Below are 72,089 nucleotides of genomic sequence, written 5' to 3' on the forward strand. Positions count from 1 at the left end.
TGTAATATAATAGTAGGTAATAGCTTATATGGTGTTTCTTCTTTGGCACTATATTTGGAACTAAAAGGTCAAAGGTCATCCATTCAATATTTATTTAGAATTATTACGCACAAAGCATTATTTTAGGTCATGGAACAGAAAAAATTACAGAATAGCTCACACCAACAAACAAGATTATTTTGCATAAATTTTATCCCGCCCTGCACCCTCACAGGGCAGGTTATCCTGCCCTTGAAAAGATACTATATTGGGACTAAGAAAGCCTGTCAAACTTGGACCCATAGAGTATCAGAGCAGGGAGAGCCCTTGGAGATCCTTTGGCCTTTGGGTCCCTGGAGGAGCCAGAGGACCATAATTTTGTAGCATGTTTTATCTATTTGTGATCCCCCATCCATATGTGTCCTTTCACATTAGAAATATATTGTAAACAGTTTTCCATTCTATCTTCCATATACTCTTCAAAGTCATTATAATCTTCCATTAAAGGAGTTAAAACATTTACTTACCTATTATTCTGCTGTTGGATTTACAACATGGTCAGATTTTCAATATTCTAAATAACACTATCAAAAATATTCTTAAAAAGCCCAGAAATAAACCAACACATTTATGGTCAATTAATCTATGACAAAGGAGACAAGATTATACATTGGAGAAAAGACAGTCTCTTCAATAAGTGGTGCTAGGAAAATTGGACAGCTACATGTAAAAGAATGAAATTAGAACCCTCCCTAACACCAAACACAAAAATAAACTCAAAATGGATTAAAGACCTACATCGTAAGCATGGATACAATTAAACTACTAGAGGAAAACACAGGCAGAACACTCTTTGACATAAATCACAGCAGTATTCTTTTGGATTTGTCTCCTAAAGCAAAGGAAGTAAAAGCAAAAATAAACAAATGGGACCTAATTAAACTGAAAAGCTTTTGCACAGAAAAGAAAACCACTGACAAAAAGGCAACTACTGAATGGGAGAAAATATTTGCAAATGATATGAGCTAAAAGGGGTTAATATCCAACATATATAAACAGCTCATACAACTCAACATAAAAACAAAACAAAACAAAAAACCAGATTTAAAAAAATGGGCAGAAGAACTGAGTAGACATTATTCCAAAGAGGAAAGGCAGATGGCCAACAGGCACATGAAAAATTGGTCAACATCGCTATTCATCAGGGAAATGCAAATCCAATCCACAATGATATATCATCTCACAACTATCAGAATGGGTATCATCAAAAAGAACACAAAGAACAAATGTTGAGAATGTGGAGAAAGGGGAACCTTCGTACACTGTTGGTGGGAATATAAATTGGTGTAGCCAATGTCGAAAACAGTATGGAGGTTTTTCAAAAAGCTAAAACTAGAATTACCATATGACCCAGAAATTCCACTCCTGGGTGTACATCCGAAAAAAAACCAAAAACACTAATTCAAAAAGATACATGCACTCCAATGTTCATAGCAGCATTATTTACAATTGCCAAAGCATGGAAGCAACCTAAGTGTCCAGCAACAGATGAATGGATAAAGAAGATGTGATACACAAACACACACACACACACACACACACAGAGGAATACCACTCAGCCATAAAAAGAATGAAATTTTGCCATTTCAGCAACATGAATGGACTTGGAGGGTATTATGCCTAGTGAAATGTCAGATAGAGAAAGACAAATACTGTATGGTATCATTTATATGCAGGATCTAAAAAACACAACAAACTATTGAACAAAACAAAAAAGAAGCAAACTCACAGATATAGAGAACAAACTAGTGGTTACCAGAGGGGAGAAGAAAGGGGGGAGGGGCAATACAGGCATAGGGAAAATAAAAGGGTTATTATGGGATTATATGAAATCATGTGTGTGAAACTTCTGAAAATTGTAAAGCACTATAGAATTTAAAGAATCTTTCACTCAATTAAAAAAAAGATATATTTAGGACAAATCTACTCAGTGGCTCAGAGAAAAATTCAATAAAAAATGTGATTTTGCCAATAAAAGTTCTGGTTATATCCATAATAAAATTTTAGTGTAAAAAAAAAAGAAACATTCCAAAACAATATCATCTTTAATTTATACTGATAATTATAGGAAGAGTCTGGAATGGTAAAGTGGTTAAGAATCAGACCCCGAACGCTTGTGCACTTTTGGTGGGAATGTAAATTTGTGCAGCCACTATGGAAAACAGTATGGAAGTTCCTCAGAAAATTAAAAATACAACTACCATATGATCCAGCAATTCCTTTTCTGGGTATCTGTGCAAAGGAAATGAAAACACTAACTTTAGAAGATATCTGCATCGCTGTGTTCATTGAACATTATTTGCAATAGCTATGGAGCAAAAGACATGGAAGCACCGTAGTGTCCATTGATGAATGAATAGATAAAGAAAATGTGAGCTATATACATATATGTATATAAAACAGAATATTACTCAGCCATTAAAAAAAGGAAATCTTGCCATTTGCAACAACATAGATGGACCTTGAAGGCATTATGCTAAGCAAAATAAGTCAGACAAAAAAGACAAATACCTCTGATTTCACTTTCTTGTAAAATCTAAAAAAAAAAAAGAAAGAAAGAAAAGAAAAGAAAGAAACCAAACTCAGATTGGTGATTGCCAAAGGTGTTGGGGGGGGGAGCGAATGGGTGAAGGGGGTCAAAAGGTACAAACCTTCAGTTATAAAATAAATGAGTCATGGGGATGTAATGTACGACATGGTGACTATAGTTAATAACACTGTATTGCATATTTGAAAGTTACTAAGAGAGTAGACCTTAAAAGTTCTCATCACAAGAAAAAAAATTATTACTATGTGTGGTGATGGAGGTTAACTAGATTTGCTGTGAGTATCAGTTCTCAATGTATACAAATATCAAATCACTGTGTTGTATACCTGAAACTAATATAACGTTATATGGCAATTATATCTCAATTTTTTTAAAAAGTGTTTGACATAGTTTAGGGATGTGCTTACGTACTCTGTGAATGGTAGCAATTTTATTCACAGATTAATATTAATTACATGTTAATTATCATTATGTCAATGTTTATATCAATATACCATGGTATGTTAATTTATATTTTAAAATAATTTAAATGTTATTGTAAAATACCATATTGTTTCTAAATGAACAACTAACCTCTGTGATTATCTCTTAAGGAAAGAAAAAACAAACTATAGGAGTTAACCACTCTAAGCTTCAGTTTCCTCAAATATAAAAGGGATAATACCTATTTCATAGGCTTGATATGAGAATTGAATGGGATTAAGTGTATAAAGTCCCTGAAATATACTGAGAGCTAATAAAGACAGTTATCATCATGATGATTGCCATTCTCACATCATCATAACCATCTATCAGCGCAGCTGCTATCATTACCATCGTCATCCTCATGTCATCATAACCACTGTCAGCACAGCCACCACCACTGTCACCTGCCCTGAAGCAGAATCAATGGGTCAAAGAGTACAAAAGGTAACTGCCCTTTCTGCACCTGACAAATTACTCTGAAAGATGACTGCACTATTTTGTTCAACTTTGATGAGCAGAAGCCACATTTTCAGAGTCGCTGTCACTGTCCTTGGCAGACAGCAGTCCCAGTCTTGGATGTTTTCCAGGATGTGAGCAGACATCCTAGGACCCAGTTCCTGCTCTGTTGCTTCTGAACCCAAGCTGGCCTTGCTTAGAAGATTGGAAATGATCACAGCTAGCCCTTTCCCCACATCACTGCTGGGAGCACCGATGACAAGTGGGAAATGACTTCACCCGTAGGACTACATAGGCGCCATCTGCAATTCTGATGCTTATTCCATAGTTTTGTCCTCCATTCTCTGGGGCGCTGAAAGAGCAGCTAGTGAATCAGGGGCACAGGCCCAGCAAACAGAGAGCCCAGTAGGAGAGGGAAGGAGGGAAAGGACATTGTACTATAATCACACTCCCCCCCACAGACACTGCGTGTGCCAGGAGGAGCTGGCTGAGAAGGGGGAGCAGCCGTGGGGTTTAAGGGCTGCACCTTCACTAAGCGTGTCACCAGACTGCTAATCCAGGTCGCAGAGGAGGGAGGCTGAGCATTCATTAAGTGTGTTCCTCCACTAGGGGCCCCACCCAGGGAACCCCACCAAGAGGGCTCCGCCGCCAAGACCGCTGCCTCTCTACTGCAGTCCTGACAGTGGACAAGGGGGTGTGAAGCGGGGATGAAGGTTTGTGCTACCACTACGCGTGCCCTTGGATAGTGGGATTTGCCCAGGGTTGACTGCAGTGCAGGGAGAACAGGAGAGTGGGCCTAAGGGCTTCACATGGAGCACACCCAGGGCTACAAAGAGGGCTGAAGGGCTGTGCCTGCATTAACTGAGCCCCTCACTGCTGTCCCAGTCAGAGCTTACTGAAAAGGCGAGAGGGCGATGGAAATGCAGTGCCTTCTTTACTTGTGTCCCTGGTCCCTGCCCAAGACGATGGCTTAGTAGCAGAGCATCTTGTTTGTTTTCTGACCTCGGAAGTTCACATTCCTTACTTAGTTTTACAAGCAAAACATTTGCATTGAGTTGGGAACTGCTCAGAATCTTCATAAACGCGTGTTCACCCTGCGTGTTCTCCACACCCCACTGGCTTTTATGTGGCAGGTCTGAGCTGTGGTTACCAGGCGCCTTGCTTCCCTGGGAGCACTGACGGGTTGGCCTTGAAGGCCATGCAGGACTGCTCCCGTCCTGCTCCGGCGTGCCCTCTGCATTTCACAGGTGAGAGGTGGCGCTGGCTTAGTGTAGAGAAATACCTGTCTGCCAGGCGCGGCTCTGCTTACCAGCTTGCGCGCTCCCCGAATTCTGCTCTCTGTAAAGGACGCTTAAGGACACTGTTTGGACATCACGTATACACTCGGCAATCGGGATATGGGACGCTTAGGAATAAAATTTTAAATGACAGTAATGATAATACACTGCGTGATTCACGACGACTTTCCCGAGTCATGAATCGACCCAGGTTGCCCACGCCTGGATCGTCTGGCACAGGGAGATCGCTATGGATCGCTGGGTAGGAAGGAGCAGCTGCCCCCGTGTGTGGGTTGTACGCACAGTACGCGGGTCTCCTTACCACAGCGGCCGGGTGTCTGGAGCGGGAGGCAGTGCAGGGCCGCAAAGACACACCTGCAGAGGCGGCAGCCGCGGAAGGTCCAGGCTCCGTGCCCCAGCGCGCCGCATTCGCTGCGGAGGCGCAGGCCCGGCGTCAGTGCGGCCGGCGGGCGCGCCCCGCCCCCGAGCGCCACGCCCCCCGAGCGCCCTCCGCCCCGCCCCGCGCGCGCCCTGCGCCCCCTCCGCCCCGCCCCGCCCGCAGCTTGCTCAACCCTCCGCCTACCTGTTCCTCTGGTCGTGCTCGCAGTAGCGGCCGGTGAAGTGAGCCGGGCACACGCAGAAGCTGCCCAGCACGCAGGTGCCGCCGTTCCGGCAGCAGCGCGGCCGCGGGGGCGCACCTGTGGGGGAGGCCTGGGCGTCAGCTCCGCGCGCGGCCCTCTGCATCTGAGAAGCCCGAGGAGGGCCGAGCAAGATCGCCGCCGGGAGGCAATAAAATTGGCTCCCTGCTAAGAGTGTTTGCTCAGGTAAACCCTGCTTGTTAACTTAAGGATTAAAACACGAACTATCTGGGGTGCCGGCGGGTCAGGAAGGAGCCGGAGCCCTAAGACAGATGGGAAACCCTGCCCCCTACAAGTAGGGTGTTCTTTCTTTCTTCCTTTCACATGTTAAAGTTAGGCTGTGACTTCCCGAGATGGTGATTAAAGACAGGCCTCTCGGGCGGGCGGGGACCACCCACGGGTGTGAAGACGGCAAAAAAAAAAATTTTTTTTTAATTCCACCACTGCCCATCCACCCCCCACCTCCAGTGCGGACCCCCTGGGGACCAGGGGTCTGGAGCCTGAGAGTCTGCAATTAGACTAACAAAGGTCCGCTATTATCCTGGGTTGGGATAGTTGCTTTAAATACATTTAAATCACAGTGCTCCGGACCCCGCAGAAAACTACCCGTTTAAAAGCGAACGCAACGTTTTACCAATAAAATAGTAAAACATTTTTCAGAGTAAAAGAGCACCTCACTAGGAAGTATTTTTTACTTTATAAGGTATCATGATTTTGAACATGGTAAAATGTTTTATAAACTCAAGAGTTCACTGACCGAGATGACCTTTGTGGACAGCATCGCGACTTACGCTCTCGGAAAGTCCGCGAGTAAGGCAATGAACCCTGCGGCCTCCAGCCCTCCGCGCTGTCGTTCTCCTCCCTAAAATTACTCAAGGTCCAATCGAGTGTTTTCTGCTGGAGCTTCTGAGCTGTAACACTGTTGATTTCTTCTCTACTACCTTTATATTTCTCTCTTTGATAGCCTTAAAAAGTTAATTGAAAATATGAGACTGATAATGATTGAGAAACAAATACGCAACAAAAACTGAGACAATAAACAAAATGGTTCTTACTGTTTCCCACGTGGATGATCTGTAATGCCAAACTGATCATAAACAGAAGCCTAGAATATTTAAAGAAAGTTATCGAAGTGTAAAATATAAAAAAGTATGAGCAGAAATTTACATATGTATAAGATGTAATGCATTCGTATACAAATATATAAGTATATAATGTGTAGGTATATTTTTAAGGTACAATAAATATTATGCAGTCATTTTGTAACTTGTAGATTTTGATTAATGTTGAAAGATGTTGAGACCAAGAGTGTATGTGTCCCTTTAAGAGAAAGGAACATCGTGCATGCATTGCAATTTATTCAGGCTCTTCAACACCCCTCTTGGCTCTAAGATCTAGATGATCTGCGTTCTTACCTAACCGAGTGGCTCCGGGTCATTTTCCTACTGACACGTCTGGTACAAAAGTCTCCTTCTCTCATGGATACATTGAGGATCTCTAAGGAAGTTGAGTCTGACAGTTTTTGTATTTGAAGGTGTCTTTACTGCAGGTCCTGGAAGAGCTGCATCAGGAGCTAAGATGGATAAGTACAGAAGACACAGGTATTTCCTACTCTCTACCCAGGCCACGAGAAACAGCAGTGAGAAACAGCAATGAGGTCTCTGAGTTCTGTGCAAGTCGCTTAGGCAAAGGCAGGCTGTGACAGGCAGGGCCCAAAACTGAGCCTCAGGGATCATCCCCTCAATGAGACCCCCGCTGGGGGTGGGGGCAGGGTGGGGTGGAGACACAGCCGGATTCTCTCCCCAACAGTGTTTACTGTACTGATAGCAGCAGGAGTGGTCAACCCCTAATGTAAAACATCGGTGACCAAAGCAGCAAGCCTTTCCCTCCCTGAAAACAACAAAAAATTAAAACCTCAACGTGAACAAAAAAGTTTTCATAGGAAAATAGAGATTTTATATTGCACACTCCTTGTACTGGGAGATGGTGAGGGGCCCAACTAGAGAAGGGACCTGTTGTGTGGGACAGAATTTATCTCAGGTGGCCTCTGCCTGCAGCAGCTTAAAGCAGGGTTTCGGTTCGGTCAGAGATTGAAGTCAGGCCTCGGCAGTGAGCATGCTGAATCCTAGCCACTAGACCACCACCACCAGTGGCCAGTGACAAGGCCCTGGCCTGTCAGCTGTGTAGAAATGAACTTCCACATAGAGATGGAAAGTAGTGAAACAAGTAAAGTGTTTATTAGGAGGAAAAAGGGTATGTGTGGATAGACGCACGGGCGGGCTCAGAGGAGAGTCACGCCCTCATGGTAGTTTGAATCACTTTTATGGGGCATTTCTGCAGGGTTTCCTTTGGCCAGTCGTCTTGCTTTGCCTGATTCTGAGCCTGTATTTGGTACATCTCAGGGTCCTCCCCTGTGTGCACATCTCTTAGCCAAGGTGGATTCTAGCGAAGAGGCCTGTGGGAAGGTTGACATCACTTACTGTGGGGCGGCACCCCCTCACTTTTTGACCCAAGGAGCCTTTCTGCACATGTGTAGTCAGGAAGGTCTCCTTGACTGAGAATGAGAATGAGGAATCTGTGGTCTTTTGTCTCCTATCTGGGCGGGGCCCAGCCTCCTCTCTCACTCCTGCTGTTCTGGAGTTTCTGTCCACAGGGAAGAAACTTCAGCTGTTCAGCCTGGGGCCCATCTATCTCCTGCCTCAGAACCAGCAGGCTTGAGTTCCAAAAGCCTTGAGTGGGGAGTATGAATATAAGGGGAGTCATTTCATACCTCCTTTCTGAGGATGCATCAGTATTTTCACAAACTGGGCCTTTTCTCTGTGCCTAGCATAGTGGTGAATGTATCATATTCATTACCCACTTAATACAGCACCCCTCGGGGGAGGCACTCTTATTACCCCTCATGTTTCGGTGAGGCTTAGAGTTTAAGTCCAAAGCTTTTGGCGTTTAGATCTTTGAAAAACATGAAATGCACAGATATTATAAGAAGGCTGCAGGGTGCCGGGTATCTGAAGACCACTGAGCCCAGGGATAACTGCCACCTGCTAGTGTCTGATGAGGGGCCTGCTCTGTATCCAAGAGGGGAGTGGTTTGGGGGCCTCTTCTGGGTCTTGCTAATTTTCAGTTTTTCTAATTGCCAAAGTAAGGACTGGGCCCTTTTATCACACTGCAGAGGACACCTTGCGACTCTGGATCAAATTGTTCTTTGATTTTTGCATAAAAACTGCTTTCTAAAAATAGCATGCTTCCTCCAAAGATGAAAGTCTTTGATACTGATATAATGTTTTAAACCTTTAAATGGGAGATTAATTAAAGAGATGCCGTTAAATAAACTAGTAGGGAATTGGTGAGCCTGGTCACCATGAAGCCTCCCAAAAGCTGGGTCTGTGTGCTGCCAGGACCAGGACCTGCAGATCTGAGTGGGCAAAACTCAGGAGACACGAGTTTCTTCGTGAAACATCTGTAATGGGAGTCATGACAGATATACTTTTAGACTTAATGGTTATTAAATCTAAAACCATAATTTAGTTACATATGAAAATAAGTATATATATGACTTTAAATCAATAGAAATTTCTTTATGAGCAACGTGGGTTGTACACTAAAAACCATGGATAAGCTAAGGATTATATTTCTTTGAATAAAAAGTTTTAAAATTGTTCAGTTTATAAGATGATATTGAATTCAAACCTTTCTGACAATATTTAAAGTTTTATAAGTAGTTTGTAAAATCTACAGTTTCTTTTATTAAATTTTGTATTTTCAAATATACACAAAAGCTAGGATGATGATTCAATAACACTGGGTTCAACAATCAACCTTTGCCAATCTTAACGCATTTATTTTCCTCCACACTTTTCTTTTCTTGGTGTTTTTTAAGGCAAATCTCAGACATCATGATATTTCCTACATCAAATAAGGTTTTGAAAATATGCATCTTATAAATGGAAACTGTAGAAAAAGGAAGGGAAATGTCTTGCCAGCAAGACGGGATTGAGGCTAGAAATAGGAGGAATGTCCCATCTCCGGCTGTTTGCTTAAGATCTGAAGTCAGCTCTGGATTGAGGCTAGAAATAGGAGGAATGTCCCATCTCTGGCTGTTTGCTTAAGATCTGAAGTCAGCTCTGAGGAGGGAATGGGCTGAAGGCTTAGGGGTGATAAAACACTCTGACACTTGCTCTCATTTACTTAAAGGTCTTACAAAGAGTTTTGCATTTCACTAGGAGGAGCCCAGGTTTGCTTAGTTAATAAGACCCTGCTGGAAGGGGTTGCCGGGGAGCAGCTGGAGGCCCTGTGGTGGGCAGGCAGACCAACCCCCCCTCCCCCATCCCATCCCCTCCCCCCTCCCCCGCCCTGTCCGGGGAAGGTCCTCTTTCTTGTTGTTATCAGTTGTAAACAGATAAGACTGGAGCCGCCCCACCCATCAGACTCCTTTTGAGCTGACATAAAGTGTGTGGGAATTGGGATACCCCGTCTCAAGACTGGAGACCACCCCACCTCCATGTCTTCAGTACGTCAAACAGTCACTGAGGAAAATATTCAACAACAAATTAAGTGTGAGAGAATTCTCTGGGAGCAGGTCATTGATGTGTACTTCTTGGGGGCCACACCTCAGGCCCTCTGCTCAGAATCCCCAGGGCAGGGCAGAGCTAGCGTCCGGATTTTTAAACCTGCCCAGGTGTTTCTAGTGTGCAGCCAAACCTGTGATGTGTCCAAGTCCTCCTTGGCTGTGTGCTCCCTAGAATGGGAATGCTCAGCACAGAGCCTGGTGCACCACACAACAGTCAATGCCCTATCATACCCACTTTTCAGTGAGGAAATTGAGATTTAAGAAGTTAAGAAATCGGGCTTCCCTGGTGGCGCAGTGGTTGAGAGTCTGCCTGACGATGGAGGGGACACGGGTTCGTGCCCCGGTCCGGGAAGATCCCACATGCCATGGAGCGGCTGGGCCCGTGAGCCATGGCCGCTGAGCCTGCGCGTCCGGAGCCTGTGCTCCGCAACGGGAGAGGCCACGACAGTGAGAGGCCCGCGTACCGCAAAAAAAAAAAAAAAAACAGTTGAGGACTTGCACAGTGCCTCACAGCAGTGACCAGCAGTCAGAGCCGAGCTGCTGCTCCAAATCCTTCCTGTGTGCCCACCTGAACCCGGCTGAGGGCTTCTATGGGACACAGTGGAGGAGGGTGGATGGAGAGACACTGCGCCCTCCTGCAGTAAGGGAGGGATTTAGAGAGCAGAAATCCTGTACTGAGGTGGTTACAGGAAAGGGCAGGGCACCGGAGGGAAGGAGGCCTCAGGGGAATGACAGCAGGGACAAGGGTGGGAGGGCAGGAAGAGAGGGTGTGGGTGGAGACATGTGATGCAGGGCAGGTGATGGGGAGCCTGGATGCTCCTCCCCGAATTCATGCAGGCCTGAATAGGGATCAAGGGGGAGTTCAGAGGAAAGAAAAGTTAAATGCGTTACACATGTTTAACAACCAATGTCATTTTTCTCTGATTATGAAAAATGTATTCTGATGTTAGTCAGTTTGGGGAGTACAGAAAAACACGAAAGAGAAGATAAAAATCACTCATATTGTCAGTCCTCAGACATGACTATTAGCTTTTTCATCCAAGTCCATTATTACCCCCCATGTAAAAACTGAGGCAAGTGAGACAGAATTTAAGACAGATTTTTGGAAAACATGACCTGTGCACATATTAGGAGAAGCAGGCTGCAGAGTGCATGTGCAGTGTCTGAAGACCACTGAGTGCTGGGGTCCCTGCCACCTGCCAATGTGTCATAGTTTTAGGTTAATCCTAGGTGATTTTTATATTTTTATTTCATTGTAAATGGTATGTTTATTTAACTTTTCTCTTTGCTGCTTGTATTTAGGAATACAGTTGAGTTTTTTTTTCTTTTCTAATTGTGGTAAAATATATATATAAACACAAAAGTCTTAGCTCAGGCTGCTATAACAAAACCCCATAGGCTTAGGCTGGAAGGCTTAAACACCAGACATGTACTCCTCATAGTTCTGGAGGCTGGGAAATCCAAGATCAAGGTGCTAACAGAATCGGTTCCTGGTGAGGGCTCTCTTCCTGGCTTGCAGACAGTTGCCTTCTCACTGTGTCCTCACATGGCACAAAGGGAGGGCAGGAACTGAGTTCTCTGGTCTCTTCCCACCTGAGGGTCCCACCATCATTGCATGATCTGAACCTCCCAAACGCCCCATTTGTTTTGCTGAAAGACGTGCTTTCAACTTCAGGTTCAGAGGATTCACCAGCAAAATAAGCCACTCCACACATCAATAAGCAAGAAATAAGGAAATATATTAGTAGTAAGTTACAGTGTAAGGACCAGTAATATATATATATAGAGAGAGAGATGTACATACATTACCAAATTGGGAAAAACAAGCAATATCACCAACCTGGGAGAATTTGCATCACCACGTTGGCAGAGCGAGCAAAATATATAGAGAAAGAGATAAAAGCGCATACATCACCAACTGGGGAAACACCTACATCCAGATCCAAGCAATGCTGGGAAATCCCTGGAACAGCAATCTGGAGTCCCAGTTGGGAAGACACCGGGAAGTCCCGGTGCATCCATCCAAGGGGTGAGACTTCAGAGTGCCGCTCAAAGGAGTCCTGCTTTTCACGGCAAGCCAGTAATCATCAGCTTACATGCAAATATGCAGCTCTGGCTATTATCATAAATGCTTTGATACTTCAGTCGTAAGTTTCAGAATGTTCGCTGATCCCTGGGAACTGGCCAGATTCCCAAGGTCCAGGAAGCTTCGTGACTTACTCCCTTTTTTATCTGTTGGTTCTCAAGACCTACTTTCACCGTTTCAGCTAACCTGCACATAGTCCAGCAGTTCGGTATGGAGCTTCTTTCAGGGTCTTTGTTTAGTCAAAGGCCCGTTGTTGTCTCTGAAGCCTGAACAAGACTATTAACTTTCCCAACACCATTTCCAAGATACCATCACATTGGGGGTTACAGCTTCAATATACAAATTTTCAGGGGACCATAGCATAATTCAGTCCATAGCAAAATTTGCCATTTTACCATATATAAGTGTATTACATTCATAATGTTGTGTGACCATCACCACTAATTCAAAACATTTTCATAACCCCAAAAGAAACTGTACCCATGTAGCAATAAACCCCCATTGCCTGCATACCTGGCTACAAGTAACCTCTAATCTACTTTCTGTCTCTATGAATAATGCCAATTCTAGATATTTCATATGAGTGGAATCATTCATTATTTGTCCTTTTCCTTCTGGCTCATTTCACTTAGCATAATTTATTCAGGTTCATCCATGTTGTAGCCCGTATCAAAACTTTATTCCTTTTGATGGATGAATAGTATTTCATTGTGTGTGTGTGTATATGTATATGTGTATATATATATATATATACACATATATATATATATATATACACATACATACACACACATATACATATATACATACATATATATGTATGTATGTATGTATATATACATGCACAGGTATACCACATTTTATTTATCCTTTCTTCTGGGAATTTTTTGTTGTTGTTTTTGTTTTGGCTGTGCCCTGCAGCTTGTGGGATCTTAGTTCCCTGACCCGGAACTGAACCCAGTGCCCTGGCAGTGAAAGCACTGAGTCCTAACCACTGGATTGCTGGGGAATTTCCTATCCATTCTTCTGTCGATGGACACTTGGTTTTTTTCCACCTTTTGACTACTGGGAATAATGCTGCAGTGATCATTGGTGTATAAATACCTGCTGAGTCCTTGTTTTTTATTCTTTTGAGTATATACCTAGGAGTAGAACTGTTGGGTCGTATAGTAATTCTATGTTTAACTTTTTGAGGAACTGCCAAATTATTTTCCACAGTAACTACACCATTTTACATACCCACCAACAATGTTCTGATTTCTCCGCATCTTTACCAACATTTGTTATTTTCTGTTTTGATAATAGCCATCCTAATGGATGTGAAGTGATCAATCATTATGGTTTTGATTGCATTTCTCAATAGCTAGTGATGTTGACCATCTTTTCAGTGCTTATTGGCATTTGTATACATTCTTCAGAGAAATGTCTACTAAAGTTTTCCCTATTTTTAAATGGGGTTGTTATTCTTTTTGTTGTTGACTTGTTGGAGTTCTTTCTATATTCTGGTTATGAGCCCCTTATAAGATATATGATTTGCAAATATTTTCTCCCATCCTATAGATTATCCTTTCACTTTCTTGTTAATGTCCTTTGATGAACAAAAGTTTTAAATTTTGAAGTCTAATTTATCTAATTTTTTTTCTTTCATTGCCTATTCTTTTGGTGTCATACTTAAGAAACCATTGTCAAATCCAAGGTCATGAAGATTTACCCCTATGGGTTTTATAGTTTTAGCTCTTAACTTTGTATCTTTGGTTCACTTGGTTGATACTTGTATATGGTGTAAGTTAGGGTCCCAACTTCATTCTTTTGCATATGGATATCCAGTTTTCCTAGTACCATTTGTTGAAGAGACTATTCTCTTTGAATGGTTTTGGCACCCTTGTTGAAAATCAACTGACCATAGATTAGAGGGTAGATTTCTGGGGTTTCAGTTTTATGCCTCTGGTCTGTCTATCCTATGCCAGTACCACATGTTTTGATTACTCTAGCTTAATATTAAGAGTTGAAATTGGAAAGTGTGAGTCTTCCAATTTTGTCCTTATTTATTTTTTAAGATTGTTTTGGCTATTTGATTCCCTTGAATTTTAGGAGGGTTTTTACTATTTCTACAAGAAACACCATTAGGATTTTGATATGGATTGCTTTGAATCTGAATATTACTGTGGGTAGCATTGTCATCTTAACAATATTTAGTCTTTCAATCCATAAACATGAAATATCTCTCCATTTATTTAAGTCTTTTAAAATGTCTTTCAGCAATATTGTATAGTTCTCAGTTGACAAGACTTAAACCTCCTTGGATAAATTTATCTCTTTTTGATGCTGTTGTAAATGGGATGGCTTTCTTAATTTTCTTTTTGGATTGTTCACTGCTAGTGTATGGAAATAAAATAATTTTGTAAGTTGATTTTGTATCCTGCAACTTTGTTGAATTCTTTAATTAGCTATAACTGTTTTTTGTTGTTGTTGTTGAGTCTTTTGGATTTTCTACATTATAAGATCACATAATCTACAAATAAAAATAATAGTTTTACTTTTTTTTTTTTTTTACAGTACGCAGGCCTCTCACTGTTGTGGCCTCTCCCATTGCGGAGCACAGGCTCCGGATGTGCAGGCTCAGCGGCCATGGCTCACGGGCCCAGCCACTCCGCGGCATGTGGGATCCTCCCGGACCGGGGCACGAACCCGTGTCCCCTGCATTGGCAGGCGGCCTCTCAACCACTGCGCCAGCAGGGAAGCCCAGTTTTACTTTTGTCTTCTCAATTGGATACCTTTAATTTCTCTTTCTTGCCTAATTGCTCTGGCTAGAATTTCTAGTACTATGTTGGATAAAAGTGATGAAAGTGGGAATCCTTGTCTTGTTCCTGATCTTAGGAGAAAATCTTTTGTCCTTTCACCATTGTGTATGACGTTAGCTGTGGGTTTTTCATGTTTGGCCTTTATGTATTGAGGTAGTTTCTTTCTATTCCTAGTTGGGTGAGGGTTTTTTTTTCAATCATGAATGTGTGTTGAATTTTGTCAGATGCTTTTTCTGCATCAATTGAGATGGTCATGTGGTTTTTCCCTTCATTCTATTAATATGGTATACTACATTGATTGATTTTTTTTTTGTACACTGAAATATCCTTTCACTACAGGAATAACTTCCACTTGGTTATGGTGTACTATTCTTTTATTATATTAAACAGGATATTAGCTGTTGAATTCAGTTTGCTAGTATTTTATTGAGGATTTTTCATTAATATTCATAAGGGACATTGGTCTGTAGTTTTTCTCTTCTTTTAGTGTCTTTTTTTTAGTGTCTTGGTATCAGGGTAACAGTTGCTCCAAATTATGAATTAGGACGTGTTCCTCCTCTTCAGTATTTTGGGAGAGTTTGAGAAGGATTGATATTTTTCTTCTTTTTCAAAGTAAACATTCACCCCTATAAATTTACCTCTTAGCACTGCTTTTGATGCATCCCATATGTTTTGGTACAACATGTTTCTATTTTCATTTGTCTCAAGATATTTTCAAAATTCCTTTGTGACTTCTCCTTTCATCCATCAGTTGCTTGAGTGTGTTGTTTACTTCCCACATATCTGTGAGTTTCTAAGTTTTCCTTTTATTAATACAGTTTAGTTTCATTTCATTGTGTTTGGAAAGGTACTTTATTTGATTTCTTCTTTTTTTTAATAAATTTATTTATTTGGGGCTGTGTTGGGTCTTCATTGCTGCATGCGGGCTTTCTCTAGTTGCCGCAGTTGGGGGCTACTCTTCATTGTGGTGCACGGGCTCCTTCTCATTGTGGTGGCTTCTCTTGTTGCACAGCACCAGCTCTAGGTGTGCACGTGGGCTCACGGGCTTAGTTGCTCCGCAACATGTGGGATCGTCCTGGATGAAGGCTCAAACCTATGTCCCCTGCATTGGCAAGTGGTTTCTTAACCATTGTGCCATCAGGGAAGCCCACTTTGTATGATTTCAATCTTTAAAACATAGTAAGGCTTTTTTTTGTGTACTAAGTATGGTCTACATTGGAGAAAGGCCCGTGTATAATTGAGAAGAATGTGTATTCCGTTGCTGTTGAGTAGAGTGTTCTGTATATGTCTTTTAGGTCTGATTAGTTTGTAGTCATTCAAGTCTTCTATTTACTTACTGATCATCTGCCTGGTTGTCCTATCCTTTAGTGAAAATAGGATATCACATTCTCCAACTATTATTGTAGAACTGTCTATTTCTCCCTTCAGTTCTGTCAATTTCACTTCATGGGACTTGCTGTTAGCTGTGTATGTATATGTTTATGAATTGTTATATCTTCTTCATGAATCTGAACTTTTATCAATATATAATATCCTTTTTTGTCTCTTGCACATTTTTTCCTTAAAGTTTATTTTGTCTGATAATATAGCTACTTCTGTTCTCTTTGGTTGCTATTTGAGTGAAATATTTTTTTGCACCCTTTAAATTTCAACTTATTTTGTCTTTGTATCTTTGTGAGTCTTTTATAGGTAGATCATGTTTTTAAAATTTTAATCCATTCTTCCATTATCTTCCTTTTATATGTTGTGTTAGTTTCAAGTGCAAAGCAAAGTGACTTATATATATCTGTATGTATATATAGATATATATATTCATTTTTTCAGATTCTTTTCCATTATAGGATATTACAAGATACTGAGTATAGTTTCCTATGCTATACAGTGGGTACTTGTTGTTTACCTATTTTATATATAGTAGTGTGTGTATGTTAATCCCAAACTCCTAATTTATCTGTCCCCCTCATCCCCACTATCCCCTTTGGTAACCATAATTTTGTTTTCTATCTCTGTGAGCCTATTTCTGTTTTGAAATAAGTTCATTGGTATCATGTTTTTTTAGATTCCAAATATAAGTGATACCATATGATATTTGTCTTTCCCTGTCTGACTTACTTAGTATGATAATCTCTAGGTCCATCCATGTTGATGCAAATGACATTATTTCATTCTCTTTTTATGGCTGAGTAATATTCCATTGCATACATATGCCACATCCTCTTTATACATTCATCTATCAATGGACATTTAGGTTGCTTTGATGTCTTGGCTATTGTAAATAGTGCTGCTATGAACATTGGGGTGCATGTATCTTTTCAAATTGGAATTTTCTCCAGATATGTGCCCAGGAGTGGGATTGCAGGATCATATGGTAACTGTAATTTTTTTTTTGTTTTTTAAGGAACCTCCATACAGTTTTCCATAGTGCTTGCACCAATTTACATTCCCACCAACAGTGAACTAAGGTTCCCTTTTCTCCACATCCTCGCCAATATTTGCTACTTGTAGACTTTTTCATGGTAGACATTCTGAAAGGTGTGAGGTGATATCTTACTGTGGTTTTGATTTGCATTTCCCTGGTGATTAGTGATACTGAGCATCTTTTCATATACCTATAGCCATCTGTATGTCTTCTTAGGGAAACTGTCTATTCAGGTCTTCTGCCCACTTCTTAATTGGATTGTTGGGTTTTTGATATTGAGATGTATGAGCTGTTTATATATTTTGGATATTAACTCCTTATCAGACATATCATTTGCAGATATCTTCTCCCATTCCATAGGTCGGCTTTTGATATTTTTTAGGGTTTCCTTAGTTGTGCAAAAGCTTTTAGGTTGAATTAGGCACCACTTGTTTGTTTTGGCTTTTGTTTCCCTTGCCTAAGGAGACAGATCCAAAAATATATTACTAAGACTTATGTCAAAGGGTGTATGTTTTCTTCTAGGAGTTGTATGGTGTCCATTTATACACTTAGGTCTTTAATTGATTTTGAATTTATTTGTATATATGGTGTGAGAAAATGTTCAAATTTCATTCTTTTACACGGAGCTGTCCAGTTTTCCCAGCACCACTTACTGATAAGACCATGTTTTCCCCATTGTATATTCTTGCCTCCTTTGTCCTAGATTTATTGAACAAAGGTGCATGGGTTTATTGCTGAGCTATCTATCCTGTTTCACTGATCAATATTTCTTGTTTTTCACCAGTACCATACTGTTTTGATTACTGTAGCTTTGTAGTATAGTTTGAAGTCTGGGAGCCTGATTCCTCCAGCACTGTTTCTCTTTTCAGAATTGCTTTGACTATTCAGGTTTTTGTGTTTCCATACAAATTTAAAATTTTTTTGTTCTAGTTCTGTGAAAAAATGACATTGGTAATTTGACAGGGATTGCATTTGATCTGTCAATTGTCTTGGGTAGTATGGTCATTTTAACAATATTGATTCTTCCAATCCAAGAACATGGTATATCTTTCCTTCTGTTTGTGTCATCTTCAATTTCTCTCATCAGTGTCTTACAGTTTTCTGAGTACACGTCTTTTGCCTCCTTAGGTAGGTTTATTCCTAGGCATTTTATTCCTTTAGATGAGATGGTAAATGGGATTGTTTCCTTAATTTCTCTTTCCTATCTTTCATTGTTAGTGTATAGAAATGTGACAGATTCTTGTATTAATTTTGTATCCTGCCAACTTTACTGAATTCATTGATGAGCTCTAGTAGTTTTCTGGTAGCATCTTCAGGATTTTCTATGTATAGCATCATGTCATCTGCAAATAGTGACAGTTTTACTCCTTCTTTTCCAGTTTGGATTCTTTTACTTCTTTTTTGTCTCTGATTGCCATGGCTAGGACTTCCAAAACTATGTTAAATAATAGTGGTGAGAGTGGACATCCTTGTCTTGTTCCTGATCTTAGAGGAAATGCTTTCAGCTTTTCACTATTGAGTATGATGTTAGCAGTAGGTTTGTTGTACATGTCCTTTAATATGTTGAGGTAGGTTCCCTCTGTGCCCACTCTCTGGAGAATTTTTATTATAAATGGGTGTTGAATTTTGTCAAAAGCTTTTTCTGCATCTACTGAGATGATCATATGGTTTTTACTCTTCAATTTGTTGACGTGGTGAATCACATTGATTGATTTGCATATATTGAAGAATCCTTGCATTCCTGGGATAAATCTCACTTGATCATGGTGTATGATACTTTTAATGTGTTGTTGGATTCAGTTTGCTAGTATTTTGTTGAGGATTTTTGCGTCTACATTCATCAGTGATATTGGCCTGTAATTTTCTTTTTTTGTGATATCTTTGTCTGGTTTTGGTGTCAGGGTGATCGCGGCCTCATAAAATGGGCTTGGGAGTGTTCCTTCCTCTACAATTTTTTTGGAGGAGTTTCAGAAGGGTAGGTGTTAACTCTTCTGTAAATGTTTGATAGAATTTGCCTGTGAAGCCATCTGGTCCTGGACTTTGTTTTTTGGAAGATTTTTTTTAAATCACAGTTTAAATTTCAATACTTGTGATTGTTCTGTTCATATTTTCTATTTCTTCCTGGTTCAGTTTTGGAAGGTTGTACCTTTCTAAGAATTTGTCTGTTTCTTCTAGGTTGTCCATTTTATTGGCATATTGTTGCTTGTAGTAGTCTCTTATGATCCTTTGTATTTCTGTGGTGTCCATTGTAATTTCTCCTCTTTCATTTCTAATTTTATTGATTTGAGTCCTCTCCCTTTTTTTCTTGATGAGTCTGGCTAAAGGATTATCAATTTTGTTTATCTTCTCAAAGAACCAGCTTTTAGTTTTATTAATCTTTGCTATTGTTTTCTTTGTGTCTATTTCATTTATTGCTGCTCTGATCTTTATGATTTCTTTCCTTCTACTAAAGTTGGGGTTTTTTGTTCTTCATTCTCTAGTTGTTTTAGCTGTAAGGTTAGGTTGTTTCTTTGAGATTTTTCTTGTTTCTTGAGGTAAGATTATATAGCTATAAACTTCCCTCTTAGAACTGCTTTTGCTGCTTCCCATAGGTTTTTGGTCATGGTGTTTTCATCATCATTTGTATCTAAGTATTTTTTGATTTCCTCTTTGATTTCTTCAGTGAAGTTATTTAGTAACATATTGTTTAGCCTCCATGTGTTTGTGTTTTTTACAGTTTTTTTCTCCCTGTAATTGATTTCTAATCTCATAGTGTTGTGGTCAGAAAAGATGCTTGATATGATTTCAGTTTTCTTAAATTTACTGAGGCTTGATTTGTGACCCAAGATGTGATCTATTCTGGAGAATGTTCTGTGTGCACTTGGGAAGAAAGTGTATTCTGCTGCTTTCAGGTGGAATGTTCTATAGATATTAATTATGTCTATCTGGCCTAATGTGTCATTTAAGGCCTTTTATCCTTATTAATTTTCCCATTGGTGTAATTGGGACATTAAAGTCCTCCACTATTATTGTGTGACTGTCAATTTCCCCTTTTATGACTGTTAGCATTTGCCTTATATATTGAGGTGTTTCTATGTTGGGTGCATATATATTTATAATTGTTACATCTTCTTCTTGGATTGATCTCTTGACAATTATGTAGTGTCCCTCCTTGTCTCTTGTAACAGTCTTTATTTTAAAGTCTATTTTGTCTGATATGAGTATTTTTACTCCAGCTTTCTTTTGATTTCCCTTTGCTTGGAATACCTTTTTCCATCTCTTTACTTTCATCCTGTATGTGTCCTTAGGTCTGACATGGGTCTCTTGTAGAGAGCACATATACTGGTCTTGTTTTTGTACCCATTCAGCCAGTCTGTGTCTTTTGGTTGGAGCTTTTAATCCATTTACATTTAAGGTAATTATCCATATGTAGGTTCCTATTGCCATTTTCTTAATTGTTTGGGGTTTCTTTTTGTAGGTCTTTTTTCTTGCCTTCCTCTTTTTTTCTCTTCTCTCGTGTTTTCTGCCTAGAGAATTTCCTTTAGCATTTGTTGTAAAGTTGGTTTGGTGGTGCTGAATTCTCTTAGCTTTTGCTTGTCTCTAAAGCTTTTGACTTCTCCATTGACTCTGAATGAGAGCCTTGCTGGTAGAGTATTCTTAGTAGTAGGTTTCTCCCTTTCATCAATTTATATATGTCCTGTCACTCCCTTCTGGCCTGTAGAATTTCTGTTGAAAAATCAGCTGCTTACCTTATGGGCATTCCCTTGTATGTTATTTGTTGCTTTTCCCTTCTTGCTTTTAATATTTTTTCTTTGCATTTAATTTTTGTTAGTTGGATCACTATGTGTCTTGGCTGTTCCTCCTTGGGTTTATCCTGTATGGGACCTTCTGCACTTCCTGGACCTGGGTGACTATTTTCTTTCCCATGTTAGGGAAGTTTTTGACTATACCCTCATCAAATATTTTCTCAAGCCCTTTCTCTTTTTCTTCTTCTTCTGTGACTCCTATAATTTGAATGTTGGTGTGTTTAATGTTGTTCCAGACATTTCTGAGACTGTCCTCATTTCTTTTCATTCTTTTTTCTTTATTTTGTTTTGCAGCAGAGATTTCCAACATTCTGTCTTCTAGGTCATTTATATGTTCTTCTGCCTCTGTTATTCTGCTATTGATTCCTTCTAGTGTATTTTTCATTTCAGGTATTGTATTGTTCATCTCTGTTTGTTTTTAGTTCTTTGTTAAACATTTTTTCTATCTTCTTGATTCATGCTTCTATTCTTTTTCCAAGATCTTGGATCATCTTTACTATCATTACTCTGAATTCTTTTTCAGGTAGATTGCCTATCTTCTCTTCATTTAGTTGTTCTTTTTGGTTTTTATCTTGTTCCTTCATCTGCACCATATTTCTTTGTCATCTCATTTTTTCTAACTTACTGTGTTTGTGGTCTCCTTTCCTCAGGCTGCAGGTTCCTAGTTCCCCTTTCTTCTGGTGTCTGCCCCCTGGTGGGTGAGGTTGGTCCAGACACTTGTGCCATTACCCCCTTGTTAGGGGGTTTGACTGGTGTTGTGGTGATCAGAGCCTGCCCTGGATATTGATCAGGGTCTCCCCTTTGCTCTGTGGTTTTCACTGCCCTGTCAGGGGTGGGGTCTGCTCCCTAGTTGTTGGAGTAGAGGCCCCCAGATCTGTTTCTTAGCTGTGTTTCTGATCTGTGGTGTGAGGTAGGCAGGATTGGAGCACTCCCACTGGGAGGGAAGCCACAGAGTTTTCCTCGGCTGGAGCTCTTCACCTGTGAATGTGCTGTTGTATCCTCTTTCACCTGTTGTGCAGGCTCACAAAGTACACAGGTGTTGGCACTGCTCTCGGTTCCACCTTAACTGTGGGTATGCCAGCAATTGGCCCTGATGACTCTCAGGCATTGTTTTCACCAGGCCACTGGCAGATCCACTGAGGTAAGGTCCCAGGACTGCAGCAGCAAGCACGTGGACCTGCTGTGGGGGCTATGGAGGCAGCTCAGACTCTGGCCTGGCCTAACTACTGTGTGTACGTGCCCACAAAGTCCACAGCTGCTAAAGCCAGACCCGTCCCAGCTTCAGGAGCACTTGTCCTTTCGATGTTTTGCAGGTGCTGAACTTAAGAGGCTGTCAGCATAGGTGTAACTCCGTGGTTTGTGCAGCCACAAGGAGAGATTTCCGCTCTTCCTCCTCAGTCACATGGCCCCTGGGGCTCAGCTATGCTTTCAGCCCCACCTCTGCGTGTGTTCCCCCCACTGGAGTCTGCTCAGGAGAACAGGAGGCTGTCAGGCAGGAAGGGGCCAAGATGGTGATCAGGGCGAGCAGGCTGCCAGGTGGGAGGGTGCTGGGTAGCAATTGGGGCATGCAAGCCCATCAAGCGGCAATCAGGGCGAGAAGGTTGCTCAGGTCAGAGGTGGGGGGAGGTGGAGGAGGTGATGGCAGGGGCACGCAAGCTGGCTCTGGTGGGAGCCCTCCCTAGTGCCTGTAGAGGTGGGGACTGGCGCATGGGCAGAGAGGCTGCAATGGTGGCCCCACCCCCTGTGCATCACACAACAGTGGTGTTTCACTTCTGTGATGGTCTGGGCTTCCTCCACAAGCATTCCTGGTTGCGGAACTTGTCACTCCTGTCCCCTCAGGCTATCTTCTCACAGCCAACAGCAGTCCCCTCCCCAGGTCTGCTTTTCACACCCCACATTCCAGCCCCCAGCCCCCAGCCCCCATGTTTACTTGTGGACACCTTCTCAGGCTGGGGTGAACAGGGCTGTGGTAAGGACTATCTGTCTAGGTCTCACTCTGTCTTGCCTGCCACAGACTGGTCACTGGGCTCTCCTCTGAGCCCCCCAAACTCCCCTTCTGTCCCAGCAGTTCTATCCACCAGTGAGGGGGCCTCCCCAGATGCGGGAACCTCTCCTCACTCTCAGCTCCCTGCCAGGGATGCAGGTCCCATCCTGCCTCGTGTCCTCTTCCTCTTCCTTTCTTTCTTTCATCCTACCTGGCTACATGGGGATCCCATTTGTCCTTTTAGGTGTCTGAGGTCCTCTCCTCTGCCAGTGTTCGGCAGGTGGTTCGAGAGAATTGCTCCATTTGTAGATGTATTCTTTATGCACTTGTAGGGAGAGATGAACTCCATGTCCTCCTACTCCTCTGCCATCTTGGAAAGTCAGGGCTAGCAGTTCTTCCCAACATTCCTAAGAGGTATTACTTTCCAAACTTTAGGCAAATATATTTTTTCTATATACAATTTCTTCTCCTATGAATAATAATTCAGATCAAATATAGCCAATACATAACTGGCTACTCTGTTAATCAGCTACACCTGTGTAACAAACAATTCCAGAGATTAGTGGCTGAAAACAATCATTTATTAGGTCGTGATTCTGGGGGTCAGCATTTAAGGCTGGGCTGGGCTTAGCTAGACAGTTCATTGCTGGTCTACTCATGTGACCTTAATCAGCTAGAAAGATGGTGTCTTGTTGGTCTAGGATGGCCTCAGGCACATGTCTGAAATTTGGCCCTGGCTAGCTGAGAATGAGGGGGTCCCAGATTTCTAGCAGGCCAGCTCAGGCTTACTCACGTGGTGGTAGTTGAAAGCTTCCCAAGAGTGGCAAGCAGGGACCTTCCCCAATGCACAAGCTCTTGTCATGTCTCTTCCTACGTGACTGTGAATCCTCCATTGAACAAAGCAAGTCACATGGCCAGGCCCAGGGTCAGTGTGAGAAGAAACTATACAAGGAGTGATGAGAAAAACCTGGGGGCTATCACAGCAACAAATTGTGATAGTAGCCTCCTCCTACTCCCTTGACAACAACCCAGATTTGCTGAGGTACCAATGGCCCTGGCCTTGGTCCTTCCCCAGCTACAGAGACACACATTTCCACTCCCCTGGAAAATGATTGGTTTAAGAACTGGCCACTGAGACAGGATGAGAAGTTAACTGGAGGGGGGACCCCTGGGAAAGGTTGTTTCTACAACAAAAGATGCATCAGAAGAAACAGGAATTCTTTGTGCAAGAATGCTTGAACTTCTGTGGCTGTGAGAAAATCACAGACCAGCCAACCAGCCAAACTGTGGTTGAAACCGAGCAGGACACTGTGGGGTCTTCCTGGGGAAAGAAGTAAGACCTTCTCCACCTTCGGTTTGTAGAGAAGCTTTAGCTTCCTAGGCCCTCCCCAAACTCCAAAGAGAAAATATAATCAGAGAAGTTAGAAAATGCAGACACAAAGGAAAAAAATCAAGCAAGACAAAATAATAATAGTTTAGCCATTAAACAAAGTCAAGGACATGTAGTTCCTCCTCAAGGGCTATGGATAATATTCTGAGTCATATCCTTGAGTTGTTTTACACATACTAAAACTCCCATCAGGTGGAAGAAGTTAACTGTATGCTCACCACAAGCACGTAGACCCCAGATGGGTTGTAATCAGAAAGTTGATGATGTTAACTCCTGAAACACTTCCCTGTTACCTCACCACCAACAAATCAGAAGAGCTGATCACACACCCCTTGACCCTCTCCCTTACCTTGCCTTTAAAAACTTTTCCCTGAAAGCCTTCAAGAAGTTCAGGTCTTTTGAGGGTCAGCTGCCCGTGCTCCTTGCTTGGCCCCATGTTGAGCACCTTGCAATAAATGCTGTCCTTTCTTTCACCACAACCCATGTCAGTAGATTGGCTTTATTGCACACAGGGAAGCAGACCCAAACTTGGTTTGGTAGCATGGTCAAGCTACTGATTAACCCTACTGGAACTGCCTGTTTCTTGTTATGAGAAATAGCATGTGCCCTTACTATTTTAGCCACTTCAAGTTGGGTATTCTGTTATTTAGAGTGTTTTTTTCCATTTTCAGAGAAAATTTATCTCAGTGAGGTAGACATTGAGCCAGAGTTCTATTCTTTTTCAGTAATCTAATGAAAGCTGGAGAAAACTGTGTAGTTAAAACTTAGTTCTCTTGATTAGGAATAAGGGATAACACATCAACTGAGTGCAAACGTAACAGGGTCAATGGCACCATATTTAAAGTAAAAATGACAAAACCATGACTTACTGTTCACTAACTTGTTGACTTAGTTGTGGCAAGCCTCTTTTCTGTTAAGCATTTTGTATTAATCAGAGGGTGAGTGAGAGTTGGTGACACACATGTGAAAGGGTGATGTATGTGTGTGTGTGTTGGGGGGTGGTTGGCTTCAGTGCTGGGCCCTGCTACTGTGAACTGTGCATCAACCAGCTCTTCTCACCAACCAGCACTTTGGAAACACCCAAACCTTGGAGCCATCCCGGACTCTTCTCTTTCTCGTTACCCCACATCCCATCTGGTGGCACGTACTATGGATTTCACCTTGAGAATCTGTGCAGAATCTACCCCCTTTTCAGAGCCTCCTCCACTGCTCCCTTGGCCTGAGTAAGGCAGCAGCACCTTCCATCACCTGGGTAATGCGCCAGCCCTCCTCAGGCTCCTGCTCTCACCCCGACTCCACCCTGTAGACTGATCCCCACACAGTGGGCAGATTATTCATTTCAGAATATGAGAGACACTATATTTCTCTTCAACTCAAGTCTATCCTGTGGGTCCCAACTGTCTAGCAGTAGAGGCCAAAGCCCTCCAGTAGCCTTCAATGCCCACCATCATGTGCCTCTGCCTCCTCTCAGAATTCACCTTCACCAGGCCTGTCCCTCAAACATGCAGAGAACTTTCCCACCAGGGCTTTTGCACTTGTGCTTTCCACCTGAGACACTTCTCCCCAGATGTCCTTGGAATTGCTGCTTCGACCCTCTGAATCTTTGCTCAAACATCACTGTTAGAGAGGCCCTCCCAGAGCAAGCTACCACCTTGCTGCCACTGCCCAGCCCATCTCACCCTGTCTCCTTCAACCAGGTTTATTTTTCCCCTGAGTGCTCTCACGAGCTGAAATGTGTGTATGTAGCTGTTTGTTTATGTGTCTCTCCATCTAGAAGGCACTCTCCACAGCGTTCTCTGTATATCCCTTCCACATAACATGGAGCCTGCTATAGAATGTGCCTTCAAGCCACACTAATTAATTCATACTAATTGGATGAGTGAGCATTATGTTCCCCAAGGTCTGTCTGACACCATCAAGTGGGGATGGAGGGGTCACTAGAGCTCCCCAATTTATCTTTTAGATATTGGGTGGCCGATTTAAATTTTTATTTGATAAATATGGCTTTCCTACTAAAAGATTTGAAAGTGTCTATTTTACACTATTCCATGGGTGGAAAAAGTGGTTCACTGGCGGGATAAGTGATTGCATGAGGGAGAAGGGAATTTTCACTATTCACTTTACACACTTCTATTGTGTAGCTTAAAAAATGAACATATTTTAATTAAAAAATAAAAGGTTTTTCTTTAAAAATAGTGAAGTGATGTGGAGGAGTGGAATGCAAATCTCACAGGCCGGTCGCTTACCACTGGGACCAGTATACTTCAGATCAGCCCTCTTCACCTCTTCTCTCTCACTTCTTGTGAGACCTGAGCATTTCTTTACACCAAGCTACACACTGTGTTGTGGATTTTAAATGTACAAATTATCATATCTTTCTCATTATAAAAATATCCATGTACCTCACAACACAGTTGGAGGAGAATAGTCAAAGGACAGATATGCCTTCCTACAAAGACTAGCATTACTAACACTGTTATGCACTTTTTCTATTTTGGTTCACATTACCAAGTTTTTATTTGTTTTAGGTAGTTGGATCATACACTTGCCTGTAGGTCCAAGTTATGTCCTTATATTTTAACAACTTTCTGCCATATTGAAGTCCTAACCTTCAGTGTCTCTTGAAAGAATTAAAATAAGCCAATTCTCATTCCTCTTTCCTCTTGTTTCAGAAAAGGTCTTTTGCTTCAGAAAGATGATTCTGACACATCCTGAGGCCACAGTGTGCCCTGCCTGGCTACAGCGGGCCCACTGTGGTTCCTGGCAGCACAATTAGTGCTCTGACACTTTCACAAAGCTTGGAAAGACTTCTGATAAATTTACTATTAAAGCTTGGAACAACTCCAGTACAACTAGCCTATTACTCTTGAAAATTATATAGTTTCCTTCTATCCACTGGATCAATTTTCAGAAATTAAAGAAAAAATGATGAGCGTTAATTTAATTTGTGTCTTGACGTTGGCAGGAGGTCAGTGGGAACATAGACTTCACCCCCACCCCCCTGATCTGGCAGTAAGGAGGTGGCACCACTGGAGTGCTGTCAGGAGGCCAACTAAAACACAAGATGTAAAAAGTCTCAGAGTCTCATAACATAATACCCACAATGTCCAGATTTCAATGAAAAGTCGCTAGTCATTACAAAAACTATGAAAATCTCAACCTGAATGAGAAAAGACAACAAATGCCAACACCAAGATGACATAGATTTTCGAATTATCTGAGAAGGATATAAAAGGAGTCATCATAAAACTATTTCAAGGAGCAGTTATCAACATGGTTGACATAAATAAAAAATGGAAAATCAGTTATAAAGAAGAACCAAAGGAAAATTTTAGAATTGAAAAATACAATAATCAAAATAAAAGACTCAATAGATGGGCTTAATATTGGACTAGAGATGATAGAGGAAAGAATCAGTGAGCTTGAAGATAGAACAGTAGAAATTCCCCAATCTGGCCAATAGAAAATAGAGTGAAAAAAAGTGAACACGGCCTCAGGGACCTGTGAGACTATGACCAAAGATCTAACATTCATGTCGTTGGACTTGTAGAAAGAGAGGACAAAGAGTGAGGCTGAAAAAGGACTCCAAGAAATAATGGCTGATCTTCAACAAAGGAGGCAAGAAAATACAATGGAGAAAAGAGTCTCTTCATTAAGTGGTGTTGGGAAAGCTGGACAGTCTCAGGTAAATCAATGAAGTTAGAACACTCCCTCACACCACACACAAAAATGAACTCAAAATGACTTAAAGACAAATATAAGACATGACACCATAAAACTCCTAGAAGAGAACATAGGCAAAACATTCTCTGACATAAATCATAGCAACATTTTCTTAGGTCAGTCTCCCAAGGCAAAAGAAATAAAAGTAAACATAAACAAATGGGACCTAATCAAACTTATAAGCTTCTGCACAGCAAAGGAAACCATAAACAAAATGAAAAGACAACCTATGGACTGGGAGAAAATATTTGCAAATGATGTGACTGACAAGGGCTTAATGTCCAAAATATAAAAACAGTCCCTACAACTCAATATATATATGTGCCACTCTGCGGCATGTGGGATCTTCCCGGACCGGGGCATGAACCCATGTCCCCTGCATCGTCAGGCGGACTCTCAACCACTGCACCACCAGGGAAGCCCCATACAACTCAATACTTAAAAAACAAACAACCCAATCAAAAAATGGGCAGAAGACCTGAATAGACATTTCTCCAAGACACAGATGGCCAACAGGCATGAGAAAAGATGCTCAACATTGCTAATTATTAGAGAAATGCAGATCAAAACTACAATGAGGTATCACTTCACAGTCAGATGGCCATAATAAAAAAGTCAACAAGTAAATGCTGGTGTGGGTTTGGGTGGTTGGCACAGAGGAGGAAGGGGAACCTTCCTTACTTCACACGCAGGCTGCTCCAAGCAGCCATACTCCATCAATTACGTGTTGTCTCTGGCTGCTTCAGCACGACCGACTGCCCAGAGTTGGGTAACTGAGACAGAGATGGGATGCAGCACTCTCTTCACTTTGAACAGCTGCCTGGTGCACTCAAAATTACATCAACTCGGTTATAACTAGACATCTGTCCCAGTGCCATTTACTGTGATATTATATTTACTTTTATTATTGATACTTGCCTATCATGTCAAAACAAAGAAAAGTGGACTTCATGTTTTATCTTTAAGGCACATTGAAGCGTGGATTATTTTGTTATCCAATTAAATGGCAAAACATTGCATTTATTACGCAACAACAACTGGGCTAAAAATTTTAATAAAATAAGTGTTGACCTTACCAGACTAAGCACTCACCACAACATTCCCAACTGCCAGGAAGATAATGACCAAAAAAATTGGAAATTTTTAAATGAAATAGTTCATCATAGCAGAATTTCTTCACAAAAATAAAAATGAGTCTGCAACTAAAGTAAGTTTCCAAGTGTTGGACAAGAAAAGTCATTTACTGATGGTGAGTTAATTAAACTGATTTATTGCAGTAGCTGAAAATAAACTTATTTAAGACTATTGATCTTTCAGCTGTAACAGTTTCTTGAAGAGTTGACATTGGGAGCAACAATAAAAGACAATTTAAAAAAGGCAAATGTTTTCCAGTGGTATTCTTTGGCCCTTGATAAGACTAATGGTGTTGCTTGATAAGCCTGGTGCTGTTTATTTGAGAACCGAATACTGAGTTTGAAGCGCCTGAAGAATTAGGCTGTAACTAGTGTGTGTGTGTGTGTGGAGCAGAGACTTTTTCAAAGAGGTTCAGAAAACAAAAATTCAGTACAACCTGATAGAAACTGTTAAGATGTTTTACAGTTGATGATGGTAAAAACACTTGTGGAGCAGAAAAAGGCTTAGTTGGACAAATTTACAAAGCTTCTGAAAATGTAAACCCTTTAAAGCAAATGATTGTTCATTTTATTATTCAACAGCAGGTACTTTGCAGAAAATATTGGAATCTATCATGTGTTATTAACCAGTAGAAACTGAATATCCTAACTTGCTCAACCACATAGCAATTCAATAGGTTAGCAGTTGTAAAGCGTTATTGCGATTTCTTTTTGAGCTCAGGACTGAAATTAAATTTTTTCTGAATAAGAAGAATCACCCTCAATCACTATTATGAAACATTGGTTGAATTAAGAAATTAGCTTTGGCTACAGATTTGATAATATTTCTTATGAAATCTACCTAAAACTATAGGGCAAAATAGAGCTTATGTGTGAAACTTATACTGTAATAAAGTCAATTAGACAACAGCTAATGTTTAAATCACAAGTAAAGGCAAGTTGCTTTACACCTCGTTCGCTGTCAAACATTAAAACCCATACAAATTTGTGTGGGCATATGTTCTGAGCTGAAACTACAGTTCTAACAAGGCTTTTTTGGACTTCAGTGAAAGTGCAAAGGAAATGTCCTTATTTCAAAGTCCATTTACCTGTGCAAATAGAGGGGCATAACTTTCGATTGGAAGCGACTAATCTGCAGTGTCATGCTAAAATATCAAGAGGACAGGCTAAAATATCAAGAGGAGAATCTAGCAGAACTCTATAAAGCCCTTCCAAGTGATAAATACTCTCAGTACCATATCTTTAGGGATCAGTATTTGTCAGTACTTACCTGTGTGAAAAGGCATTTTCAGAGGTAAAATATGTAAAATCTCATACAGGTCAGCAGTAACAGATGAACACTTGCAATCAATTTTGATGATAGGAATCAGTAACTCTGAACCCCAACTAAGCAAAATGTTATCCCCCAAATACTTCCATTCTTTTCACTAGTGTTCCTATATCACAAAACATCATGCTCAGTTATATTTCAAATTTTGTCAATAAAATCTTGTGGAAATTTGTCTTCTCTCTTGTCATGTAAGTATATACTTAACATCTTCGATTTTTGCCTCTTGGTCTGTCAAGCCTAAAAAAGATTTACTACCTAGCTCTTTATAAAAAGTGTTTGCAGAGGAGAGGAGATTTTGGTCTCTGTCTAAAGGAGCTTACCATCTAATTTGAGACAGACCAGACAATTGCCCATGAAATCACAAACAAACCCAGTGTCTTCCTTTTCTTTATTCTTAAGTTTAAAATATTCTTTGGAAGTACAGAAAAGCTAAGGAATCTTGACCACCCACCTTTCTGCACATACAGTCCCTTTTCCAGAGGTCACCCAGAGGTCATCCTGCTTCCTCCCTTTCTCCCCTACAGTCTAGTCTCACTCAGCAACCAAACTGATCCTGTTAACAAGTAGGGCAGTTTAAGACCCCTCCGGCCTCAGACCTGCAGCAGCTTCCCATCTTATTCCTGTTGAAGCCACAACCCCATGGTGTCCCTGCCAGGCCTCAGGAGCCCACATGCCCACCTCATCCTCACCCCATCCCCACCTGCATGAACTCGGCCACCCTGGCCTTTGCTTTTCCTTGGCATACTCCTTTCTTATGGCCTTTGCATGGGCTATTTTCTCTGCCTGGTGTCAGATTGCCTGATTTAGCAAACAAAAATACAAGATGCCCAGTTAAGTTTTCATTTCAGATAAACAAATAATGTTGATATGACTATGTCTAAATACTGCATGGGACATACTTACATGAAAAAATTACTCATTGCTTACTTGAAGTTCAAATGTGACTGGGTATCCTGTATTTTGCCTGCCAGCACTGTCTGGAGTGCTCCTAACTTCTATCAAGTCTTTGCTCAGAGGGGTCTCCTTCCAAGTGAGGCCCACCCTTAGTGCCCCATTTAAATTTGCCACCTAGGTCATTCCCTACCATACCCAATTCCCTTACCTTACACTCATTTTTTCCTTATAGCATTCATCACCTTCTAACACACCAGATAATTCATTTGTCATGTCTATTGTTTATTTTTATCTCCTCTCATTCAACTGTAAGCTATACCTGGGCAGGGATTTGGGGGTTTTGCAGGAGACAAAGCACTAATCTATCCCAGTACCTAGAAAAGAGCCTGGCACATGAGAGTGCTCAAGAAATATGTGCTGGAAGATGGATGAGTGAGAGTCCTCTGAGCAGCAACTGGATGTCCACAGGCCACAATTCCACTTTGAACTTATTTTTGCTTTTTCAAGCTTTTTTTCCTGCCCATTCATCCAAGCTAGCAGGCTGGTGTCACTCCCAAATTCCCCCTCTTTTTTATGGTGCTCTATTCCTCTCTCCAAAATTATTTGGTGTCCACATCCCACTCTAGTTCCTCCACATTATTCCTCATCTGTCACCTGCTCATGCCCTGTGGTCCCACCTTGCCCTTTAGGTGTTGCGTGTTACTTGACAGTCTCAAGTCTCCTTGTCACTCATCTATCCCCATCTGATCCCTTCCTCACACTACTTCTCAATCTTTTTAAGATGCAGAATAGTGAGAAACGAAACAGAAACCACAATTTGTAAGACTAACTATGTGAGTCTCCAAACTGATAAACTGTCTCAAACCATGACATGCAAGTAAAATGCTATTGTTTGCTTTTTCTCTTTCTTTAAGTGGTGTCTCATGGGCTGTGAAACTGCCTTAAAAGGATTTGAATTTTAGCAATTTCTCATTGATCAGAGTGGAAAAACAAACATAGACTTTGGAGTTGGACAGACCAGGGTAAAATTCTGACTTTTGCTATATGCTGTTTATTGAGATGTTATGGTACAGTATAGTAGGTGGTGGCATCAGAATCACTAGGCAGGGTTGTGAAAATACAGTCCCTGATTCAAGAGATCCGGTGTGGCCCAACAATTTGCAAGTTTCCCGGGGATGCTGGCGCTGCTTGTCCAGGGATTTTCTTTGAGAACCACCACTGTAAAGGCTAATAACATGAACTCTGGAGTCAGACAGTTCTGTCTCTCAGCTCTGGTATCTATTGATTCTGTGACCTTCAGCAAGAGGCAAAAGTATGCCTTGGTTTTAATTGTCAACGTAGATAATAATAGTATATATCTCATGTATTGCTTTAGAAGTGCTGGTTCTTAGGACTGCAACTATTGTTGTGTTGTTATTATTATTATTATTATTAGATAAGTTGCCCAACCTCTTTGAGTGTCATTCTCCACATGTAAAATAGAGGTAGTATAGGTTATTCCACAAAGCTGCTGTAAGGATAAAATGACGTAACTTCAATGTTAAGGCATTCGATGGACATTTGCTGTCTACATAAATGGAGGTCCTAGTTCATAGCAGGCCCTCATTACATCAGATTCTTTCCCTGGTTTTCCTTTCAAACAACCTTGGAATATACAACAAATTAGTCAGGTCCATAGTTTTGAAACATTGGTCTCCAAAGTCCAGGAAAAGAAAAGGATGGATAACATTTCTCTTCCTTGTACTCATATGGGAAGGAACTTATTTAGACACCCACAACTGGACTTCCCTGGTGGTGCAGTGGTTAAGAATCCATCTGCCAATGCAGGGGACACAGGCTCGAGCCCTGGTCCGGGAAGATCCCATGTGCCGTGGAGCAACTAAGTCTGTGCGCCACAACTACTGAGCCTGAGTGCCACAACTACTGAAGCCTGTGCACCTAGAGCCCGTGCTCTGCAACAAGAGAAACCACTGCAATGAGAAGCCCACACACTGCAACAAAGAGTAGCCACTGCTAGCCGCAACTAGAGAAAGCCCGCGAGGAGCAATGAAGACCCAACGCAGCCAAAATACATTAATTAATTAATTAATTAATTAAAAAAAATATAGACACCCACAACCATCTCATCAAGGCCCAGGATCAAGGTAAGTGTCTTCCATTAGCACCACCATTTCCACTAGAGGCACAAATTAATGTCTCCAAGTACAATTTTTCTTTTCAAAAAATTATTTTTGCACCACATATTTGTGTAGAGTTGTTTACAATCACCATGTCTTATCAATTCACCTTTCTCAATACCCCTCACATTCATCTACTTCTTGCCATCCTCTTCCTCCACCTTATCCCAAGCCACCATCAGCCTTGCTTAGGGAACTGCAAAGTCTCCCATCTGGCCTCCCTGGCCTGATTTGCTTTCATCCACTCCATTTCTTCTATGTACTGCTGCTTGAGTGAACTTAAAACACAAATTTCATCCCATCACTTCCCTTCCTCAAATCCTCTAAATTGCCTTCCAGAGTCCCAGAGCATTTCTTAACACAAATAACGATCTTCTTTTTCCTCCTTCTTTTCTCAGTTCCCATGTTCCCTCCTAATTATTGGCCATAATGATCTTTCAGTTCCTCTAATATTCCTCAATAGCAATTTGCTGAAAGAATAAACATAGGACAAACCTTTATCAAAGTTAAGCAATTTTAATCACAAAATTGCTTTAATAGTACCCTTTGTGATATAGAGAAAAAAATCATTAATAATCCCACTACCTTAATATATTGTCAGCATTTGTATGTATCTGTGTAACCACATTATAAACCTTTGCCATAGTTTTTCCTGAAATAAACATCTATTCCATATCTAGTGAGCATAAAATCATCCTGTTGTTTCTGTGGTAAATTTTCATAGACGTCACAGTATTACCTCCTCATTTTTTCCATGAGACTTACTAAGTTTTGTCACTAGTAATCATATAATTTATCACTTATAAGCTGTTCTTCCATTTGTATTTTTTAAATATCTCTTTATTATATAATATATAGACATACACACATATATACACATACACACACATATATCATATACCACTCCATAAAAGTATAGAAATTATAGAAACATATAGATGAGAGAGTAAAATTTACCCTTAATTACACTACTCAGAAATAACCACAGTGATCACTTTGAAATATATTTCCTACCCTTTAAGAATTCTGCTTTAAGTAGGTGGCCTAAGACTTTTATACTTCATATTATATCATAAGTACCTCTTTTGTAATTAAAAATAATCCTGTGGATGACTTTTAACTGATTTGGTATTATTTTATGGTGCAGAGGCTCCAGGTTTATTAATCATTAACTATACCCGGCAGTCAGGTGTGTAGTTGATTCCAATGTTTCTGGTGAACCAGGACTAGTTCATAGAGGTGAAATTATTGGATCAATGGGAATGAAAAAGTAAAATGTTTTTGTTATAAATTGTCATTCCAAAAGATGTAACCCATTTATACTCCCACAAAAAAAAATATAGATGTGGGCTGTCCCATCTAAACTACAGACACCTCAAGGAGCTTCTTTTGCAGCCCCAAATACCACTGTACGAACATGAGGTAGTTCATGATGGAAGGCACTTATTTAAATACTCTCGTTTACATAACTAGCACATGTGGCAAGGAACTGACATTTCTGGCAATAGCCAAAGAACCTGGGTGAGTGATATGAGAAGTGGTAAGATAAACTGAACTAACTAAACTACATCTGGACCCCAAGACCCAGAAACTGAGATAATACATGGGTATTGTTTTAAGCCACCAAGTTTGGGTGATTAGTAATTCAGCAACAGATAATTAATGCAGATTTGAGTACGGGGACAGAGGTTCTCCCATAACCTAAAAAGTGGGAGTGGCCTCCACATAGTGGCGGATGGAATGATTTTGAGTAATGTGTTGGAGAAACTGTAATTTGCCTTGAGCAGCCTGTTAGTAGAAATCTAAACCTTGAGGACACTAGGACACTAAGAGCCAGGACTCAAGGAAGTGAGGAAGATGTGACAGGAAATTAGGAGAGGGGAGACCTGGTTATGCAGATACAGAAATCTTAGCAACATCATCATCTACGGTGTTGGGGGGCTGAAATCTTCCATTGTGCCTGCACTGTAGGGCCAGATCGGAGCTTGGCCACTCACTCTTGGAATTCAGGAAAGATCACACGGGGAGGAGAGTGGACAAGATTGCAGAGCAGGAAGACCCTGAGCTCACATTCTCCCACGGGCACACCAAAACTGCAACTAGGTACAGAGAAACTATTGATAAGAAAAATCAGAAGACTAGCAGAAAATATGTTCTACAACTAAAAATATAAAGAAGGAAACAAGACGAGAAGGGTAGGATGGGCAGAGTCACGTTGTAGTCAAGACCCATCCTCCCAAATGGGCAACCCACAAATGGGAGAATAATTACAATTGCAGAGGTTCTCCCCAAGGAGTAAGGGGTCCAAGCCCCACGTCCGTCTCCCCAGCCTGGGGGTCCTAAACTAGGCAGATGAGCCTCCAGACATTTCACTTTGAAGGCCAGCAAAGCTTACATTTAGGAGACCCAGAGAGTTGTGGGAAGTAGGGGCTCTACTCTTAAAGGGTGCACACAAAATCTCACAAGATCATAGACAGAAGCAATAATTTGAAAGAAGCCTGGCTCAGACATATGCACTGATTTTGGAGGGTCTCCCGGAGGCAGGAGGAAACTGCAGCTCCCCCTGGGGACAGACACTGGTAGCAGGAGCTTGCTCTACCACGAGGACACTGGTGCTGGCAAGCATCATCTTGGAACCCTCCCTCCAGCTTGTTAGCACTCAGACCTGACCCCACCCATCAGCTTGTTGGCACCAGTACTGGGACGCCTCAGGCCAAGCAACCAGCTGGGCAGGGACACAACCACACCCACTGGCAGGATAGTTGTCTTAAGACCCCCTGAGCCAGCAGCTGCCCTGGGACCTGGCCCTATCCACCATAGGGCTTAAGACCTGGCCCTGCCCACCAGTGGGCTGACACTGGCCTCATGACCAGCTTCACCCTCCAGTAGGTAGGCACAAGCCCCAGGAACCCTTAGACCCTGGCCCCACCCACCAGCGGGCTAACACATCAACTCTGGAACCCCCAAATCCCTGCAGCCAGAGACTCCAGGACTTGGCTTCACCCAACAGGGAGCTGACACTAGCCCTAGGACCTGGCCCGGCCCAACAACAAACAGGCACCAGCGCCAGAACCACTCCAGCCCTGCAGCCTGCCATTTCAGGACCCAGCCTACCCACCAGCAGGCCAGTACCAGCCCAGAACCCCCTGGGCCCCTCAGCCATCTGGCCCAGGATCCAGCTCCAACCACCAGCAGGCGGAGACCAGCTTTGGAACACCCTGGACTGTGCAGTCGGCCATGTCAGGAACTGACCCCACCCAACAGCAGGCCCACACCAGATTGGGACCCCTGGGCCCATAATCACCCAACCCAGAACCTGGCTCTGCCTCTCCAGTGGGCAAGCAGTAGCCCCAGGATGCCCCAGGGCTCTGTAGCTAACCTGCTTATGACCTCACAGCCTTGCAGAAAGCAAGGCCTGGCAACCAACCAAACTGGGGCCAGCCAGAACACCTGCAATGGTGAGTGCAACACAACAGAGGGACCCACGCAGCCCACATAGGGGGCACCCCTAGAGCATATAGTTCCACTGACCAGAGGGAAGTGTGCTGCTGGGATGCATAGAACATCTCCTACGTAAGGTACTTCTCCAAGGTTGGGAAACATAACCAACTTAACAAATACATAGAAATAAAAATAACAAATTGTCAAAGTGAGGTGACAGAGGGACATGTTCCAGATGAAGGAACAAGACAAAACCCTAGAAAGAAGAGCTAAGCGAAGTGGAGCAATCCTCCTTAGAAAGCGTTCAAGGTAATTATGGTAAAGATGTTCAAGGAACTTGGGGGAAGAATGGATGAGCAAAGTTAGAGGTTATTAACAAAGAGTTAGAAAACATAAAGAAGAACCAAACAGAGATGAGTACGAAATGGAAGACCGAAGAGTGGGAATCTCCGCCACTGAACAGAAAAGGAAAAAGAACAAAAAGACATGAAGACAGTTTAAGAGACCTCTGGGACACCATCAAGCACATGAATATTTGCAGTATAGGGGTTCCAGAAGAAGAGAGAGAGAGAAAGGGGCAGAGAACATATTTGTAGACATCGAGCTGAAAACGTCCCTAATCTGGGGAAGGAAACGGACATTGAGGTCCAGGAAGTGTAGAGAGTCCCAAATAGAATCCACTCAAAGAGGACCACACAAAGACACATTGTCATTAAAATGGGAAAAATTAAAGAGAATATTAAAAGCAACTAGGGAAAAGCATCAAGTAACATACACAGGCTCTCCCATAAGCCTATCAGTTGACTTTCCAGCAGAAACTCTGCAGGCCAGAAGGGAGTGGCACAATATATTTAAAGTGATGAAAGGGGAAAACCTACAACCAAGAATACTGTACCCAACAAGGCTCTCATTCAGATTTGAAGGAGAAAGAAAAGTTTTACAGATAAGCAGGAGCCAAAAGAGTTCAGCACCACCAAACCAGCTCCACAACAAATGTTAAAGAAACTTCTTTAAGTGGAAAAGAAAAAGCCACAACTAGAAATACTACAAAATACTACAAAAGGAAAAATCTCATTGATAAAGGCAAATATACAGAAAAGGTATAAAGATAGTAGGAAGGTTAAAAGACAAAAGTACTAAAATCATCTATATCCACAATAAGTAGTTGAGGAATACAAAAAACAAAAGAGGTAAAATATGAAGTGAAAAATAGTAAACATGGTGGGAGGGAGTAAAATGCAGCATCATTAAAATGCATTTAAACTTAAGAGATCAGAGACTTAAAAATATATATATAGGGCTTCCCTGGTGGCGCAGTGGTTGAGAGTCTGCCTGCCGATGCAGGGGATGCGGGTTCGTGCCCCGGTCTGGGAGGATCCCACATGCTGCGGAGCGGCTGGGCCAGTGGGCCATGGCCGCTGAGCCTGCGCGTCCAGAGCCTGTGCTCCGCAACGGGAGAGGCCGCAACAGTGAGAGGCCCGCGTATCGCAAAAAAAAAAAAAAAATATATATATATATATATATATATATATATATATACACACACACACACACACACACACACACACACACACACATACATCCTTCATGGTAACCATAAACCAAAAATCTATAATAGATACACAAAAAAGAAAGGAAACCAACACAGCACTAAGATAGTCATCAAATTGCTAGGGAAGAGAGCAAAAGAAGAAGAAAGGAACAAAAAGGAACTACAAAAATAACCCCCAAACAATTAGTAAAATGGTAACAGGCATGTACCTATCAATAATTACTTTAAATGTAAATGGACTAAATGCTCCAATCAAAAGACACAGACTGGCTGAACGGATACAAAAACAAGACCCGTATATACGCTGTCACAAGAGACCCACTTCAGATTGAAAGACACACACAGACTGAAAGTGAGAGAATGGAAAAAAGATATTCCATGCAAATGGGAATTGAAAGAAAGTCAGGGTAGCAATACTCATATCAGACAAAATAGACTTTAAAATAAAAACCAAATCAGGAAGCAAAGAAGGACATTACACAATGATAAAGGGATTGATCCAACAAGAAGATATTACAATGGTAAATATATATGAATCCAACATAGGAGCACCTAAATATATAGAGAGAATATTAATAGACATGAAGGAGACATTGACAGTAACACCGTAATAGTAGGGAACGCTAACACTCCACTGACATCAATGGACACATCATCCAGACAGAAAACCAATAAGGAAACACTGGCCTTAAATGACAGGGACACCAGATGAACTTAATAGATAAGTATGGAACTCTTTTCATCTCTGCCCAGGTCCTTTTGAAATCAATAAAGTGAAAAGTTTCCCAGTCCTGTTATCAGAGGGCTGGTTCTGGGACTTCCAGAACAATATGAAGAGGGTCCTTAAAGACTGGAGTAAATAGAGCCTGCTGGAAATTTGTGAGACTTCCTTGGACTTTGGCGCCACCTACAGGGCCTCAGATGCTTATCCCAGGTTTGGCTGGCTTTGTCATGTGTTTCACCTTGCAAGATTAGCTTGGCAGCTTCCTTGGACAAGAAGAGGGGCCTCAGAGAACAGTTCCAGCATTTGTGTGAGTATGGCAACCACAGTGACCCTCCGTCTGTATCTGTGTTCCTCAGCATATGTCTTCAGACCATTATGAAATCTTAAGCCCCTTTCTGAGTGGCAACACGAATGTCCATAAAGACCTCACATGTGAGACCCTTCAAAATGGGACACTGTTTTCTTCTTGCACCTAGCGACGAAACACAATGCTAGTCAGCCCAACACCCACGAGCAGATGTGAGGTCCAAGGGCAAAAGGGAGAAATGTATCTTCACCAAAACCAAGAAGAAATGCCTGCAGAAGACATTGAAGGTATCTTCCCAATGCTTGTGCAAAAACATTTTTGAGGCCATAAGTAGAACTTCTTTATGTCATGTAAACACAATAAAAAAAAATTTTTTTTTAAATCTAAACTGAACTTGCTTTCTGCAGAGAGGGACCTGTCTGCTGAGGTCCACTCAGTGTTTGAGAGTAGAAATTTCATATTTTTTTTTTTTGCTAACCATAAACTTTTATTAATGGAAAATGGAATGCCTCATTAACAGATAACTTGTCTTAAAAATGGCAGAAGAATACACTTATTTTTTTTAAAAAGTGAATTCACATTGCGAGATTTGCCTTTGTTTCTTAAAAGATTTCACAAGTTCCAGGTAATTCTGGCTAAGAGATTCAACAGTACATGGGGCCACCTACCAGCATACGCAAAGTGGCTGGGGTCTAGTAGCGGCAGGTGAAGCGTGGGTACGGGTTGGGGTTTGACGCGGGGCCGGGTCCTCCAGCCTCTTGGCCTTGGGCGAGCACCACGTAACCCGGGGCATGCCTGCTGTATGCAAAGCCACCTCACCTAGGAACAAAGGCACACGTTAGGCTCAGGAAGCACTCTGTGTTCTCATCGTGTCACCGTACAGCAGAGTAGATATATTTCTTCTTAATGTGTATAAAATATAACATTATTTGAAGGTGGGATTGGGGAGAGGAAAGAGAAGAAGTAAAAATATATATTTACTATATCGCCTTTATGTATTCATTTTATCAACTCTGTCCCCTGTGCTCCAGAAATTATGAGTCTGCACCCTAAGTCAATGGTCTAAAGAAACTCCACTTCTGGCTATATACACAAAACAATTGAAAGCAGAAACTTGGAACAGATATTTGTACCCCAAACATCTGTTCCAACATCATGAAGCATTTCCCCTGTGAATTCTTCTAAAATTTTTATACTTTTAGCTCTAACATTTAGGTCTTTGATCCATTTTCAATTATTTTTTGTATGTGGTGTAAGTTAAGGTCTAACTTCATTCTTTTTCCATGTGGGGTTATCCAGTTTTCCCCAGAACCATTTGTTGAAACCATTTGTCCTTTCCCCACTGAATGGTCTTGACACCGTTTGAAAAAAATCATATGACTCTGTTTGTGAGGGTTTATTTCTGGCCACTCTACTATTCTATTCTGTTCGATTCTATTCTCTCTTCCCTTGCCTTCCCTTCTCTCCCCTCCCCGCCCGTCTTATTCATCTATAAGTCTGTCTTTTTTTTTTTTTTTTTTGCGGTACGCGGGCCTCTCACTGCTGTGGCCTCTCCCGTTGCGGAGCACAGGCTCCGGACGCGCAGGCTCAGGGGCCATGGCTTACGGGCCCAGCCGCTCCGCGGCATGTGGGATCTTCCCGGTCCGGGGCACAAACCCGTGTCCCCTGCATCGGCAGGCGGACTCCCAACCACTGCGCCACCAGGGAAGCCCAACATCACTAATTATTAGAGAAATGTAATTCAAAACTGCGATGAGGTATAACCTCAAACTGGTGAGAATGGCCATCGCTAAAAAGTGTATAAATTATAAGTGTTGGAGAGGGTGTGGAGAAAGAGAGACCCTCCTACACTGCTGGTGGGAATGTAAATTGGTATAGTCCCTATGAAGAATGTTATGGAGGTTCCTTAGGAAACTAAAAGCAGAGTTACCATATGATCCTGCAATCCCACTCCTGGGCAAATATCCAGAGAAAACCACAATTTGAAAAGATACATGCACTCCAATGTTCATTGCAGCACTATTTACAGTAGCCAAGATATGGAAGCAACTTAAATGTCCACAGACAGATGAATGAATAAAGAAGATGTTGTATATATATAGACAATGGAATATTACTCAGCCTTCAGGAGAATGAAATAATGCCATTTGCAGCAACATGGATGGGTCTGAAGATGATCATACTAAGTGATGTAAGCCAGACAAAGAAAGATAAATATCATATGATATCACTTATATGTGGACTCTTAAAAACAAAAAATAAGATACAAATGAACTTATTTATAAAACAGAAATAGACCTACAGACATAGAAAACAAACTTATGGTTACCAAAGAGGAAATGGGAAGGAAAGATAGAATCTTATATGCTGGATTCCTTTCTAGTTATCCTGCCAGGTCTGTCCAGGAGTGGAGTGGATCTGAGTCCTCTGGGACTGCAGGCACTGGAGGTGAGGGGTGTAGACTCTGTGTGTAAAGAAAACGGAAGAAGAGCATCTCTAGGACCAGCCTGCCCCTCCCTCCCGAACATCCGCCAAGGGTGACTCTGGGCTGAGCAGAGAATGCCTTTGTGCTTTCCCTGTCAATTCTCCAAGTATGGGAGCCGGCATGTGTCCTTATGGAAAAGCTTCCTCTCTGGAGGAAAACCATGTGGAGCTCTCAAAGTCTGAGCACCTGCAGAGGCAGGGAAGGGAATAGGGATCCAAGGGTCGCCACTGGGAAAGTCTGCAGGGTCACCGCCTACTCAGAAAGAAGGTCCTACGGGCACCCTTGAGTCCAGGGCTGAGGCTCCAGGGCTGTGCACCCACTGCAGACAGATTGTCTTTATGTGGACACTCAGATCACCTACCTCCTGTGTCCAGCCCCTTAAGAAATTGTCAGGATTCCTTGGTACAGCCAGGTGCTTCTGCAGCCTGGGACGTTCTGTGAGCTCATGGAGAACCACACATTTTAAGCCACAAATTCCCTTCTGGTCCCCGGGTCTTGGCTACTCGTGGGGATTTTCCAGAGCTAATGGAGCAGAAGGCTTTTCCTCAGACCCTGTTGAGATCCAGTCCTTGGGAAATTGAGAGGAGATCCAGTCCTTGGGAAATTGGAGCTTTCTCCTATAACCAGTCCCTCTAAGCACACGTCTGAGGCACTGCAGCTAAAAGAGCTGGGTTCCCAGTCCCCTGGTTCCTCCTAACCTGTAACTCTGTTCTGTCCAGGTTGCTTCAGTAAAATGGGAATCTCCACTGTTTGCCCCAGGAGGACAGAGGGTCCTTATTACCATCGAGCCTAGAGCTGGACTGTTGGAACTAGGCTCCCTCAGGTAGCTGGATAATGGAACCAGGAACAGAACTTAACCTTCCTTGGAAGTGGGCCTTCACCTGCCTTAGACCTGCATGACACTTCTATGTCAGATTATGGAGGTGCATTTTCCCTTGCATGGCTCCTGTTAGTTCCAGGGACCAACTCTAAATATACTCAATATTTTTCTATAGATTGGCTTGTAAATGTAGTTAAGTATTTTTCCAAAGAAAATGTCATAAAGCTCAATGAGGTCAATATGATTTACATTTTTAACCTAACACATAAAATCAGTGAAATCCATGTGTCTAAATAAACAATACAATAAACATGAGACAATAAAATACAAATACATTTAAAAAAATTTTGACAATGAATACCAGACTACAAAATTTTGAAACAGGTTGGAAGTATTTTGACTCAGGCCATAAAATAATTTATTTTAGATACATATTTATTTATGTTATTTCTTATTTCTTTAAACAACAACTACTGCATTGGATGCAGAAATAAGCTCTTGTTAAGCAGCCAATTGTCAATTTTCTCACAGGTAGATACGAATTCATTTTTGAAGGAGAGGTCAAATTTTTATGCCAAAGAAAAACAACTTGAAATATTAACATTCTCATGAGATATGCAGAAAAAAGTTAACTTTATTCTACAAGATATAGAATAATATAAATAATAATTCTAAGTAATAAAAATACAATAATACGGATTAACATCCTTTTTTAACTGAATGACAATTTACATAGTATCTGTAAATGCTGCTGACAGCCATTAAAACTCTCCAGCCACAGACAGTGTCAGCCCCCTAACAGCTTTTCAGTAACCTCCAGGGTCTCTCTTTGTTCTCAGGGTTAGGCTGGTGGGACCCTAAGATAGCATACAAGTAGCAGATGACAATGCAGGAAAGTCCAGGCCACAGAATAGGTCACTAGAATTTTTTGTGGCTCCATTGGCCTCAGAAGCCAAGACCCTGCAGGTTCACTTACCACATGGTTCCATGCTTCTGCTGCAACTAGGAGAAGAATCTAGAATCACATCCATAAGAATGCTCTGTGTGTGTGTGGGCGGGGGGAGTCAAGCACACTGGGGAAGACTGATTGGAATCACCACAAAACAATTAATACACTGAAGGATATAAAATTAAAGGTTAAAAGCATGATATCCGTCAAGCTCTCATAAGGTGATTTGAGATAACAAAGTTTCAGTATTATTATTATTAGTGTTACCATATTATTAGCACTGCAATAAGAAATGTTTACTAAAATGATGCATTTAATGAGAAACAGAGTGAATATTCAGGTCATTCTCTGGATAGGCAATCCTGTGTAGTAAGCCTAAAATGAGAGAACTTTTATATTTTTTATAGTTTTTAATGCTAAATGGCATATGTCCTTGTAATGGATTTCTAGTGTGTCAACCTGGCTAGGCTGAAGTACAGGGATTTAAGGAAGTGCAGCAGCCACTTTCTAGCACACTCACACCTCTTGAAGTTATTTAAGCAAATATTAATCTAGGTGCTGTTGTAAAGAGATTGTATCCATGTATCTTTTCCAGTTTGTCCTTTTGATTTCTTCTAATAAATATCCAGAAGTGAAATTAATGGATCATGTGGTAGTTATGGATCCTATGAATCATGGTAGAAATGTACTATTACATTGACTTTTAAGATTTTATTAACTTTAGAAACCTTTTAAATGCAATTTTTTCATGAATATTCTTCATTTTACACAGCAAAAATATTACTGTCCTTTGAGATAGGTGAGAATTCAAGATCTGTGACTACAGGTTTCTTCATTAAAATTTCTGAAACTTCTGAGGTATGCAGTCTTATTTTCTGTATCAATTTCATTCTGTTAAGATATGTGTGCATTTATATTTAGTGTGTCTATAATAGAGAATTTATCGAGCCTATTTTTACAGGTAGCCTATTTTGCATGTTTGGTAAATTACAGCTTCCATTTTTCCATCTGATTTTTGTTACATTTAACAAGATTTTAAACAGTTGTAGATCATGTTTTCATTTATGACCTTGTACCTCTATTAACTTACTCAGACAGATGTATTTAAGGCAGGTAGGTGTGTCCTACTTGCCTGTAACTTATCGGCACATATAGCAGACGTAAACTTTCAAGCAGGTAAATTAGAGGGGAAAGCCAGTATTAGGCTGTGAGTTTTATGAAGAAAAATATAAGATTTGCAGAGTCTATCCAACAAGATGCTCTCATGTAGTCTGGAAGCTTTAAAAATAAATCCATGAAAAAAAGATTTAAAACCTGAGATTTGTTGAAGGAACATGATTTAGCAGATGCATAGCAGGCAGAAGAGAATTCCAAGCCTGCCAGTGAGAAGAACACTGTGCTCTTGCTTTAACCTACTAAACTGGATAAACACACCAAGTATTGTTGACCTCCGCTACCTTAGACATCAAGTGAACAGACCAAGACATAGAATAACGAATGCACAGCATTCCAAGTGAACAGACCAAGACATAGAATAACGAATGCACAGCATTCCAAGAGAGATTATGTTTATTTAAAGAAAACAGAAACACATGTATACACAAAGTTATATATATCCAACCTTTTAAGAAAATCAATTAATAGATTTCATAAAGGAAGGAGAAGTTACAGAAAATCAAGTGGACACTAAATTAACAATCTCAGTTATTGATATTCCTGACACCTGTGGTCAGATTTTTGACCTGTCCGTGACAGGGGTGTCCAGAGCAAAGGAAAGGTTTGAGAGGAGAAGAGAAGGAGCAGGAGAGGAAGCGACAAATGAGGGAATTATTGGCCACATTGAAAAAGCTTAGGAAACCACCATCATAATCCAGGAGCAACCCCACCCGGCCTAGAGGCCTTCTGACATGTTGAGGTGATAGTGGGGAGGAGGTGAAGAGCCTGCACTGGTTGTTCTCTTTGACACAAAGAAGTAGAAAAATTCCCTCTGAGTCAAGGACCATGTCATTCTTTCTTGCCCAAGAATCATTACAAAATCCAATTGCCCAGCTGCAACAGCCCGCCACATCCACCTCCCAGTAATGTTGGCCAGAAGTGAATGACTCAGCTCCCCAGGCAAGAAGATATTTAGATCTTGGTGGAGAGCTGTCGACAACAGGATGATCAGAACCAGCCAGCAGACGTCTCAGATCTTCAAACACAGGGACATGACCAGTGACTATTTCATTATCCAAGGCAATGTACACTGCAGGAGGAAGGACAAAGAAATTATATTAACAAGCAGCATTATAAATTCCTGATGGACAAGAGCTTTATATGGTGTCTGGGTTTCCTAGCTTATTATTAGAAATAGGTGGCAAGACAGAAGAGAGCTTTAGAAATCTTCTGCACTCCAAGGTCTACTGGTCTGTCTTCATAATAAGATTTTAGCCAGAAAAAAAATGGAAGAAATCATAATTTAAAAAGAAATATATATGACATATTGCTAAGTTTTAGCTATCATTTTACCTGGAACATTTGAAATTTGCAATTAACTAAAAAGTTACTGTCAGAAACAAAAGCAGCTTGCCCATCTCCTAGAAAATGTACAATAATAAAATTAATAGGGCTTCCCTGGTGGCGCAATGGTTGAGAATCTGCCTGTTAATGCAGGGGACATGGGTTCAAGCCCTGGTCTGGGAGGATCCCACATGCCGCGGAGCAACTAGGCCTGTGACCCACAACTACTGAGCCTGCGCTCTGCAACAAGAGAGGCCACGATAGTGAGAAGCCTGTGCACCGCGATGAAGAGTGGCCCCCGCTTGCCACAATTAGAGATAGCCCTCGCACAGAAACGAAGACCCAACACAGCCAAAATAAATTAATTAATAAACTCCTACCCCCAACATCTTAAAAAAAATTAATAGTTACGATAACTCCTACAGAGTGAGCACTTTTGTTGACATAAGGAGTTTTCACTAAAGCATGCAAAGTTAACATAAAATGAAAAAAAATTCATATTTTTTGAAGTGTTCTTTCTGTGAGAATTGTTGGCCAGCATACCTTGCAAAAAAGGGACAAATTTAATGAAACAAATTATCAGTTTACTTTGCCAATGTGCGTGAAATTTCATATTATGTTTGTAGTAAACTTGATCATACAGTATTTTTGTGTGATGTGAATAAAATATCTTTCGTATTTATTACAAACAGTTTTATAAACCAAGTTAAAACTCTCTAAGCATCTCACAACCAATGATAACTTCACTTTCCTAAGACTTGGAATGTACTGAATGTACATGCAGAGCTACATGTTTCATGTGAACAGTCAACACCATACCTCAGCCTACTGCAGGCCATCAATTATCCTCTCCTATTTTTTACCTTCCAGATACCTTACTACAACCCATCATAAATGGCTTTTTTTTCCAGATACCAATTTGGTTTTTTTTTTTTCCATATATGTTATTCTTCTATAAGGGTAAATTTGGTTATAAAAGTTCCCAGCAAAGAATCTATAGATTGAGAAATGGGGAAGGTCACCCACAGGACACTAACAAAAGGGAATGTACAACTCTCCCACCAGAGGGCTACCTGTTACCTTGGAATTGGTTGAGCCAGTCTACCAGTCCAGGAATGGGGCATGAACTGAGCTGTGGGACTACAGGCTGGGGCATGTGCAGCTGTGCTGACTCACTCCTGCAAGAAACAACATGTGGTTGCTCTTTTGAGCTCACGGTTTTCATCACAAGGATTATATCTACATCCCTCTGAAGACACTTTATTTAAATCCCAATAATTAGGTTCAGGGGCCATGAAAGTAAATCCCCAAACTAGGGAATGCAGCAAATGACAATTTGTTTTACGAAAATCAAAGAAAATCCTATCCCATCTGCTAAGACTGCAATCCTAGGATCCAATTCAAATTAATCATGACGGGGTCCTCTCAGCAAATCACAGAGCTATGCAACATGGCTCAAAATTGTGGACATTCAAGAAAGGCACTATGAATTTTAAGCCACACTAGTTACCACTGAAATGCTCAGTTTCTGTATAAACATACTAGTGGTTGTGGAGCTTAGCCAGGGCAGCAATTTTGCTTCCTAGGACCCAGTTTCACTAAGTGCATTGTACAGCCTTTCCATTTGAAGTGGCCTTGTGCTACACATGGAAAGCCAATACCTTGATGAAGCTCTTTAAGCACATTCTCTCCTTGCTTCTACATTAGGTTTCTCTGAAACCCTTATTTTGCACATAATCCTGTCCTGGCTTTGGGCACATTCCCCCTATGTTTTTATATTTCTAAAAAATGGTAGTTGTCTTCATGTAACCTTTGCACAGAACCCTGTAAATAAACCCTCTACCCAGCTCCACCTTAGGCAAAACAACCAAGGACACTCTTTCTACCTTTGGAGAAAGGGAAACATATATACTTTATGAAAGAAGTTATAGTGTCATGATAACTTATGTTCCTATTTCAGCATCAAATGGCTGATCACAGTTACAGTTCTTAAAACTTGAAAAGGAGGGCAAACTTACCTTTTCAACATGTTGTCATAATGCTGTAAAGAGGGAAGCAGAAAAGATAGTCTTAGTACACTTCACAAGATTCAGAGCGAAGACGTAGTGTAGTTTCTTATCCCCTAGGGTGGGTGAACTCAAATTTCAGCAAATTATATCATGGGCAAAGAAACAGGAAGGGGAAATGAGTTGTCAAGGTTGTCAAATTTTTCATTATTGCGGGGTCCAGATATAAATTCATATATATTCCAAAAAGCTTCTCTGTTGAAGTTGTTCAGTAATTGAATGTCTGTTAGGAGAATTGAAAAAGAATGACTCTAGGATTTCTTTCACTTACCTTTCCACAAAGCTTTGTTATTCTTGTGTATGGCAAGAATGGCCTTTGGTTATTAGCGTTACCTGGACAGCATCTTATCACAGTATCAGAAAGCATGATAAGAAAGCACATGATGGAAGGCCAAGGAAAGGTGGATATTATCCAAGCAACACCATGAATCTCCAGTCCTCAGTCCTTACCTGGAGCAGCTCCATGTCTGGTTTATGGCACAATTCCTTGAGTTCCTCATATATCTGTCTTAAGAGTTTCCCCTTTAGGTACATATTGTGTTGACTTCCTTTGAGTTGCTGAAAAATCTCATCGCTTTCCTCTTCTATTTTCCTTAAATAACATTTCTGTTCAAGGTAGACAAAGGGGCAAACCTTCCAGTATTTAGGCCGGATCATATTCCTACACAGTGTCACATAACCCTAGAGTGACAATGAATTAATTAGGTCATATATTTTAGCAGATTTCATTCCTCTCAGTTATCAATAATTTGTCTTCTGATAGTTAGAAATTTGGTACTTTCATTAAGAACAGCTTTTTTGGGACTCTTTTTTTCTTTGTTCAACTCACTTTTTAATTTCATTGAACCGCAAGTCAGTATCTTGATTCTAAACACTTTGCCTCAAATATCCACACTTTCTTAAAAACAGGTACTTGTGATTTAATAATTGTGTTATATAATACACACAGTACTCTAATGACTAAATCAAGTTAGTCTCTTAACCTCAGATATTTCCTCTGCTTTTAGGAAATAATAGCAAATATTACTTCATACAGTTAGATCAGACCTTCCCAAAGTATTAACATCCAGGTCCACAAACTGCATGCAGGCCAGAACCTTGTGTGCATGGATGCAGCTTGACTCCTCCTGCCTGAGACTATACACTCCACTTCTTAGCTGACCTCCACCCTACCCTTAGAGATGCTGGTCCACAGACAACCAGCTTTTGGTCCTAATTCCCATCTTCTCTCTCTCTTTTTTTTTTTTTTCACTTTCTCTTTTCCTTCTTTCCTCTCAACTTTTAAAAATATTTGACTCACATTGTTTTAAGCAAAACAAAATATGGACAATTGACCCAACATCTTCATTTGGTTCTTGTGCTGTCATTTTTACCTCCAAGAAAGCAAATTTTTTGGTCACAGGTGTACATTCACTGTACATATTAATGAAACTTAATCTTCCATCAAAGCGATGACCTCTCTTCAATTCCCAGCTCTTGTTTGAAACCACATTCATCATATCACCAAGAACCTCCTTTGTTGAATCCACATAATTCTTCCTATGCATGTTACTAAGAACTTCTTCCTATTAACACCAATCTTTCCTTCTATAAAACCTATAAACCTTGGGCTTCAAACAAATCCCTCTCTCTGTACGTCCCTCCATCAATTTACATTGACCAGCTCCTCTTTCCCTGCTGGACCCATTAATACAGAGATCCTTCCAATTTTCTTTGCATGTAAAAATTTTATTCTTTTCACTCTTAAAACTCTCCTGTGGTTTCCATCTAATGCCTAGAAAATAGAGACAATTACGAAATGTCTCTCTCCAGACGAAATCTTTCACGTAAGCTCCAACCTCATTCATTCGATTCCCTATGACCTATTTTTGTGAGGATATCTCCCCAAAACTCAAAGTGCAACATTTCTCAAACTAAAATTTTCTTAACCCAAAGCAGCATTTCTTCCTTTGTTTCCATCCTCAGTGATGTTTCAATTTCAGAGAAGAAACTGGTTCTCAGTTTTTAAATTTTATCTTCTTAACATTATAATCAAATCAATCCTATTTTCTCACATTTCTCTGCCATAAAGAATATCTCTTGAGCCCTCCAGTTTCCCATTATCTGTGGTCAATTTATTCCTGTACATTCTTTTAAGGATTCTCCAACTTTAAGGTTGGACTTCCAATTTCACTACTCTTTCTCATTCTCCTTCATATCTAGCTTACACAATGGAGAAATAAAGGCAAGTGTGGTATGAGAAAAGGATAGGTTAAGTCTGAGATGTGTTGAGTTTAGTTATCTCTTCCTAAAAAGCTCTTTCCCCAAATAGCCACCCGCCTAGACACCTCACACAGGTGTCAGCCCAAATGTGATCTTCCATTGTAACTTTTTTGTGATCGTAATTAAAATTTAATTTTATCAAAATTACTATTCTTATTTACCTTTACTGCTAAATTTTTCTCAAAAACACTTAGCACAAAGGATCATGCCATAAGGGTTATATTTTGAATTGTTAATTGGCTCTCTCCATTACTCCATTAGTTCCTTGAGTACAAGGAAATCTGTTCTTTTTGTCTATTTCTACAGTGACTTAGAAGAGTTATTATGACACAGCACTCAACATTTCAAAGGGAAAATATTGTAAGTGATAACCTTAAGTATATCACCTTTAAATAACTGAGTTAATTTTCCTATATCACCTTGTCATACACACAGCCCCATTTAAATTTCCTTTGTAATGGTGAGAAGTATATTTTAATATTGCTTGTTTATATGTTTCCATCATGAAATCATTACTTCCTTGAGAATCTATATGTACTGTTATTTCACCACTCCTATTAGTGGTGCTCAATTCATATTTTTAAATCAACAAATGGTAGATCCAAATTTCTCAGCCATGCATTTAGGTCACATTTTGAACTGACCTATCCTCCGTTTCCAGCCATATCTCTCAGCACTGCCTCTGTAATAGTATAGGTATCAACCAATATGAACTTTGTAGAACCTCAATATCTACATGATCCTCTAGTTTCTAGTCGTCAGCTTGCACACATTTACATGCCTGTCAGCCCCATGAATTTCCTACTTCAAATTGTTCTTTACCATCCAAATAGTCCGAGAAGGTCTCCCTGAATTTTCAAAGATTTTCCTTCTGAGAAACCCTGAGTTTATCTCATTCACTAATTATGGTATACCTTGTTGATTGTGATTTTTCTATATATGTTGGTGTGTTATGGTGTTGCCCAGGAAATAAGATCTTTTACTTCGATATTTTGATTTTAGAAAGAAATCCTATAAGGGGACATACTTCTTTCTACATGAGTAGATGAAAGCTTTTTGCAATTGGATAGTCACCCATAGAGAAACATAAATATTATGATTGTTAGTTCAAGATCTTATTGAATAACCACCAAGTGTCCCAAACTGGTGCTGAATGAAACAGAATTTCTTGTTTACCTCCCATGTCCTGAGTTTGCTGACTTCTCTCTTTAGATTTCTTTTATTTTCTTGTATATTTTGCCACATAGACCTCATTTGCTTCAGAAGCTTTTGCTGCAAAAGAACCAACAGTGTGAGTATCAGAGAAGCTGATATTGAAAATTTCAGATCCTAATGGATGAAGAATGGCAGGGAATATCTTATAAGTGATCACTCAAGAAGACAAAGGGATAATTTATTTTCACTGTTAAGCCTAATTATCTAATATGTAGGACATTTATAACCACAGAATAGACTGGTAGTTGGAAAGGGCGTTTCTCCATAGAGGAAACTTGCCCCCAAACTTTATTTCACCTAACCCATTTTCATTATGTAAATCCTGTGTCAGATTTTAGTTGTCCTGCTGATAGTTCTTGTCTCCTACTACTCTATTATTTTAGCTAAAGGACAATGTTTCTAAATAGACTCTATGAGATTAGGCTTGTTGAAATCATGGTTATAGTGACTAATAACCACTGAAATTAACAGATTTGTCCATCTTGGTTTTACACTGACTAATTACAGTTCCAAACATGATCAACCTCATTATAACCAAGAACTCAGGTTGTAAGATTTTAAAAAGTAAAAAATTTAAGCACAAGATTGAGAACATATTTTCTTCAATAGTTTATCCTAGGACCTGGCACACAATACTAGTTAGTATCTGCTTTATATTTTACATGAATGGAGAATAATTAACTTCACTTTCTTTTGCATTCTCTCTCAGGTAAAGCTCTCCCCAGGTTCAAACTTCTCTCTCAGCCATTGCTTACCCGGTATTCCTCAGCCATCCACTCAATGGAACAATGTCTGTGAGCCCCATGCTCCTCAGACTTACAGCAAGGTAAGCAAAGCACATCTTTCGTGACCTCACAAAAGAAGTTTTTTGTTTTCATGTGTATCTCACATATCTCTTCTGCACAGTTTGATGAGTCATAGGGTCCTGTCCATCTGGCAAGGAATACCCTTGTCTTCAAAAGGATATTGGTTTTCAAGTTCATGTGAGGGGATGGTTCCCTGCACACTGGGCAGCAAGGAGGACATTGGGCTTCCTCCCAGCAGAGACAGAGGCACGGCATGCAAAAGCTGTGCTGGCAGATTAGAGTGACCGGGTCTATGAAATACTTCGCACATAGGAAACAGGTGAATTCATTCCAGAAGCAGATGGGACGCATGTTTCTGAGGAGAGAAAAGTAAAGAAAGGGAACATTATGTTGTCATGAGCCTTAAAAGAAGTGCCTTTTCAAAGCCATTAACAATATCAAGGGGTATAAGAATTATTTACTTCCCACTCATACCAATAAGGTAGTGTATATAGCTGTATTGCATGTAACATATATGTATTGCATATAACAGAAAGAAGATGTTGAGTAACAGAGTGTCCTCATTTTATTCAGACAGCATATTGATGTGTCAAACACAGCTTTTCCATCAGGATTTCAGCTCTCTAATACATTCCAGTACAATCCCCTGCCAAGGAGTATTCCACCTAGAAAAACCACCATTATCCCTCTTCCAGTGATAGGTTATATGGTCATTTGACCCTATTAGGTCAATGAAATTTGAAGAAAATATTATTAGGAGGGTTTTGTCAATTTTTTTTTTGCTCATGCAAAGAAACATAAGGAAGAGTCAACTCTTTTAGGTTCATCTGGACAGTGTTTGAAGGTGATGCATAGGGCTGTCTTTTTGTGACCACAAAATGCATTTGCCTAGAGATCAAAACAACCTGAGGGCGACAGAGAAATGGAAGACATGGTTTTGGACAATGTCATCGAGGCAATAAATTAACCAACTCTGAGACTGCCAATCGATAAATGTAACAGGAATCAAAGAAATAGAAAAATAATTTCACAACAATCAGAATTAATATATTCAGACCAGAATCATCAGTGGATGTGAAAACCATTTGGAAAAACAGTATCAGCCCCAAAACTGTTTGTTAATAAGTTCCTCACTTTATTACCATCATGTCGTATTAAACTGGTTATTCAAATTAAAGAAGATATACTTTCAGTTATCATACATTGTGACTAAATATTTGGTTTAACTATATATGATTGCTGTTATCTTCCCTGTCTATAAGAAGTTGAATGAAGGAGGCTACTTCTTTCCAAGGCTTAGAATTTTGTTCTGGTCAAAAAGAGACAGAAAGTAAACAATTGCTTAACTGAACAACTATAACATCAGTTTTAAGATGCCTTTGGAAAAATGATGAGCAGTGAAGCAATGGTGCACAGATCTATTTATAAGTAAAAATTCTTGACAGGGAAGTTATGGACTTCTGATCGATGACCACACAATTTTCAGTGGTATAGAACAGGGGTCCCCAACCCCCAATCTTGGGCCTGTTAGGAACCAGACCGCACAGCAAGAGGTGAGCGGCGGGTGAGCAAGCGAAGTTTCATCTGCCGCTCGCATTACCGCCTGAACCATCCCCCACCACGTCCGTGGAAAACTTGTCTTCCACGAAACAAGTCCCTGTTGCCAAAAGTTGGGGACCACTGATATGGAACATAAAACCATTGATTCAAACATGGGTCAAATGAGGAGATAGTTTGAGGAACAGTGAGAAAATATAGATAAGCCCTGTGTAGAGTGGGCTAGAACTTGGATAAGAATGCATTATGAATATAATCATTTCTAGATTGATAACATAAATGATTATTTTAATATTAAAACGATAATAGGAAAACCTAATATGTGTGTGTTTACTATTATTTCTAGGCATTTGATTAACTCCTTTTATATGGATTAACTATTTTAATCCTCTCAACAATATTAACTAATTTTCTATTTTATAATGAGGTTAATTAACATGGTGTAGGTAAAATAAGTTACTTGTCTACAAATCACACATGGAATAAATGCTGGATACAGTACTCACATATAGATATTTATGATAGAAAAAACAACAATTTAGCTTTCATGCCCACGATTACCATTAAAGTCTCATTTTTAAGTGAACATAGCAGAAATTCATTGTACCTTGATCAGAACTCACCTTTGGGTATAGTTAATGAACTGTTCCACTCTTGTTCAGTAAATAACTCTGTTAAAAATTCAGTTCAGGGATTAGGTGCTCACCTCCTGGTGGCAGTAACTTTCAAAAGTCTCCACAGCCCAGCCAACTCCAAACACAACAGTTCTGGGTTCTGGGGAAGAAAGAGCTTGGCTCTTTGCTGGATGTTTTATATATTCTCCGAAGACCACGCCCATTTCCTCTAAGTGATAGTGTTATCAAACCTCAGAAAATGTATAGGTGCACGTGATTAGATTTTAGCAGAGTTGAAAACACACCCTGATGCCAATGATTGAAGTCAAACCTTTTGAAACCTACTTAATCCAATTGCCACAATCCAATCTCTGGTAAAAAGTCACACCTTAAATTCACACTTGTAATCCATGAACGTGTCATTTGGAAAATAAATGCACTCCCCAAATACCAATTTCTTATCTGCACTTAAGGAACTATATCTTAGTCCTAATTGCAGTGACCCATTATTATCCACTATATTTGATTACCTGTCTGAATCTGTCTGCATTACTTCCTTGATATTTCTTCAGAAAGAGGAGTCCTTCACATTCCATTTTTCAACCCAATGCACTCAAGCTCCCCAATAATGCCACTTACTTCTCTGGCAGAGATAGCCTTCTAATGTTTGATGTTTAACCTCATCTGAACTAAAATTCCCTGAAATTTTATACTTTTCACTCAGTTCTCTAGGCAATTCTTCCCTCTGAGTGTTTACTGTTTGTTTGTTTTATTTTTATTTATTTTTTTATCTTTTGGTAACACACTATTGCTATTTTTCTTTCCACCTATAACTGTACACCCAATAGCTGTTAATGGTTCTTCTCTAAGACTCTGTCCCGTTTTCTTGTTCCCTACATATCTCTCATACCCTCTCATTCTATTATTCAATACGTAGGCACAATTGAAACATTGATGCTATGTTGTGGATTTAATGATTACATGATATTTGTATAATACATGATTGACTAAAATGAATCATAGACATTTTGTGAAAGAAATATGATATTGTCTGTTAAATTGGGGCAACTATCTTTAAGGTTTTCTTTATCTTGGTTCTCTTTATCTTGACTGGATTTGAATTCTCTTTCTCAAAGTATTTTCCTATTTAATCAATGATGGGCCTGGTTCTTCACTCAAGGAAGGATACTTGACAGAAAATTTTATTTATATATTTATTTATTTATTTTAAAATTTGTATTGGCGTACAGTTGATTTGTGATGTTGTGTGAGTTTCCAATGTACAGCAAAGTGAATCAGTTATACATATACATATGTCCACTCTTTTTTAAAGATTCTTTTCCCATTTAGGCCATTACAGAGTATTGAGTAGAGTTCCCTGTGCTATACAGTAGGTCCTTATTAGTTATATTTTTATATATAGTAATGGGTATATGTCAATCCCAATCTCCCAATTTATCTCTCCCCCCCTTACTCCCTGGTAACCATAAGTTTGTTTTCTACATCTGTGACTCTGCTTCATAAATAACTTCATTTGTACCATTTTTTTTTTAGATTCCACATATGAGCAATATCATACTGTATTTGTCTTTATCTATCTGACTTAACTTCATTCAGTATGACAGTTGCTAGGCCCATCCATGTTGCTGCAAATGGCATTTTTTTGTTCTTTTTTATGGGTGGGTAATATTTCATTGTATATATGTATCACATTTTTATTCACCTGTCGATGAACATTTAGGTTGCTTCCATGTCTTGGCTATTGTAAACAGTGTGGCAATGAATATCAGGGTGCATGTATCCTTTCAAACCATGTTTTTCTCTGGATATATACCCAGGGGTGGGGTTGCTAAAGAATATGGGGTCTCATTTTTAGATTCTTAAGGAAACTCCATACTGTTATCCCTATTAGCTGTATCAATTTACATTCCCACCAACAGTGTAGGAGGGTTCACTTTTCTCCACACCCTCTCCAGCCTTTATTGTTTGTAGGCTTTTTGATGATGGCCATTCTGACTGGTGTGAGGTAATATCTCATTGTAGTTTTGATTTGCATTTCTCCAATAATTAGCGATGTTAAGAATCTTTTCATGTGCCTCTTGGTCATCTGTATGTCTTCTTTGGAGAGATGTTTATTTAGTTCTTCTGCCCATTTTTTGATTGGGTTGTTTGTTTGTTTGTTTGATACTGAGCCACATGAGCTCTTTGTAAATTTTGGAGACTAATCCCTTGTTGGTCTCATTTTTTGCATATATTTTCTCCCATTCTGTGTGTTGTCTTTTCATTTTGATTATGGTTTCCTTTTGCTGTGCAAAAGCTTTTGAGTTTAATTAGTTCCCATTTACTTGTTTTTCTATTTCCATTACTTTAGGAGAAGGCTCATAAAAGATATTTCTGCAATTTCTGTCAAAGAGTGTTCTGCCTGTGTTTTACTCTAAGTGTTTTATAGTATCCGGTCTTACATTTAGGTCTTTAATCCATTTTGAGTTTATTTTTGTGTATGGCATTAAAGAATGTTCTAATTTCATCTTTTTTACTTGTAGCTGTCCACTTTCGCCAACAACATTTATTGAAGAGACTGTCTTTCCTCACTTGTATAGAAAAGAAGATATGGGTGGCATGCACAGAGAAAATGGCCATCTGCAATCCAAGGCAAGAGCTCTCACCAGAGACCAATCCTGCTGGCCCAGGGGTCTTGGACTTCTTGTCTCCACAACTGTGAGAAGATATTTCATAGAAATGGAATCATAAGAGGAAACAAGATGGCGGAATAGAAGGACGTGCTCTCACTCCCTCTTGCGAGAACACCAGAATCACGCTAGCTGCTGGACAATCATCGACAGGAAGACACTGGAACTCACCAAAAAGATACCCCATATCCAAAGACAAAGGAGAAGCCACAATGAGATGGTAGGAGGGACACAAACACAGTAAAATCAAATCCCATAACTGGTGGCTTGGTGACTCATAGACTGGAGAACACTTATACCACAGAAGTCCACCCACTGGCGTGAAGGTTCTGAGCCCTATTTCAGGCTTCCCAACCTGGGGGTCCGGCAATGGGAGGAGGAATTCCTAGAGAAACAGACTTTGAAGCCTAGTGTGAATTTATTGCAGAACTTCAACAGGACTGGGAGAAACAGGGACTCCACACGTGGAGGGAACACACAAAGTAGTGTGTGCACTGGGACCCAGGGAAAGGAGCAGTGGCCCCAGGGGAGACTGAACCAGACCTAACTGCTAGTGTTTGAGGGTCTCCTGCAGAAGTGGGGGGTGGCTCTGTTTCACCGTGGGGACAAGGACACTGGCAGCAGAAGTTCTGGGAAATACTCCTTGGCATAAGCCCTCTCAGAGTTTGTCATTAGCCCCACCAAAGAGGCCAGGTAAGCTCCAGTGTTGGGTTGCCTCAGGCCAAACAACCAATAAGGAGGAAACCCAGCCCCACCCATCAACAGTCAAGTGGATTAAAGTTTTACTGAGCTCTGCCCACCAGAGCAACAGTCAGCTCTACTCACCACCAGTCCCTCCCATCAAACCTCTTAGATAGTCTCATCCACCAGAGGGCAGACAGCAGAAGCAAGAAGAACTACAATCCTGCAGCCCGTGGAATAAAAACCACATTCACAGAAAGATAGACAAGATGAAAAGGCAGAGAGCTATATACCAGATGAAGGAACAAGATAAAGCCCCAGAAAAACAACTAAGTGATATGGAGATAGGCAACCGTCCAGAAAAAGAATTCAGAATAATGATAGTGAAGATGATCCAGGACCTCAGAAAAAGAATGGAGGCAAAGATCGAGAAGGTGCAAGAAATGTTTAGCAAATTTCTAGAAGAATTAATGAACAAACAAACAGAGATGAACAATACAATAACTGAAATGAAAACTACACTAGAAGGAATCAATAGAAGAATAACTGAGGCAGAAGAATGGATAAGTGACCTGAAAGACAGAATGTTGGAATTCACTGCTGCAGAACAGAATAAAGAAAAAGACTGAAAAGAAATGAAGACAGCCTAAGAGACCTCTGGGACAACATTAAATGAAACAATATTCATATTATAGGGGTCCCAGAAGGAGAAGAGAGAGAGAAAAGACCCCAGAAAATCTTTGAAGAGATTATAGTCAAATATTTCCCTAACATGGGAAAGGAAATAGCCACCCAAGTCCAGGAAGCACAGAGAGTCCCATACACGATAAACCCAAGGAGAAACACACTGAGACACATAGTAATCAAATTGGCAAAAACTAAAGACAAAGAAAACTTATTGAAAGCAGCAAGGGAAAAATGACAAATAACACACAAAGGAACTCCCATAAGGTTAATGGCTGATTTCTCAGCAGAAACTCTACAAGCCAGAAGGGAGTGCCATGATATACTTAAAGTAATGAAAGGGAAGAACCTACAACCAAGATTACTCTACCCAGCAAGGATCTCATTCAGATTTGATGGAGAAATCAAAAACTTTACAGACAAGCAAAAGCTAAGAGAATTCAGCACCACCAGATCAGTTTGGCAACAAATGCTAAAAGAACTTCTCTAGGCAGGAAACACAAGAGAAGAAAAAGACCTATAATAACAAACCCAAAAGAATTAAGAAAATGGTAATAGGAACATACATATCAATAATTACCTTAAATGTAAATGGATTAAATGCTCCAACCAAAAGACACAGACTGGCTGATGGATACCAAAACAAGACCTGTATATAAGTTGTCTACAAGAGACCCATTTCAGACCTAGGGACAAGTACAGACTGAAAGTGAGGGGATGGAAAAATATATTCCATGCAAATGGAAATCAAAAGAAAGCTGGAGTAGCAATTCTCATATCAGACATAATAGACTTTAAAATAAAGACTATTACAAGAGACAAAGAAGGAAACTACATAATGATCAAGGGATCAATCCAAGAAGAAGATAGAACAATTTAAATACTTACACACCCAACATAGGAGCACCTCAATACATAAGGCAAATACTAACAGCCATAAAAGGGGAAATCGACAGTAACACAATCATAGTAGGGGACTTTAACACCACACTTTCACCAATGGACAGATCATCCAAAATGAAAATAAATAAGGAAACACAAGCTTTAAATGATACAGTAAACAAGATGGACTTAATTGATATTTATAGGACATTCCATCCAAAAACAGAATACACATTTTTCTCAAGTGCTCATGGAACATTCTACAGGATAGATCATATCTTGTGTCACACATCAAGCCTTGGTAAATTTAAGAAAATTGAAATCATATCAAGTATCTTTTCCGACCACAACGCTATGAGACTAGATATCAATTACAGGAAAAGAGCTGTAAAAAATACAAATACATGGAGGCTAAACAATACAATACTTAATAACCAAGTGATCAATGGAGAAATCAAAGAGGAAATCAAAAAATACCTAGAAACAAATGACAATGGAGACACGAGGACCCAAAACCTATGGGATGCAGCAAAAGCAGTTCTAAGAGGGAAGCTTATAGCAATATAATCCTACCTCAGGAAACAAGAAACATCTCAAATAAACAACCTAACCTTCCACCTAAGGCAATTAGAGAAAGAACAGCAAAAAAACCCCCAAAGTTAGCAGAAGGAAAGTAATCATAAAGATCAGATTAGAAATAAATGAAAAAGAAACGAAGGAAATGAGAGCAAAGATCAATAAAACTAAAAGCTGCTTCTTTGAGAAGGTAAACAAAATTGACAAACCATTAGCCAGACTCATCAAGAAAAAAAAAGAAGACTCAAATCAATAGAATTAGAAATGAAAAAGAAGTAACAACTGACACTGCAGAAATACAATGGATCATGAGAGATTACTACAGGCAACTCTATGCCAATAAAATGGGTAACATGGAAGAAATGGACAAATTCTTAGAAATGCACAATGTGCTGAGACTGAACCTGGAAGAAATAGGAAATATGAGCAGACCAATCACAAGCACTGAAATTGAAACTGTGATTAAAAATCTTCCAACAAAAGCCCAGGACCAGATGGCTTCACAGGCAAATTCTATCAAACATTTAGAGAAGAGCTAACACCTATCCTTCTCAAACTCTTCCAAAATATAGCAGAGGGAGGAACACTCCCAAACTCATTCTATGAGGCCACCATCACCCTGATACCAAAACCAGACAAAGATGTCACAAAAAAAGAAAACTACAGGCCTTTATCACTGATGAACATAGATACAGAAATCCTCAACAAAATACTAGCAAACAGAATCCAACAGCACATTAAAAGGATCATACACCATGATCAAGTGGGGTTTATTCCAGGAATGCAAGGATTCTTCAATATATGCAAATCAATCAATGTGATACACCATATTAACAAATTGAAAGAGAAAAACCATATGATCATCTCAATTGATGTAGGAAAAGCTTTTGACATAATTCAACAGCCATTTATGATAAAAATCCTGCAGAGAGTAGGCATAGAGGGAACTTTCCTGAACATAATGAAGGCCGTATATGACAAACTCACAGCTAACATCTTCCTTAATGGTGAAAAACTGAAACCATTTCCACTAAGATCAGGAACAAGACAAGGTTGCCCACTCTCACCACTCTTATTCAACATAGTTTTGGAACTTTTAGCCACAGCAATCAGAGAAGAAAAAGATATAAAAGGAATACAAATTGGAAAAGAAGAAGTAAAGCTGTCAGTGTTTACAGGTGACATGATACTATACATAGAGAATCCTAAATATGCTACCAGAAAGCTACCAGAGCTAATCAATGAATTTGGTAAAGTAGCAGGATAAAAAATTAATTCACAGAAATCTCTTGCATTCCTATATACTAATGATGAAAAATCTGAGAGTAAAATTATGAAAACATTCCCATTTACCACTGCAACAAATAGAATAAAATATCTAGGAATAAACCTACCTAAGGAGACAACAGACCTGTATGCAGAAAATTATAAGACACTGATGAAAGAAATTAAAGATGATACAGAAAGATGGAGAGATATACCATGTTCTTGGATTGGAAGAATCAACATTGTGAAAATGACTCTACTACCCAAAGCAATCTACAGATTCAATGCAATCCCTATCAAACTACCGCTGACATTTTTCACAGAACTAGAACAAAAAATTTCACAATTTGTATGGAAACACAAAAGACCCTGAATAGCCAAAACAATCTTGAGAACGAAAAATGGAGCTGGAGGAATCAGGCTCCCTGTCTTTAGACTATACTACAAAGCTACAGTAATCAAGACAGTATGGTACTGGCACAAAAACAGAAAGATAGATCAATGGAACAGGATAGAAGGTCCAGACGTAAACCCACGCACATATGGTCAACTTATCTTTGATAAAGGAGGCAGGAATATACAGTGCAGAGAAGACAGCCTCTTCAATAAGTGGTGCTTGGAAAACTGGACAGGTACATGTACAAGTATGAAATAAGAACACTCCCTAACACCATACACAAAAATAAACTCCAAATGAATTAATGACCTAAATATAAGGCCAGACACTATCAAACTCTTAGAGGAAAACATAGGCAGAACACTCTATGACATAAATCACAGCAAGATCCTTTTTGACCCACCTCCTAGACAAATGGAAATAAAAACAAAAATAAACAAATGGGACCTAATGAAACTTAAAAGCTTTTGCACAGCAAAGGAAACCATAAACAAGACCAAAAGACAACCCTGAGAATGGGAGAAAGTATTTGCAAATGAAGCAACTGACAAAGGATTAATCTCCAATGTTTACAAGCAGCTCATGCAGCTCAATATCAAAGAAACAAACAACTCAATCCGAAAATGGGCAGAAGACCTAAATAGACATTTCTCCAGAGAAGATATACAGATTGCCAACAAACACATGAAAGCATGTTCAACATTATTAATCAGTAGAGAAATGCAAATCAAAATGACAATGAGATATCATCTCACACTGGTCAGAATGGCCATCATCAAAAAATCTAGAAACAATAAATGCTGGAGAGGGTGTGGAGAAAAGGGAACCCTCTTGCACTGTTGGTGGTAATGTAATGTGATACAGCCACTATGGAGAACAGTATGGAGGTTCCTTAAAAAACTAAAAATAGAACTATCATACGACCCAGCAATCCCACTACTGGGCATATACCCTGAGAAAACCATAATTCAAAAAGAGTCATGTACCAAAATGTTCATTGCAGCTCCATTTACAATAGCCAGCACATGAAAGCAGCCTAAGTGTCCATCAATAGATGAATGGATAAAGAAGATGTGGAACATATATACAATGGAATATTACTCAGCCATAAAAAGAAACGAAATTGAGTTATTTGTAGTGAGGTGGATGGACCTAGAATCTGTCATACAGAGTGAAGTAAGTCAGAAAGAGAAAAAGAAATACCGTTTGCTAACACATATATATGGAATCTAAGAGAAAAAAAAAAAAGGTCATGAAGAACCTAGGGGCAAGACGGGAATAATGACACAGACCTACTAGAAAATGGACTTGAGGATATGGGGGGGGGAAGGGTAAGCTGTGACAAAGTGAGTGAGTGGCATGGACATATATACACTACCAAAAGTAAAATAGATAGCTAGTGGGAAGCAGCCGCATAGCACAGGGAGATCAGCTCCATGCTTTTTGACCACCTAGAGGGGTGGGATCGGGAGGGTGGGAGGGAGGGAGATGCAAGAGGGAAGAGATATGGGAACATATGTATATGTATAACTGATAACTGATTCACTTTGTTATAAAGCAACACCATTGTAAAACAGTTATACTCCAATAAAGATGTTAAAAAAATGCAAAGGAAGAGAAATCTGTGGGTTAAAAGAACAAAAAAAAAATAAGGATTGGAAACAAAGCAATGTAAAGTGCTGGGGTTTTTTTGTTAATGGCATAGTTATTATGTAGAAAATACAATAGTTCATTCAGATACTTCATTGGTATGAGCTGACTTTACAGCAAGGTTGCTGGGTAGAGGGACAATATTCATAAATCAGTTACTTCTTTTTTTATCAGCAATATTTAATTAGAAAAGGTAAATTTGATAATGATTTTGATTCTCCCCAAATTTATTTGTAGATTCAATACAAATTCAAATAAAATCACAGCAGGTATTTTTGAGGGAAACTGATGAACAATGTATAAAATTTATATGAAAATGGAGAAGGCAAATAGTCAAGACAATCTTGAGAAAGAACAATGTCTGAAGACATCCTTCATCACATCTACACTAATTTTAAATCTACAGTGATTACAACAGAGAGTGTTAGTTCAAAGATAGCAAAGTATATCAATGGCACTGAATAGACCACAAACAGAGAAAAGATAGTTTTTCAATAAAAAGTGCTTTGTCAACTGAATACTCAGGCAGAAAATCATGTCTCTTACTCCTACTCACACCATCATAGAAGATCTATCCTAAACGAGCTAAATATGAAAAATACAACAAAATTTCTAGAAAATATTATGGGAAAATATGTTTTGGGGTTGGCAAACATTGCTTGTTTAAGGCACAAAAGGCACTAGCTATAGGGAAAAGATTCATAAATTGGACTGCCTTAAATTAGGAACATGTGCTACATTCAAATATGTCATTTAGAAAAGTAATAAAGCAGTCACAGAGAGGACCAGATGGTCTCTCCATGTGCCCAACAGAGGACTCAGATCCAGAATACATAAGCAACTTCTACAAAAACGCAGACAACATAATAGGAGAAAGAACAAAAGGAGGATGTGCTCAACATTGCCAGAAAAGTGCAAGTTAAAACCACAGAGAAGCACCAATACACACTCACCAGAATGTCTAATAAAAATACCCTAAAGACACCATGTACTGATGAGGACGGGGAGCAACTGGAATCTAATATTCTGCTGGTGGGAGTGTAAAGGAACATAATCACTTTGGAAAATTATCTACTAATGTTGAACATTAGGACTAAGAAAGTTCATCCCTAGGTGTATATCAGTCAGAAATATGTATTTATGTACACCAAAAACAAAACCAGGAACTATGTACAAGAATTTTCCTAGCATAGTTATTAATAATTATTATTATTAGGAAATTACTTTTCAGTCCAAATGTCCATCAGCAGTAGAATGGGTACATGAACTGTGGCACAGTCACATAATGATACTCGCAGGAACAAAGTGACCAAATTCTGCTACTTGCAACACCATGGTTGGGTCACAGAGTATAATGTTGGGAAAAACAAGACAGGCAGACTCACAAAAATCACATGATGTGTTTCTACTTAAGAAAAGTTCAAAAGCAAACAAAACTCTCTATCGTGTTAGAAGTCAGTGGCTTCCAGAGGGCCTGGAAGAGATTGGGCTTCTGGGTAGTGCGATTGTTGTGAAAATGCATCAGGCTATGTATTATGATTTATGACATATTTGCATATGTGTCTATACAAATGTTTATTTTAAAATATGAAGTTGCCAAGGTTAAACATTGTAACTATAATATTTAGCATCTGGAGGAACAGTTCAGAAGCATCTTATTCAAAGGTGCTGTTCTAGGGGTTGGACACTGAAATGCAGTGACTAAATGGAATGTCTGTGGTTGAATCCATGACAGAACTGGAGTGGAACAAGGTCCCTGGGGTTTTCCGGTACATGGAGCACCTTTCAGCTTTCCCTGTCAACTTAAACCACTTGTGCTCTCTTCAGTTTTAAATGCCTTTTCCATAAATGATGAGAGGTAAGAAGTCCCAGCAATTGATATAGAAAGGTAATTCCTTAAAGAAACTTGCTAGCCTGTGCTGTCATTTATGGAAACGACTAAAAGAAAATCCTCTCATGATTCATTCAACTCCGACACTCTGAAGTGTGATCCCCTGATACACACTCATCCTACCTATGTGGGAGATGAGCAGCGCAAACATATTATCTCGAGGTTTACATTGTTCCTCAGAGAAGCAGTGATGATGTGACTTCCCATTGATCCTTATACTTACTAATAATAACATTAATGATTTCTAAGTATGTGAATCTCACATCTTTCAGTTGGAGGCTTTCTCATGCATAAAACCTGAATTTTCTTGTATCAATCCAGCAGTGATGAAGAGCTCAACTAAGGGAGCCATTTCTCCCAGACAGTTGGTGAGTGCCCAGAAATCACTGCCTGCAGAGGATATGATTCAGGAGAGTGAAGGTATAGGAGAGATTTGCATTTCAGGTAGTTTTTCTTAGCATGTTAATATTTAAGGTATATGTTTAATTACATTCTCATTATCTTTTGTGGTTGAGTAATGAGATGATGAATTGCTATTTTGAGAACCATTTTGTGGATAGGTAGCATTTCTATTTATGTCTGCTTTTATTAATGTGATTCACACTACCCAGGTTTTTGCACTACACATTTCTTTCAGTTATTTCAGAACAAAATGTCATTAAGAGTGGAATTTACTGAACCCTGTGACCAGTGCTGTGCTTGGGCATGACCCATGCCCATTTTCAGCAGGACCAGCTGAGAGTGTTCCTGGGCCTCAGGGGACAGGAAAAAGGATAAGGAGCTTCAGTTGTCTTCCCCATATTCCAGCCCCCATGCCTAATTTCCCAATGCAGACTACCCAGGAGTCTTCCTGACCTTCACCATTGTGTAGGAAGATGAAGAGCTTCCAAATGGCCCTGAGCCCACCAGTCCAGGTGGTCTTGTCTTCTCATAAGTCCACATGACAGCCAGGCTGCCACCTTGCTGCCTTTTCCCTAAGAGAGAGGAAGGAGAAGTAGAAGGTAATTTAATCTATTCATCAATTGAGTCAACAAAAACATTCAGTGCTAGGCTATGGACTGGGCATTTCACCATGTGCAGGAGATGCAAAGTTAAGTCATAATAGTACTTGCTTTCTAGATCCACAGCTCATGGAGAGGACATATGGAGAAACAAGGGCTTACCAAGTATTTAATCATGATGAGTGGAATCAATAGATTATTTCAGATCCTGCCTGATCAAGCTGAAGTCCTCCTCCTGAGTGCAGCGGAGCTCAGCACAGAACAGAGGCTGGTGCCAGACCATGGTCAGCCATCGTCTTCCCAAGTGGGCATGCACCCCTCACTCTCTGCCCCCTACATGAGGCATCAACACCAGCCTGAAGTCAGTCAGCAGTTCACATACAAACTCTTGCCCTCATCCTGAGGGTCTCCAGTCTCCTGAAATAGGTTCTGTTTCTCCTCATCCAATCCCACTAGCAATCTCCAAGCAGAGGAACTGTAGGAGGCCTTGGAGCTCACCAAGCCACATAACCCTAGCAATGGAGGAAATGGGCCTCGTAAGGCTAAAGGGCATTGCCAGAACGGTGGTTACCAACAGAGTCAGAGTAAGAAGTGAAGATTTCCAGGTTTGTTATTTACAGCACAGCTGTTCTCTTGTACTTATTTGTGTCGGACTGTCACCAAGACAACACATTCTCTATTTTAGATTATGGAAAATATAACTGCTGCTTCATCAGCGGGACCCTTCAAAATGGAGGGCATGTTGTACATAGCATATAAGATTTCTACTGTCAAACAAAAAACACACCCACGTTTAGGTGAGGAAAGACTTCATTCAAAAGGAGTATTGCAATTAGTGTTTCTGAACCCAAGTTCATGTGGTCAATGCACAGTGAGACCAAATAAACCAGAACGTCAGCAATTAGAACAGAAAAATGTTTATTGATCAAGAGGGCGCCAACTGAGAAGATGGGAGACTTAAGTTTGTCTCAGATTCATCTTGCTGGCTGGCCAGGGCTTAAGGTTTTTAAAGGCAAAAATGGAAAAAAAGGGAAGGTGGGTCTCGGAGTGCATGATCAGCTCATTCACAATTCTCCAACTGGTGCATGATGAGGTAACAGGTTGATGTTTCAGGAGTCAACATCATCAGCCTTCTGATCCCAACAGGTCTGGGGTCTCCCTACATGCTTGGGGTCAGCAGTTTCCATCTGGTAGGAGTCTTGTTTCTTTTCCTTTTTTTTCCCCCAACATTTTGCATCCTTAATAACATACACAATGGTTACCAGCCATATTCATAGCAAAAGTTATTCATAAAATGTATCTATAAATAACATTTTTTCCTTTTTGGTGTGAAAAGCTTGAAAATGTCCCAGTGGGGGAAGGATTGAGGGGGACAGGGGGCTGGAATAGAGAATCTGGCTTCCCCAAAGCCTAAACCCCCAAATCCCCTCCCTCCACCTTGGCCCCAGCACAACCCCTCAGTAGGAACAGGGATCGGAGGGTCTGTATGACTCTGGGGCTGGGACGAATCTCTGGCTTATGATATAGTGTTCCACTTAAGTGAAGTCATGACAGAATGGGGGAGTGGGTGTAGATTAATGGTGAAAGAAAAGGGGATAGGGGTGGGGAAAGAAACCAAAAACCATCCCCTTTCCTTTATTCCTTACCCTCAAGTCTTTCAGCAACCAGACCTGGGAGTGGAGAAGGGTTTGTGTCGGTGGAGGAAGGAGACGTTAAGGCAACAGACTTCCTGACCTCACTGGCTGCCCTGGCTCCCAGCCTTCAACCTCTGCATCTGGGGAGTCAGGGCTGGGGGGAAGTCGGGGGAGGGCTAGAGGGGTCTGGAGGAGGAGGCTCTGCCCTCTCCCCTCGTAAAATTCAGGCTCCCCCTGCCACTTTCTTGGCCCAGAGAGAGGCCTGGGGATTCTAAAAATGAGAGGGAATGATCAGAGAGAAAAACAGTTAAGAACTACGTAAATATGTATCTTAAATAGGCCTAAGGAATTAATTGCAGAGAACCTCTGATAAACAGGGCAAAAGGAGGTGAGGGAGAGGAGAGTGGCTCCTGTCCTCGGGGAATGATGGGAATGGGGAAGGAGAAGAAGGCGACAAGGAGGTGACGGGGTGGGGAGGAGAGAGAGAGAGAGAGAGACAGAGAGCATGCCAAGACAGACACGCTCCTCTCCTCACCCGCCTTTATCTCAACTCCTCTCAACGTTCAGGAGAGCAGATTATCTACCTCACTCATCTCTCCCCAAATGTCAGATGGTTCTGAGCAGGCCCAACAAGATAGTGGGTCAGGGAGTCTCTGTTTCCTTGGGAGAGGCAGGTGGCCGGCAGTCTGGAGGAGGCAGGGGTGGGACGGGGCCAGGTGGGGGATGAAGGAGGGAAGGAGGGGGCAGGCAGGCTGGCCAATCCCTGCCCCCTTTATCCTGGCTGCCCCCTACCTCCCTGGGCCTCAGCAGAGATCCCTCGATGGGCCCGGGAGTGAGCAAGGCGTGTGCCAACGTTAAACAAAAGTTAAAAGGGTGAGAGAGTAGAAAAATATTAGAATGTATAGCTGAGCCAGCCCACCCTCTCACTGTCGCGGAGAAGCCCATTGGGGGTTACGGATTACGGATTACGGATCCATTAATGGGCCACTCTTTCCCTGAATCTGGGTAGTATTGCAGCCAGGCTGTATTACAAAGGAAAATCATCTTTTTACATTTCATTTGTTTGCAATTGGAAGTATTCCAATTCTGGAAAATGCACCTCAAAGGGCTGCACTGAGGAAATGAATTCGAGTTTCCCATAGCTGGCACACTTACACACAAGACAAATACACACGTACACACAAAGAACAAAATACAACTCCTGCAGGACAGAAACAAAAGAATGAAGTCTAACAATTCCCTTAAGTCTCCCAAATGATGGTCTCTCTTTTCAACAATGAACAAAATGCAAATGAAAAGATAGGGAATCATGACCCATGTGTTGTGGCAACTCACCTGGCAAATGCAAAACTGAAAATAAAAGTTGGAATAAATTAAGTTTACTCACTTGAGTTTAAAAGTTTTTCTTTTTGTTTTAGGTTCTACTAATTAAGCCAAGGCTGTAGTCTCAGGCAATGTGGGCTGTGTTTGCATCTCAAGGACACATTAAGAGTTGTAACTTCAAGCTTTATCCTAGGAATGCTTTTGTTCTCTCAGGGTTAGAATTTTGAAAAAAAAAATTATCAAACCAAGTCTCTCTAACTGCATATGCCAAAAGAACCAGTTCTGGAATGTCAAGAGAGTTTCATCTTGGTATCTTTCTCCAGAGTCTAAAGAATATTGTGGCCATGTCATGTTATTTTTTAAAAAAAACATCTTTTGTCTTTTCTTGGGAGCATAGCTTAAGATTTCCTAATTTTGTAAAATACACCCTAGGGTACTACAAGATGGAATAGAGCCCTGACTTCCCATTTTGTCAAAATACAAGTACTTACAACACACACACACACACACACACACACACACACACACACACACACAAACAGCAGTTATGGCCACACAGTTAAGATCAAACAATTCCAATCTCCTTCACAAATGGAGGCCTCCAGAAAAACCAAACTGGCCTGATTCCCAGAAGAGAATCAAACCCGAATCAGCTCAATTCTCAAAGAAGAATGAGCCCAGACAGAGGTGGAGGGGGGTATTCCTAGCTTCTGTACCCCAGAGCAATCTACCCAAAAACAAAACCAAAGGCTTGCTGAGGTGGCTGGCTCCTGTTGGGAATAGTGCCTCTAAGTTCCCCGTGGCAAAGTGGGGCCCTGGAAGCTGCTAGGGACTCAAGAAAGAGCTGCCCCCTGGTCAGGGTCAGTTTGCCATGGGCACAGACTCCTGGCTGGCTCACCAGAAAGTGTTGTCAAACCCATGTTCATGTGCCTGATTCACTGTGAAGCCAAACAAACTGAAACATTTGAGTATGGAGCAGAGAAAGGTTTATTGATGGAGATGGCACCAACCAAGAGGATGGAAGACCTAGGTTTGTCTCAGATCCATCTTGCTGTCTGGCTGGGGCTGATCTATTGTTTAAATTGTTACCAGTTCTCCTGGCCCAACTGCTATTCTTTGTTACTATGTGTTCACATTCTTCCAATCATTAACTCTTGATCCAGCCTTTTTTTTTTTTTTTTTTTTTTTTTTTTTTTGCGGTACGCGGGCCTCTCACTGCTGCGGCCTCTCCCGTTGCGGAGCACAGGCTCCGGACGCGCAGGCCCAGCGGCCATGGCTCACGGGCCCAGCCGCTCCGCGGCACATGGGATCCTCCCAGACCGGGGCACGAACCCGTATCCCCTGCATCGGCAGGCAGACTCTCAACCACTGCGCCACCAGGGAAGCCCGATCCAGCCTTTTGAGACTCAGGGGAGGCCTAGGAGACTAAAGCAAAAGCTTTTTACTTCGGAAGATGGGGACATTGGGGCTTGAATATGGTTCCATTAGGAGGAAGTGACTTTGCAGTAGAAAAAAGGGTTAGTGCAATAGTAGGAGCACTTTGATTGTCAGATCTCAAGACTCTCAAAGGTCAGTAAGAAGAGGATTTTCTGTCACAAGGAGGGGTGACCAAGTCTAGAAAGAATAGGGTCAGGGAGAGGGGTGAGTGGATGGCATAATCCCATAGTTGAGCAGGAAATATTCCCAGGTGGGTGTTAAGGAGGGCTGTTTTGTGTTGCAGTGCTCATGGTGGGCCCATATTGAGGGGTCTTGGAGGAAGGCATTTTGTCTGGATTGGTGAGTGAATACAGTTAGTTCAGCTGATCATTTATGAGGCAAAGAATGGGAATTTGGAAGGTCTATGTCTGGCCTTATTCTAGATAAACAATGGGAGCATCCACGAGTCTTGTCTAAGTCACATGGGGCAGGTGGGGGGTGTTTCAGGAAGTCATTTCTAGGAACATAAAGGAAGTTTATTAACCTCCACTGTTTCCAGGAACACTGACTCAGGGAAAGTTTAGCATCATCACTATGAATTGCTTCAAATTACATTTATTCAAACTTCTTACACAAATTGTTTTGAATAGCATATTGTTCATTATTGTTACATGATATACATTTATCATCATGTGGAACAGCTCAGAGCCACATAAGCAGCATCTGGACCAAGCTACATTTTCCAAGGGACTGGACATTCAGCAATGATTTAAACTTATTTTTATTGACCATTTCTTTTGTCAAAAATAATGATTTTAATAAATACACACTGAAGACTTACCTGAGTTGCCTGTGTATAATAAATTCTGCAATGATGTATTAATCCACAAACATTTATTTTTTTTTCTTTTTTGAGGTCAGGCCACATGCAACGGCCTCTGAGTAGTCTGGTTGTATTAAAGAGCTTGCCAACACTTAGTAGCAGC

General features: G+C 40.6%; 2 protein-coding genes across 2 annotated transcripts in view; both read right to left on the reverse strand.

Annotated features, from left to right (window-relative positions):
* Positions 1-6,861, reverse strand: part of LOC308621789 (cryptic protein-like) — a gene marked incomplete at both ends in the record, with an annotated part of 10,083 nt that extends 3,222 nt beyond the window's left edge. Inside the window, 5 exons of the mRNA XM_081242522.1 lie at positions 5,108-5,217; positions 5,369-5,483; positions 6,215-6,388; positions 6,479-6,528; positions 6,839-6,861. Of these exons, the coding sequence (XP_081098648.1) occupies positions 5,108-5,217; positions 5,369-5,483; positions 6,215-6,388; positions 6,479-6,528; positions 6,839-6,861 (472 nt within the window). The remainder of the gene's footprint in view (positions 1-5,107; positions 5,218-5,368; positions 5,484-6,214; positions 6,389-6,478; positions 6,529-6,838) is intronic.
* Positions 6,862-45,693: 38,832 nt separating this feature from the next.
* LOC308621790 (tripartite motif-containing protein 77-like) lies at positions 45,694-52,885 on the reverse strand (the record flags this gene model as incomplete). Its single annotated transcript, XM_081242523.1, has 6 exons — positions 52,791-52,885; positions 51,997-52,092; positions 49,009-49,164; positions 48,511-48,533; positions 47,573-47,670; positions 45,694-46,238 (listed from the first exon to the last, which is right to left on the reverse strand). Exons 1-6 carry the CDS (start codon positions 52,806-52,808, stop codon positions 45,694-45,696), a joined length of 936 nt encoding a protein of 311 aa, XP_081098649.1. The 5' UTR covers positions 52,809-52,885.
* Between the last annotated feature and the right edge of the window lie 19,204 nt (positions 52,886-72,089).

This window comes from Mesoplodon bidens, assembly GCF_964165515.1.
Source record: "Mesoplodon bidens genome assembly, chromosome: 8".
Lineage (NCBI taxonomy): Eukaryota > Metazoa > Chordata > Mammalia > Artiodactyla > Ziphiidae > Mesoplodon > Mesoplodon bidens.